Source organism: Macrotis lagotis, chromosome 1 (genome assembly GCF_037893015.1).
Source record: "Macrotis lagotis isolate mMagLag1 chromosome 1, bilby.v1.9.chrom.fasta, whole genome shotgun sequence".
In the NCBI taxonomy this organism is placed as follows: domain Eukaryota; kingdom Metazoa; phylum Chordata; class Mammalia; order Peramelemorphia; family Peramelidae; genus Macrotis; species Macrotis lagotis.
Window position 1 is genome coordinate 490,022,704 of NC_133658.1, and position 59,712 is coordinate 490,082,415.

At 35.4% G+C, this 59,712-nt stretch overlaps 1 pseudogene; it reads left to right on the plus strand.

The window, feature by feature from the left end:
* Positions 1–24,955: 24,955 nt before the first annotated feature.
* On the plus strand, positions 24,956–26,012 carry LOC141520318 (developmental pluripotency-associated protein 4-like; annotated as a pseudogene).
* Positions 26,013–59,712: the final 33,700 nt, after the last annotated feature.

The window sequence follows — 59,712 nt, forward strand, 5'->3', positions numbered from 1 at the left end:
CAGTGGTTCTATTTATCTTACCCTCTGGTTCTAGAATGTCAAGGAAGTTTACATTGATCATTTCTTTTTTTTATTTTTTTTTCATTGATCATTTCTTGAAAGAGGGTGTCTAGGCTCTTTTTTGATCATGTCTTTCAGGTAGTCCAATAATTTTAAATTATCTCTCTTGGATTTATTTTCCAGGTCACTTGTTGTTCCAGTAAGATATTTCCACACTGCCTTCTAGTTTTTCATTCCTTTGGTTTTTTTTGTTGATTCTTGACTTCTCACAAAGTCATCAACTTCCCTTTGCTCAATTCTTTATTTGAAGGAATTATTTTTTTATTTTTTATTTTTTTTTAGTTTTTTTGCAAGGCAATGGGGTTAAGTGGCTTGCCCAAGGCCACACAGCTAGGTAATTATTAAGTGTCTGAGGCCCAATTTGAACTCAGGTACTCCTGACTCCAGGGCTGGTGCTTTATGCACTGCTCCACCTAGCCACCCCAGGAATTATTTTCTTCATTGAGTTTTTATATTTTCTTTTCCATTTGGCCAATTCTGCTTTTGAAGGCATTCTTCTACTAAAATTGACTTTTTGTACCTCTTTTTTCTTTTTGACTCTGTCTGGTTTTTAAGATGTTATTTTTTCACTATTTTGTGTCTCCTTCATCAAGCAGCTGATTCATTTTCATAAATTTCCTACATCAGTCTCATTTTTCTTTCTAACTTTTCCTCTACCTCCCTTATTTGATTTTCAAACTTCCTTTTGACTCTTCCATGGTCTAAGATCAATTTATCTTTTTCTTAGAGGTTTTGAATGTTGGAATTTGACTTTATTGTCTTCTAAGTGTGGGTTTTGCTTTTCCTTATCACCATGGTAACTTTCTATGATTAGATTTTTTTTTCTTCTATTGTTTACTCATTTCCCTAGCCTAAGATTTGATTTTAACTCTTTGTTAAGGCAAGCTCTGCTTCCAGAGTAGAGGGCTCACTGCTCAAGCTTTTGTTGTTTATTGCAGTTATTTTCAGAAATACTTCTAGGACCTTACATGTTTTCAGTTCTTGCAAGATGGTATGATCTAAGGAGAGGTTTTTACTACTCTCATGGCCTGTGCTCTTGTCTAAGAGTGACAAGCACTTCTTTTGACCCTGGAACTGTGGAGATGATCTCTTCTCCCTTGTGGCAGCAAGCTCTATGGTGCTTTTGCAATTTCTCCTCCTGAGACTATGACCCTAGATTGTGATCCAGACCAGAGATTGGGCAAAGCAACAGAGTCCTGCAGAGAGATCCCTTATAATCTCCTTTTGACCTCCATCCTCTCTTTGACCTGAGAGCTCCAGAAACATCTACCATTGCTTATTCAGTGATTCCCAAGGACTGCTTCTGGTCTGCTGGGAAATGGGGCTGCAGTACTGAGGCCTGTGCTACACTGTGTTCCACTCTTACCTTGTGCAGACTTTTCCTATTAACTTCAAGTTGTCTTTGGCAGTCTCTGGACTGAGAGGTTGCCCTACTTCTGTCTCTGAATTTCTGGGACCAGTCTGCTCAGGTGTAGTCTGTGCTTCATTGTACTTCTCTCTCACTCCAATCCAAAAGGTCTTTCCTGGTGATCTTCTAAATTGTCTTAGACTGGAAAATTGTTTCATTCCTTTTGTGAGTTTTATAACTGAAGAATTTTTTAGTCATTTTAGAGGTATATGGAGTAGTTTGGGGAGAGCTTGGAAGAGTCCCTGCCTTTTCTCTGCCATCTTAGCTTTGGCCCCCTGAAGCATGCTATTTTTCACTTTCTTCATTTTTTAAAATTCAATTCCTCTTTGACAAAATGACAAATATTGAAACATTTTACTTAATTGCACAGGTATAATCTTATATAATTGTGTACTATCTTGGGGGGGGAAGGGAGGAAGTAAGAGGATAGAATTTGGAATCAGACCTTTAAATAAAAGTGTTAAAAATTAAAAAAAAATTGAAAAAGGGAAAAAAAGAAAAAAAATTTTTAAAAATGATTATCATGTAGTCCTCTTGCTCAAAAACCTATAGTGACTCACTATTACATACAGAATAAACAACAAACCTCTTAGCCTGGAACTTAAGGACATGGATAAGCTAGGTTCAATGTGTATTTTAAACCTTATTCTAAATTACTTTCCTCCATGTAATTATTTCTATGGAAATTAGTCAACTATCTTTTCCAGACTTAAACTCATATTTCCCTCTTTAAATTATTTTCACAGGTTATTTGTCTATGAAAATGGTAACATAAGAGAAACTTCTTAATGGCTGTAGTTAGTATATATCTCTAGAGGTAGATCCCTCCTAATAACGTTTTTGCCCTGATATTTTGTAGTGGGTCTCACATAGGGCCATTGACAAAGGATTTAATGATTTGGAATTAGGCAGTGATCTTTCCCTTCCTTTCCCTCCTTTCTTATGAAAGCACTAAGGAGAGGGAACTACTTCAAAAAGAATTGGTCCCTGGGGCAAGAAGAATCATCCGTTTATAATACTTTAAAAGGAGCAGCTTTATCCTCTTTCCTATCTTTCCTTTTTTCTCTAAAACAAATAGTTTGAAACTATTCTCTCCTTCTTCCTTTTCTCCTTCCCCTTTCTTCCTCTCTTCTCTCCCACTGATTTTTCTATGAGATAGAATTGGTGCGCTATTCATTACCCTGGAAGAAATGATGACTGCATTAGCAGCTGCTAGACCCACATTGATATAAAATAGCTTAAATTGATCTCAGGCCTCTCATTATTTCTCTCTCTCTCTCTCTCTCTCTCTCTCTCTCTCTCTCTCTCTCTCTCTCTCTCTCTCTCTCTCTCCCTCTCCCTCCCTCCCTCCCTCCCTCTCTCTTCTCCCTCCCTCCCTCCCTCCTCCCCCTTGTATCTCTCTCCTTTTCTCTATTTTTTCTTTCTTTGTCTGGCTCTGTTCCTGTTTCTTTCTTTCTCCTCTGTCTCCTGTCTCTCTCTCTTTGTCTCTGTATTCCTCTTTCTCTTTTGACCAAAAATGTCTCCAAAGTAATCATGAGCTATGGGATATGGGGAAGCTTGAGAGTTATGCTGGATAATTATTCTTGGAAGAAAAAAGTAACTATTTGTAGGAGGATGTGTATAACCCGTAGTTTTGTTGGCCAGATGATGCTGCAAAGCCAAGTGAAACATTAAATGCTTACTTAATGATCTGACTAAGAACTTCATGTCTTAATGTTTTACAAGGTCTTTCTGAAGTTAGTTAAACCCAAATCCTCCCCTTCCACTTTTGGTAGTTTTTCCTAAGGGATTTGTTGAACTTCTTTCCTGCTCACCACTTGTGGAACTCTCCTATTCTGGCTAAAGTAATCTAAATTTCTGTGGAGTCAGACATTGTGATGAAATATCTTAGTCATTTGGAACAGATTTTCTTTTTACCATTTTTTCATTTTAACTGCTGGTTTACATAGACTTTTCATAATTAGTCTGAAGTCTGTTAATTAGATTGATTATCTTATCACTTACTTTAAGGGGAGATGGGATGGCTTGAATGAATAAAAAACAATCCAATCCTTTTAAATTAAGCTTCTTAAAAGCAGAGGCTATCATATCTAGCATAGTGATTTGTTCCTTTTGCATATGATGGGGGAAGGGAAGTACTTTATTAAATATAAGAAGCATTTACTATAAGATAGGTACTATGCCTAATACTTTACAAATCCCATGTCTTTTTATCTTCACAAAAACCCTGAGAGATAAGTGCTGTTATCCTTATTTCACAGACGAAGAAGCTGAGACAAAAAGAGGTTAAATGCTCAGAACTAGTTAAGATTTAAACTTAGGTCTTTCTGATTCTATACCACTTAGTACTGAGGCAAATTGGTAGTATATCTATAATTTTTAGCTCTATGGAATTTTCTACCCATACACATAGGAAGTATCAGTTAAAAACAAAATATGAATATATGACTAATGAGTTATCATCATATTTGTGAATTTAAAGCTGGTCCTTTCTTCATTATGCTATGTTCTGACTTATACATAGTAAGAATTTAATATATATTGAAATGAATTGTGTGATTCATTCTCCCAGTGAAGTAGTAAAAGAAAACTTTAATTTGCCACTTTATAGCAATTCTTTCAAACTATTTAGCATAGGGATGCTGAAACATTTAGATAGATTAGTAGTGATACAGTTCCCACTAGGATAGCTAATTAATTCTAGTATTTGAGAATTCTATATTTTTAATAGGAACTATAATTTCATTTGGACCAAGTCACTGAAACAATACCACAATTATTTTTTTTTTTGTTTTTGCTTTTAGATTTTGCAAGGGAATGGGGTTAAGTGGCTTGCCCAAGGCCATATGGCTAGGTAATTATTAAGTGTCTAAGGTCGGATTTGAACCCAGGTACTCCTGACTCCAAGGCCAGTGCTCTATTCACTGCACCACCTAGCTGTCCCCCATACCACAATTCTTAATAAGGATTTTTTCAATTTTTTTGCAGGGCAGTTGGCTTTTCAACAATTCCTTGATAACTTCAAATTATCACTTTTATCCTTTGTCATAAGTATAGTTAGATAATTTTATGATCTGGTCTTTCAACATTCTTAGGAAAAGGTTTAGATCTTAGACATTCCCATACACCATGTACCCTGATAGAACTTAGATCTCTAGCCAGAACAATTTCTTATTGCATTTTGTTCTTCCTCATTGGAGATACCCATTTAGAAATCTCTTAGATTCTTTTGACTCCTACTCTCACTAGTCAGAAAATACATAATAACATAGTAACTCAAAAATTTAACCTAATCTTTAAGAGCCATGGGGACATTTAGTCCACTAACTATTGTTTAGTTCAATAAATTTTATTCCTTCCTTTTTCAACTAACTTTTATTTGTTCTTTACTCTTCTCATAATCACTTTGGCTTCCCACAAAGTACTTTCATACAAGCACATTCTGTTATCATATTGTTCCTTTTAAGCTGGTTAACATATAAGTAGTTTATATCAGAATAGTCCACTTTTAAGTTTATAATCATTTTATATTTGTACTAGGATTCTCAGTTTGTCAGTGGAGAGTTCTGATAGAAGCTAAAAAGCTTGGTGAAGGATATAATTGAACTCAAGAAGTTGATATTTATATGATGATGGTGAAGTTGATTTGTTATTACTCTAAAGCTACATTTGAAGTATTCTCAATGGTGATAAATTTCCTAGTGATATGCTTTTCCTTGGATGCTACTCAAACCACCTTAGAACTTTCCTTCGTCCTTTGATTAGAAGACTGGAGCAAAAAACTTGCAAAACCTCCAAATAGAGAGGGTTCAAAAGATAAATTAATTCTGAATTTCACAACAACTGTACTCTTTGGATTCCTTTCCAGCTTCATCATTCGCCTATCCCTTCCAGTTTATTTAAACTTACTTTTGTGAGTTATCTTCCTCTCAAAGATTATAAACTCCTGACGGCAAAGAATTTCTGTTTCTTATATATATATGTCATCATAATTTAGTATAGTGTCTGACACACAGAAATCCTTTAATAAATGTTTATTGGATTGTATTCTGTTGTATAATAAACTTAAAATTATTTCTCAGGTAATCCAGTAATTCCCCCTTTTCTCCCTCACATGCCATGTGAGCTATGCCTGGAAAATGTTGTATTATTTTTCTGTTCTTCTGGAGATTTTCAAGGAATTGAAATTTCTGGCATGAAGAAGATCAAAAAAGATTCCCTGACCTTCCCAGATCCAAACTCTGTTACTCCACACAGTGGAGATTTGAAAGCAGACTACTTTAAGGTTTTCAAAGTACCTTTCTATTATTTTCTTATCGATTTTTATGGCTTACCACAACTATGCAATCCATTTTTCAGATGAAGAAACTGAATTGCTGAGTGATTAAGAAACTTAGGATCACACAGCTCATAAGTATCAGAGGCAAGAGTTGAATTGAGGTCTTCTTGATTCTGAGCCCAATATCTAGCTACCAAACAAAACATCTATTTCATGCTTTCACTTCAAGAGTATTTTTTCCTCTGCCAAAGTGAAAATTTTCTTACTTTAATAATGAAAAATAATAATAACTAACATTTATATATTGCCTGTGTGCCAGGAACGTTTTATGGGCTTCTTTCTGGTCTTCATTTTCAGACTTTTGAAATTTTACTTTCTTAACTTTATATAGTTAATCTCTCACTTCTAGGTAGTAATTTAATAGATGACAATAAATAGTATATCATGTAAATATTTTTCAGTTTATGCTGTTGCCCAGGTTTTATATAATGACTGTTACCCCAGACTTCCCTGAACATGATAGCCCTTTGACAGTTAAGTATTGCAAATCAAGAAGTATATGTGACTCATGATTGGTTAAGAGACCTCGGAGCTAAAGTCTACTGTGGAAAGATTTTGAAAGACAATTCTTGAGAGAACAGGGCAAGGCAAGATGTACACTTTTGAATGCTAGATTGATGGTCCTCATGGAGTCCCTGAATTTGGGAAAGCTATTGTCCTTCCACTCATTCACCCAACATGTCCCTGTATTCTCAGCATCTACATCCCCAAAGACTGATAATTGCAGATTAGCAACTGATTTGTAATTTATATCCCTACAGATTTTCTACAACACCAAGAGGTCATGATTTAACCTATAGCTAGTATGAATCAGAGAATTTAAACTCTGAAAATTTGAGCTCTGGTCTAAACAATCCTGCTGAGCAGTTCCAAAACTATGACAACCAAAAAAGGTATCTATTTCATGGGAGGATATGAATTTCTGGGAAATCACCATCCTTAGAGAAGGACATAACTAAATCTTCTCAATACAACAATTAATTAAGGATCTTTGTCCTAATAATATTCAGGAAAGCCTTAGAGAATAGCTTGAGAATCCATTCACATGGAGAATAATAATCAAGTACAACAATAATTTTAATAAAGTTCATATAAAATGAATCAATGAAAAGTCACTATCCTGTGCATATTATTAGTTATTTAATGATCTGATGATTATTTTATAATTGAATAAAATCACTGCTTTTTTAGTTAAATAAAAACATTAAAATGTGAACTCATATTCTGTAACATATAGAAAGAGAAGGATATGTACTCATGTTCCTATATGGTTTTGATCATTACAAATAATAAACATGTTATTTACACTGTTCTTATTTATTATCACAATATCTTTGATTACAAACCCTTTAGAGTATACTTGTTAGGAAATTTTACTATTGTTCAGAAGCATGATATCTGCTTGTTTGAAAAGTATTTATATAGGTTTTTTTCCTTGTTTATAATGGGTTCTAAAAACCGGTCAATCTTATTCCTCCCTTCTGGTGTGAAAGTATTCATCTTTCTGTGGGGTTTTGGGCTCTATTTTCATTTGGTTAATATTTGATAGATTTTGTGAGAGAATTTTTCAAATCTTTTAAGGTCCATGTATAGCTATCATATATTAGAATGTATTGCTTTGAACATGATCCTTTTATTTAGCTTTGATTATAGAATGGCAAATCCCTGACCATGTTTAACCATAGTCATTTAAAATTTTCTTTGGATACTTTTATGCTGTGCTTTTTACGTTTTGCCTGGAGGAGAGCAAGGAATTTGAGGGTTATTGTGATCTCCAGATCCAAACTGGAAGCAACCATTTTCTATTTTTCCTTGTTGTACATTAATAATTTTGCCCTTATTGATTTCAAAAGATTATGGATTTGATAGAAATATGTAGTATCTGCTTAATTTGTTTTCAGTGAAGCCATATAGTTTAATATCATCAAGATGTTAATAATATATTTTGGAGCTTTGATTCTTTCTTTTTTTTAAAGTTTTTTTTTTTTGCAAGGCAAATGGGGTTAAGTGGCTTGCCCAAGGCCACACAGCTAGGTAATTATTAAGTGTCTGAGACTGGATTTGAACCCAGGTACTCCTGACTCCAGGGCTAGTGCTTTATCCACTGCGCCACCTAGCTATCCCCTGATTCTTTCTTTTATTTTTTCTTTTATTTTCTTTTATTTTTTTTTTTTAGATTTTGCAAGGCAATGGTGTTAAGTGGCTTGCCCAAGGCCACACAGCTAGGTAATTATTGAATGTCTGAGGTCGGATTTGAATTCAGGTACTCCTGACTCCAGGGCCGGTGCTCTATCCACTGTGCCACCTAGCTGCCCCTGATTCTTTCTTTAACTCAGAAGCACAATATAATTCTATTTAGAAGAGATAATAAGGAACTTATAGAATTATATCTAGCCTTAACCCTAATGTACTTGATTAGTATTTGTGAAAATGTCAAAATTTAGATAAATTGTTGACATTATTATATTACTATCATTTTTTAAATGGAGGTGTTTTTCACTTGGCCTTTAAATATTTTAGCATTGTCACTTTTCACTTGGATCTATTTCATATCTTTGCCACATTTCAATATACTTGGAGTAGAATTGAGCCAAAGGCTTAAAAATAACCAACAAAAGCAAGCAACAAAATATGGATTTAGGGGACAGCTTGCTTAAATATTTAATGAAAAAATATGCTCTTGGACTCTTTGGCATACCTTCTGGGTTTTTCAGGAACCTTACTGATTTCCTGTGCTTACAGTTTATATGTGTGTAATAATTATGAATGTTTTGAATAAATTCATGAACATATTTGAAGGGATCACTTGGGTTCTCAACTTTTGGTAAAATATGTGAAATGTCTTCTGTTTAAAAATTAAGTTCATAAGTTTATGTCTGAGAGAAAGTTGGGAAGGTGCCTCACTAGAAACTCATTGAACACTATAGTATTTGAGCCAATAATTACGTATCTTGTCAAAGTTTTTTCAAGAAAATTAGTGTTTTCTTGGCATAGATCTATTTTGCTTAGCTTCATTTTGCATGTCCAGTTTTTTTATTTCTTATTTGACCATACTCATTTTCATTGTGTTGTACTTCTTATAACTATTCAGGCAACTTGAAATTTTCAACAATCTACTTTTCTAACTGGTTCTATTTTGGCTATTCTAGCTGTTTATGTTTTTCTTTATCTACTTGTATCACTTTAAACTTTTAAATTTGTTTTAGATTGCCAATAAAGGGAATCTAAAGCTTCAGATTACTTTTCCCAGGATCTTCTCTGTTATCTGTAATTTAACAATATGATGTTCAAGTCTACTACTATAGCAGTTCAGCATCTGTGTGTTGAAATAATCTTCCAGTGACTTTCCAGAGATCTAGAATAGATTGTTCTGGTCTCTTGTTCCTTGGTACCTTTTTTTTGCCTATCATTATGAATTTCACTATATATATATTTCACCTTTTCTTATAATGTTCTTAAGAATTGCAATGATGTTTTTATATTTATTTTTAAATATTGTGGAAGAATAAATTCTATGATGATGTCTGGGGGCAGTTAGAGATGGTTAGTACATGAAAACCAACTACTCTCTCTTCAGTTATTCCCATGTTCAAAATACTACTGGAACTATTCTTAGAATTTTAAGTCTTTACTAGGCAGACCTTAGTCAATAAATGCCTCCTCTTTATCTCTCACTTAGGAGTCCACAGATTATTTTGAGCTATTTGAGAAAGGACTGTGCAGATGAGGGAGGCTGAAGAATCGTATTTCCTGAGACTAATTTTTTCTTACCAAAGAATTCTTCTGTTCATCAAGCTTCACTTTAAGGACTTAAATCTATTTACTTGTTCCCTAGCTCAGGCATTTTCTAGCATGAATGACCCAGATTCACAAGGTTTAAATTTATTATTCATAAGGTTTAAATTTAGTGGGAAGGTTGCAAAAACTGTTAATGTAGCAACCTCCTGTGGTTTACTTTTTACACTTTCTGCCCTGTATCAATTGAACAGAATGTAACTGACTAGTTCTCTTTTCAAAGTTCTATCATTGGACATTGTGAGAGATTGGTATTTCTAGTATTGTTATTGAAGAGCTTTCATTTCCAAGTGTTCCTTATTATACCCAACCAGGTGAAATAAATTAGCTTCACCAGGATAGAAGTAAAAATAATTCTACCTAAGTGAAGGTACAGTATTTCCTTAGCAAACAGACACTCCCTGGTTATAATGAACTCAAAATTAATATCTGTGTTAATGTGGAGATGAATGATATCTTGTGACTATCAGTCATAAGAAGTATTTTCTCCCTTTGAGGAGTAGTTAGCAACTTTATTTGTATGTGTGGTCTCAGCTAGGCTAGTTCCTTCTAGGTTGAGGTGCGTCAGATGACCATTGCTTATACTTGATCATTCAGTGGCTATGTCTTCTCATTGGAATTCTATACTAGGGCTACAATCTTAAGACTACTTGTAGGAGGTTTCTTTGGTGATTTTGATATAGCTCACTTGGGTAATCCTATCTTAGGATAGTCATTTATCTATGATCAAGAAAGAACAAACACACACACATGTAGAAGTGCTGTGTATTCAGAACCACATGGCAGCCATATGAATTGCTACTCCCTTTCTCCCACCTAACAATTTATAGCAAAACTTCTTACACAAAAGCAGGCACATAAGACCAAATAAGACTGTTTGTTGAAACCTTTTATATGGGTCTATGGATGTTAAAGGAGGACTATTGTTTCTGGTATGAGAGCTTGCTGAGACTCTTTCATGGTTGCTCATCCAGCTTTACTATCACTTGACTCTCACCTCTGATTACAAGAAGTTTTAGCATGTACAATGGTCATATTCCCAGACTGAGGGTTACCAATAGGCCTTACATGCATGGGTGAATGAGGGGGACATCTACTCCAAGTATTTAAAGACTTCTCCAGTGGAATAGACAAATAAGAATGATAATCCCAATGTCTATGAAGACAATTGAAGCAGGCGTTGGGGAGCACTGAGGGTTTGGTCAGACATTGAAGACACAAAAATTATCCACTGCATCATCACTAGTCATCGTAACTTCTCTCTAGCCACTGGACTTTGATGACTCTGGAAGAGAGTCTGAGGCTGACAAATTTATGCAACTCTGCCTCACTTAAATCTAGTTCTTGCACATGTCATGACATCACCCTGCAATGTCAGTGGTTTTCTGAAAAAATGAAAACAAGCAACATGTATACTCAGTTTCAACCCAGCCTCCAGAATTTTCAACACTTCTAGTTTCTCATTTAATTAGAAGGATTTTCGTCATCCTATAGTCACTCATGATGGAATGAACATTCATTTAACATATATGTGTTAAAACAAAGCATGCTAGGAATATTGTATATGATCTGAAGTGGGGAGAAGATACTCTTCCTGATAGATGACTGAAATAAAACTGTCTCAAAGCATTTTTCCTTCCTGCATAAGATGTATAAACCTTCAATAGTAAGTGACCATTGCTGCTGTTTCCAAAACCATTCCTCCCAAGGACTCCCTGTCATATCTGGTAGTCTGTACCTGCTCTTACATTGAAATTATCTAAAATTTTAAGCTTAGCCTCTTTTAGCACATTGATGATGAGGATCTTCACGTTTTCATAAAATCTTTATTTAACCCCTTTAGTGTTCATCATGGTGGAAACATTGACACTAATTCATGACGGTGGTGTGGCACTTTTCTAAAAGAGGTAATCACATTTTCATGAGTTTGTAATTCACTCCCTTGGGTAGGCATACAAGCTTGTTGACTACATTAGTCTTGGGATCACAAAACCGATACCAGTTTCATGATTTAAGACAATGATCCAAGACAATTCCAAAGGACTTCTGATGAAAGATTTTATCCACCTCCAGAGAGAGAACTGATGAATTCTGGATGGATATTGAAGCATACTTTTTAATCATTTCATTTTTATTTTATTTATGTGCAGACTTTTTTTGCAACATGGCTAATATGGAAATATATTTTGCATGACCCACATGTATAATCTAAATCAAAGTACTTTTTTTCTCTCAAGAAGGGTGGAGGAATATCAGGGGGAAAATAACTTGGAACTCAAAAATTAAAATTATAATTGTTAAAGATGATGCAAAAGTGAAATCAATTCTTTATTTGCCAAATTTGTGGATTGGGAGCATGATGTTGCCTTCTTCAGAAAGAGGGAAAGTAAAGAATGGAGAGACTACATGGAAAAATAATGGTTTTCATTATTTTAGATATATTTAATTTAGTATGTCTAGCAGACATTCAGTTTATGATGTCTGACAGCAGGGGGAGATGCAAGATTAGAAGTCATCAGAGAGTTTGGGTGGGATATGTACATTTGAGCATAGAGATTGTTTCTTAATGCATAGAAATTTATGAGATTTGTCAAGTGAAATGAAGGGAAAAGAAAAGAGGGACCAGGATAGAGCTTTTGAGTGACAGAAGATATAGCAAAGGAGATAGTAGGATTAGTCAGATGTATACAAAGAGAACCAGGAAAAAGTGGTGTCCTGAAAATATGGAGAAAAAGGAGCATCAAGGAAGAGAGAATGATCAATGGTTTCAAAGTCTACAGAAAAGTCAAGGAGAATAAGTATTGAGCATATCAAGAGTTCATCAGAAACTTTGGAGGAAGTAGTTTTGTTGGAAAGATAAGGTAGGAAGCTGAATTGCAAGGGATTTAGGAAAGAGTGATAAGAAAGAAAGTGGAAGCATCTACTGTAGACAAATATAAAAAGCAGAAGAAATATAGGATAAAAAATCAATGAGGAAGAAAGGTGAGAGGTATTTTGGGGCCAGAGACTTGGACATGTTTGTTAGTAGAAAATGAGCCAGTAGATCCATAGTTATTGCCTCATTTTCTTTTCTATGTCCTATGACTATAGCCAATGTATTGAGTACTCTAATAGAAGCAGTGATAACAAACATTTTTTTTCACCCCTGAATTTGTTAGAAAGGTTATCACTTGACCACTCTTTTAAATACTAGAATATTTATAAATATAATATACATAGATCTATACTATATGGTAATATCTGATGTATGTACACATGATACCATTTCTATTTAAAATAGAACACATAGAAATAAATTGTTCTTTTCTTAAAATGATAAATGGTATACACATATTACATATGTGTATCAAATATGCATATATACATATATGTATATGTATAGGGGAATGTTCAGAAGTACTAGCATCTCTGATGTGAGGGCTTGCTGAGCCCTTTTCAGGGCTTTCCATCTAACTTTAGTATCTACCTGATTCAATTCACTCTCATCTATGGCTCCAAGTAGCTGTAGCATGTACATCAGTCACATCTTGGTAAATCATCTTGGTGGATGGCTAAACCAGATTGAGGATAAGCCATAGATATCAGATCTATTAGTGAGCAAGGGTGATGCCTACCCCAAGTATGTGAAGATTTTCCCTGATGAAATGGGTGAATGAGAACAATTTATTCCAATATTCATGAAAGAAGATGAAGCAAGTGCTATGGAGTGCTTAGAGCTTGGGCAGACATTGAAGATGCCAAGATCATCCAACTACATCCTAGTCCATTGCCAATCATCCTGATTTTTGTCTTCCTAAGGGACTTCAAATGACTCTGGAAGAGAGAGCAAGGCTGACAGCTTTGTGTCTCACTTAAATTCAATTAATATGCAAGTCAAAACAACAAGAACAAACAATAGCATCTATACAAATTGTGTCTAGTGAACAAAGAAGTTCAAAATCACCAGATAAAATGTCACTGTCCAGATGTCATTAGAAAGTAGTTTATTTCTCTAAAGTTATACCTAACAACTATGCAAGTTATCTATGGAAAGGTGATTTCCAAAATACCCTGAGGGAAAATAGTCTTTTGATAAGAACTTAAGCTATTTCCTGAAGGTGTATGGAGCTCCCAGAAGCAATAGGATTCTCAAAGACTAGGAAACTTCATGAATAGAGTGGAGCAATGAAGGACTTGAATTCATATTTATGACTAAAATTACAATGAACTGAAGAGGACTTCCACTTCTTAGAATAATATTGGTTTATTTAAATAATTGAATGTTGATCACCTAAACACAATAGTTATGGGTATAGTAATGAGTTGTTTCAAGAGTCCATTCCAACATTCACTAATGTTATCTATTTGATAACATTGTGGGAGGAAGAAAATCTAGTGTATGTGATAATTATGGGTCCAAAATTTTACTTCCTTTAGGTAAAGTGGATTCCTTGATCAGAAGTAATTTTTAATTGGGCATCTCAAAGGAAGAAAGTTTATTTTGTGAGAGTTTTGATGGTTGTCGACATAGTGGCACACTTGATTGGCATTGAAATAACATAGCCTCAGGCAGCTAGGTGGTGCAGTGGATAAAGCACCAGCTCTGGAGTCAGGAGTACCTGGGTTCAAATCCAGTCTCAGACACTTAATAATTACCTAGCTGTGTGGCCTTGGGCAAGACACTTAACCCCATTTGCCTTTCAAAAACCTAAAAAAAAAAATAACATAGGCTTATTACTATCAACTTTTGTACAGACACATTTCTTGACCTGAGGTTGAGGAAAAGGACCAATATAATTAATCTGTTGATCAGAATCATGTTGGTAACCACATGAGATTATATCATGATGGTCTTTTGATTGACAAGAGGGATTCAATTGGGCAAAAGTAGTTACTTCATCTTTTGTTAGGGAGATCACATGGTTACAAAGCCAACTTTTGAAACCCTTTATTTTAAAGAATTTTGATAACTTGTCTTGCATGTGGATTGGATTTTAGTGATATAGATTTGGACAAAGTTGTCAGCCTCACCCTATCTTCCACAGTCATCAAAGTCCAGTGGCTAGACCAATTTCTACAACTCCTGCTTTATTTCCTCTATGGCCATTGGAATAAATTATTATCACCACCAATTCTTCTGGGGGAATCTTCACATGTTTGGAGTAGAATTCTCTCACTGATGGATTTGAGGCCTGTCAGTTACTCTAGTTTAGCCCACATGCCAAGACAGTTTGCTGGAATGTGGTCACTGTACATTCTACAGGAGCCACAGGTGAAAGTTAAATAAAAGTAGACACTAAAGTTATATGAACAGCCCTCAAGAAAGCTTGGCAAACTCTCACACCATAAATATTTGTTCTCTCTGAACCCCCCATATACCCTACTGCCCACAAAATTCACTGCCATAGGGCATCATGGCCCCTTGTCATCTATCCTTTGATTTCTACTGTTTTTTAAAAAGGAAAATATCTTGCTTCTTCAGTTTGTCTGTGGAATTTAATTGTTTCTTACACACATAACTATATATGGAGAGAAAAATAAGGAAAATTCCTGCATTGGAAATGGAAAGATCTGCATTGATCTGTCTCGAAATGGAGAAATTATGTCTTCAAGCCTTCTAATTTCCAAGCTTTAGACTATTTGTCCAGATAAACAAATAGTATCCACGACTCAGTGTAGGATGTATGTGTGTATTATATTTATTTCTGTCCATGTCCATGTCTGAGTCTTCCTCTATGCCAGTACATACATACATGCATACATACATACATACATACCTTAAATGGTTCATCCCTTTCACGTGCAAGTTTTATATCATCTGGCTTACTCTAATGGATGACTTTCTGGGACTTCCACTCATCAGAATATTGCTTGTTACCTGATCAATAGCAGATGAAATCCAGGTTCATTTTCTGCCTTGAAATGAACAGGGCCATTATTAAATCAGATAAAACAGCATTCTTCCAGAGATAAGATCTCATAAGTGAGTAGCAGTAGGCCATTGGAAGAAGTAGTAAGTCAGTATTTGGACTAAAGGTCTCAATCTCTTACAAATTTGCAATCAATTCATGAAATACTCTAACAGCTGAAGGGTCTCATATGAGCTCAACCTTGAATGAATCTTTCTCACCTATCAATAGAAACTTCCTATACACCACTCACTTTATTTGAGAACTCATATCATCAAATATATAATGAGCAACTTGGGGTGAAGGGTGTTGATAGGAACTTCTGTTGTCTACTCGATAGCAACTAGGTCCAGAAAACAGGAGAGTAATTACTTTCTAAAAATATAATAACAGGGGCAGCTAAGTGGTGTAGTGGATAAAGTACTGGCCTTGGAGTCAGGAGTACCTGGGTTCAAATCAGGTCTCAGACACTTAATAATTACCTAGCTGTGTGGCCTTGGGCAAGCCACTTAACCCCATTTGCCTTGCAAAAACCTAAAAAAACCAAAAAAAAATATAATAACAAGTAGCTACTTTGGGAGCTTGTGGTCCCAAAAAGCTAAAATTGTTTGATATGGCTACCTTCAGATACCTATCAAAGTCACATCATCAAAAATCACCCCCCCAAAAAAACCACCCAAAACACAGGTCTTGCATAATTGCATCATAAGGGTCCTAGCAGAGAGACTACTAGCTAAACAATTTAAGATTGTTCAGGGACTCACTTGAGAGAGACAGATTCTCAAGTGACTCAATCAGTGGGGATGTCTGCATTCTCAAGAAGGTAATATAGATTTGCCAGAACTCCTAAAATTCAGTCAATCTCTGGTCTGCCATTCATAAATTGTCAACAAGTTGCTTATCATCAGTAGCTTATTCTAAACTATATTCTAAATTGATATGACTTTTTTCCCTATTCCCTGAATTCTCAACTTGACTAAGATTTTCTTGAGGTTAGGTTCTTCTTCCTTGTTTCTCATAAAATTCACGATTTGATCTAAGTCTTTGGCAACTGTGGTTAATCTGTCAATAGTTTTCCTAGGTTATATTAGGACTATACAAATAATGTAGTTTTAAACATCAGTGCCCTCAGGAAGGAAAGCATCTTTCATTTCTCTACCCACCATACTTGTATTTACATATCATGTAGCTATGGGAAAGGACTATCAAACTGCATTGATTTCTTCCCAGGTGAAATCTCACTCTTCCTGAAAAATCCTGGTCAAAGAAAAAGAATAAAAACTATTGGCAAGGTCATGACAATTTTGTTAAATCTCTTACAGTACCATAAATAGCCAGGTAATAATACACTTTCCTTAAAGACCTGCAAGAGTCTTGTAAGGGGAATCAATATGGAGAAGTGCTCAGGTCTCTCTATCTCTGTCATTATGGAGGAAATATTTTTCATCTTCTCTTCACTGTTTCCCTTATATTGTTTGATATTAACTATATGGTGTTGTTTTCAGCCCCCCACATCCTATATCTAGGATAATCTGAACTGCAGGGAAACCATGACCTCAATGAAGAGGGATTAGTCCCCCAAATCCTTCAAGTCTGCTTATGTGGCTCAAAAATGCCAAGTGGAATAGGATCATTGGATGAGGATTAAGGGGGCCAGGAAATCATGATATTGTTTCACTAGTACTTCCATAGATTGATAATCATTCATTTCACAATAGCCTCACATTTCAGAAACTATACCTACAATTCTCTTTAAGTAAGGGCATCAGATATAGGGACTTAAATCACCATTACCAAGGTGTCTATTTGTACTGATAGCCATATTTTCCCTGTCTTCCATTATTTTTCCCTATCTCCTACTCAAATTTTATTAGTTTATCTGCCTACACCTCTATGTTGGTGAAGAAGAGCCATAAGGAAAATCTGATAGCACTTGGAAGGGGTCATTTTTAACATCATTTTACTGATGTATTAGTTGTGGGACCAAGTTAAATTGCCTCAAAGGTAGGTTGGAGGTTGTGGGAGTTGGGGAGAGTTTTCACTGATCACGTCCACAAAACCCATTTCCTTTAGGAATTTCACCTCCTTTCTTGCATATTCTGTAGGAATTGAGTGAGAATTGCTCTTTATGGAGCCAAGTTGATTAACACCCCATCTCAGAACAAAAAAAAAAAGCTGCAAAAAGCATGTCCCAATTAAGGTCTCTGGTTGATTTAGATGACTCTAATGTCAATAAATCTTTTTAGGTGGTATCAATAAGTCTTCAAAGAATTAACCAAGCCTTTGGAATTCTTATGCAAAAGAGACTTTATGCTTCAAAAAGCAATGCCTTTGGGAACCCAAAGTCCTTTGTACTTCCTTTTAAACTGCCTAGGTCCTAGATATGAAAAGCCTGTCCACCTCCCCACTATCACAATAAAGGAAATCAAAATTTGGAATGTAGTGGTAGAAGCCCAAGTAATTTTTATTCCTATTAAGACACCTCAAGACTATTATTTCTGCTTCCAATCTCTCATTTTATGGCTCTGGTCTCAGTAGAATGCAGCAAAATAGTTTGATCCCCAGGTTCCTGACTATGGACTGTAAAACCTCACTCTAACTAGATCTTTTCATTTACAGTTCCTGGAACAATTTAACCTGACAAGAAAATGGTCCAATTTGGCAGGATGATTTTTAACCAGAGAATGCTTGAACTTGATATTTTTGTTATTTCTCTTGTCAGCCCAATTCAGCACCCTTTTAATTAATAACTCTTTATCAGTAAGGACCTACCTTTCTTTGTACTAAGAGAACTATCCATATATTATTAAAAGGGCTCTTGTTTAAGTAGCTATGGTTATTCTGTGACTTTATCCAACTATATTCTCATCTCACTTCAATATCTTTCCCTTGCTTAGTCATGATTGAAAGATAATATCATTTTGTTTCAATTATTTGCTTTGCCAAATGTAAAAAGCAGGAACAAATGAGAAATTTATAGTGATAATTCAACAATTAACCAAAGATTTACTTAGCTGTGAAATAGAAAAGATACTCAATGAAGATATTGTAAAATTTAACTTTAGTATATACAACTCCCATGTCCTTCTGGAAATACTTCTGTTCATTTGGGCATTATATAGTGACTTGATGTAATTTATCTGACAACTTAGAAAGTTGACCTTTTAGGAAATCATATAAATCTGCCCAGAGTTACCAAACAGTTTTATGAAGAAATGTATGACTCAAGGCCATCTTAGCTACCCAACAATCAGGTCCAAGAGAAAGATTTTTAGCTTTTAAGAGGAAAAAAATAAAACTCACCACAGATGGCAAAGGGAAGGGGGAGTCCTTGAAGTGATTGTCATACTTGGTTACTCACTTGAAACCCTAGAGCTAAATGCATAGTTGAGATCTGGGATCAGAGAAACAAAGCTATCATTTGCTTTTGACCCTGCTCCTTGCCTTAGGCCCAGGTCATGATGGATCTAAGATCTAGATCCTTAACCTGGTATTTAGTTTCACATGTGCATGTCCATTTTCAATACTAGAACGTTCTTTATGGCTAGATTCTTTCTGGTACATCAATAGCAGGCCTTTGGTTGTTTCTCCATGAAGAAAAATGACTCACTGGTTTCTGCTTGTACTTCCCAATCATGATTCAATCTAATATTCTTCTATGATCTTCTTAGAGTAGTTTGGGGCCAGGATGTACTGTTTTACAAACTCAACTATCTTTGAAGATCTTCTAATAGAAGCATAACTAAATCAGACACATAGAAAAGGTTTTTGAGAATTAAAATTGTTTAATTTTATTTTAGAAATTTCTGGAGCTTCACATATATAGTATCTAGCATATTGTAAGGACTTCATATGTGCTTGTAGATTCATTTATTTATATTACTTCTTATGGCTCCTCAGAATCACACAGTAATTCAAGAAAAATATTTATGTATTTAATTTATCACTGAAATTATCTATACAAGAAAGCACAGTATGTTCAAATATCTGTGAATCCTATGTTATATTTATAAATACATTCAAACACACACATAAACAATAATGTAATAAAAGTTTGCATGAAGATAAAAATTAAAAATTATTCTAAGTTGTCTCTTGGAATAGCTTCAGAAAATCCCCACCACATGCTAATTGTTTCCTCTATACTGGACTTTGAAGATCTCTATAACAGAAACATTGGAATTTTATATTTAAAATAGTATCTGAAAAAAGAAAATCATTATAAAGCTCCAAACCTCTTATTGTACCAAATATCATAATTTTTGACTCACAAGGAAGTCCAATGTTATATTATTACTCATCAATGATGATTTTATCAACATTCCTCATTCATCACAAAAATGGAGATTGAGCTTTATTTCATTATTTTCTGTTAGAATAATGTCTTCATTGCAGAGCTCTTGTCTGAGAGAAAAAAAAGAGAGATGAAGAGAACATAGAGAAATGAAAACACTATTTTTACAACCAAAATGACTTTTTTATTCCTGGTTAAATATAAGAATAAACCACTATTGAAAGATAATTCTGTTATATATGTGACTATGCATGGATAACCATTTCCTTGAATTTGAGTCTTTGATCATTGGAATCAGAAAATAATTTAGTCAGGTGATTGTAACTTAGGCATCTGCTTTCTAGCAGAGTAAATCATTTTTAGAGTTCTCTTTTTTTAGGTCTCCATAGATAAAGAAAAATCACATGGTTAAAGCAGTTAGTCAAATAATTTAGAGTTAAATATTTTTGTTGTTTTTTCCCAGATCTTTGGAAGAATCTGGAACCTGTAAGAAACTATGGGTCGTCTTACAAGGCTTAGTAGTAGATTTGATGATATTATTCATGAATATGTTTTGTAATTTGAAGTCACTCTCATAAATCAACCTTTTATTGAATTATCTAAGACAAATTTTGCTTAAGGTATTTTGAAGATTAAATTTTTTTCACTAAGAATTTGGAGTTAGACCCCCAAGTTTCAGGTTGCAATTGTAACATCAGTAGAATATATATTGATATCTATTAGCTGAAACTCCTTTCCTTAGATCCCTCTCCATTTCCATAAAATCCTCATTGGAGAGTATTCTGTTATTTGTGGAGACTTTTTGAAGCATAAGTCATTGGAAAGGGATTTGGACCTTGAGGGATGAGAAGTTGAGTTTCTGCACATCTTTATATGTGAAGTTAGAGGGTATAAAGCAAGTTCAGCCAGCAAATTGTATAATCAAAGTACATATTGACACAAATTTTTTGCTTATTTAAAGCAAAAATACCTCTTGGACAAATAGATAAATGAAAAATAGGTAAGAAAAACAGCCAACAGCATTAATAGCAACAAAACTTTTGTAGTCCAAACATGTAGTTAATTTAAATTATATTCCTTCACAAAACTCAGTCTTAAGTACCAAGAGTTGATAGTCAATCTCCTCTCAAATATGTTCATGATGTGCTGATTTTTGCTTTATGAATGTTTGCTGATTTTTTTACTATTGTTTCAATATGTAATTGATTACATTCAATCACAATTATGTTATTATATCATTGATGAGGATGCAAATATTCCAATATTCCAAATTATAGCTTTTAACCTTCCTGTCAAAGCAGAGCAGTGTGGTGGAAGGTGTACTGGACAGGATGGAGACTAGTGGTCTGAATTCTAGTCAAATATGCTGCTCAATAGCAGGTACAAAATGAACATGCCCATTATAGAGATGTATAAAGCCAGAGAACATGAAAAGCATGCTAAACCCTTACTCTATTATATTCTAATACTGAGTAAACCAAACCTCCGCAAAGCAATATTTATTTATATATGCATTGCTATATTTCTTGAAAATAATCAAAAACTACAAGAAAAAATAATCTTCAAAAGTCATTGTCTTACCTTTCATGAAAATTGAGTGATCTTAACCTGATACGGTGAATGTAGTATTTGCAACTAAAACATCTAGAGAAAAAAGACTTTGGAATATATTTCAAAATGATTTGTGAAATTTCTTTAAAATCATTGTAAAATCCAGCAACTATATGATTTTCTGAAAATGCAGGAAATGTCCTTACAGCACTAAATTAAAATAATAACAACAAAAGAAAATATATCATATTTCAACATTTAAATCATTTAATATCAGTTATAATTTTAAAAATGGGAGTAAGTTTAATAATTCTGACCAATAGAGCGGTATAGTCAAGTAATATTTTATATTTTAAAAAGAAATATAATTTTACTTTAATAACTAAAATTAGGTACAATGTTACCTAGTAGAAATCATTTGGATTTGATTTAGTAGACAAATAAAATACAACTCACATAACATTTACTTTTATCAAAAATGAAATTTTAGGGAAATAGTTAAATGGTTAAATGCTCAAGTAGGAATTTTGCCATAATGGTGTTTGTTATTACTTTATTTAATTGACCTTTACTCTTTTTTTGAATATTATTTATTTTCTAATTACATAGAAGAGAGTTTTCAACATTCATCCTGTTGTAAACTTTTGAGTTTTACATTTTTCTACCACTTTTCCTACCCTCTCCCATTCCCATGGCAGCAAACAATTTGATATAGATTGTACATATGCAATCATTTTAAGCATTTTCACATTAGTCATGTTGTGAAGAAAGAATTAGAATTAAGGGGGGAAAACATGAGAAAGAAAGAAAAAAATTAAAGAAATTTAAAAAAGTGAACATAGTATGCTTTGCTGGGCATTTAGAACCCTAAATTTCCTCTCTGTTTGTAAATGGCACTCCCCTTAACAGGTCTCAGGATTGTCCTTCATCACTGAATGGCTGAGAGAAGTTGTTTCCATCACAATGTTGCTTATAATATAAACCATGTTTTCCTGGTTCTGCTCACTCCACTCAGCATAATTTCATGCAAAACTTTCCAGGCTTTTCTGAGGTCAGGTTACTCGTGATTTCTTACAAAACAATAGTACTCTATAGCTTTCATATACCATAAGTTATTCAGCAAGTCCCCAGTTGATGGGCATTATAGGGAGTATTTCACAAAATTTCACAAATACATCTTTTAATTAGCATTAGCTAATGTCCCATTCTTTCCTACTCCTTCTTTATCCCTTTTAATTAGATCTATTTTTGTTTTTGATTTTTCTGAGTTCAGTATTGCTGCTCCTGCTTTTTTTAAACTTCAGTTGAAGCATAATATATGCTTCTCCAGCCTTTTATCTTTATCCTCTGTGTTTCTCTCTGCTTCAAATGTGTTTCTTGCAAACAAAATATTGTAGAAGTTTTTTTTAATCCACTCTGTTATCTACTTCTGTTTTTATGGGAGAGTTCATTCCTTTCACAGTTAAGATTGCTAACTTCCCTCCATCCTATCTTCCCCCTCTTTGTTCTTTGGTCTCTCCTTTTTCCTTATCCCTCTTCATAAATGTTTTGCTTCTAGCTGCCACCTTTCTCAATCTACCCTCCTTATACTAGCCCTTTTCCCTTCCCTTTTATCTTTTCCCTTTTTCTTTACTTTTTTTTTAACTTTTACTTACCCCTCCCCTTTTATCAGCCTCATCTTCTCCTTTTTTTCCCCTTCTCCCCTACTTCCTTGTAGAACAGGATAAATGTCTAAACCATTTGGGAATGTATGTTATTCCTTCTTTGAGTCAAATCTGTTGAGAATAAGTGTAAGGGGTTAGTAGACAGAGTACATGGCCATGAGGAGTTCATCCTGAGAGTCATTGAGACCTGGGACAACAGGAATGTCCATACCAGAGTGATCTGAACTCAGGAAGGAGCTCTGGCCCTTCTCTCTCTTTGTTCTCCTGACTTTCATCCTTATCTTGTTGAATATTCTCAGGAAGGACCTTTTGTCCTTATCCCTCTGCCTTTCATCCTCATCCTATGTAAGTGTCTCAGGAAGGAGTTTTGGTCCTTATTTCTCTGCCTTTCATCTTTATCTTGTTGAAGATTCCACATATTCCAGGATACACACCTTTTGTGGCATGCCCATTACACTTTCACAGTGCCTGGAGATGAGGAATGCTGATACAGGGGGACTAGGCTTATATATATATACATACCCTTACTCAACTATGTGAGTCAGAGATGTAGCATTTACCTGCAATAAACTCCTTGCTTATCTCTCACTGGCTGACTTTCATTATTGAACATGCAGGTCATGCCTGGCAGCACCCCAAAGAGCTGTGTAAATTAGGCTGATGCCCGGCTGCCCAGAGTGGAATGCAACAGAAGTGGCACCCGAACAGGGCTCACAGTGCTCAGTGCTCACAACTTTCCTTCTTTCCTTTTACTATAAAAGATCCTTTGTGCCTATCATGTGGTGTTATTTAATCCCCTAATATCTTCTTTTCCTAAAAAAATCTTCTTTTTTCATGTCTTATTGTTTCACTATCTTGTACTCACACCATTTGTCAAAGTAGGCTCCTTTTTTCTGCCCTGATAGAAATACAGTTCTCAAAGGTTGATTGATTAAAAGCTTCATCACATCATGATCACTTCATTCCAACAACTTCTGTCCAAGTAACCTCCCCTCTACTGTCCCATTAGAAATACAATTCTTCTCTAATGCTTCTGCCTTCTTATCCCAGCAAAATCCTTTTACTTTTCCCATGTACTAATTGTTTTCTAGCTGTCCTGTATCCATGTTCTCTGTTAGAGTATACTCCTTTAACTATCCTGATAGAAGTACAATTCTTAAAAACCTTAGGCATTGGGGTGGCTAGGTGGCGCCGTGGATAAGGATAAAGCACTGGCCCTGGAGTCAGGAGTACCTGGCTTCAAATCCAGTCTCAGACACTTAATAATTACCTAGCTGTGTGGCCTTGGGCAAGCCACTTAACCCCATTTGCCTTGCAAAAAAACCCTTAAAAAAAAGAACCTTAGTCATCCTTGCATCATAATCTTTCCAAGAACAATGCCTACCTCTGTCCCAATATAAATAAAACCTGCAAGAGCTAAGAGTTTGATAGTATCATAATCAATTAATACCTTCCCTTCCATTGATTTAATAGAAATACAACCCTCAAGACCTTTAAAGTTTAATCACATCATAGACCATTTATAACCACACCCTCTATCTAAATATCCTTTCAAATGTCCTAAAAGAAATACAGTTCTCAAGAGTTACAAGTATTGTCTTCCCATGTAGGAATACAGACAGTTTATTTTATTAACTAACATTCACCCCCCACACATTTCTATTTATTGTTTTAATGCATCTCTTGAGTATAACATTTGAAGATCAAATTTCCTGTTCAGTTCTGATCTTTTCATCAGGTAAGTTTGAAAGTCCTCTATTTATTTAAAAATTTAGATGGAAAAGAGGAGACAGAGCAGTTTGGAAGGAGAAAAGCTACTGTCTTGTTTTGGAGATAATTCAAAATGATTCCCTCTTACAAATAACAAACAGAAGTACAAAAGCTAAATGACCAGTATCCTAGGCTCACAGGATTATGGAGATGAAAGAAAATCTTGTTGAACCTGGCATTTTACAAATGAAGGAACTGACACCTAGAAAAGTAGAAGTAGCAAGTCTGGAGGTCAAGAACTCTTCTGTGGAAGTGGAAGAAGAGATTCCAGCCAATAATACAGACAAAACAAAGGAAGTCAAGATGGTGCATGAGTCCAGTTTGGCAATGGATGTTCAGCAGAGAGAAAATGGGACAGCTGTGATGGCAGCATGGGCCAAGTTGCTTGCAGATGCTCAGGCCAAGATGAAAGTAGCACCCCAACTCCAAGGATTTACCCTGGCAGAATCAGGAAATCTTGAGGAAGCTGTTGTACATTTTCCAACGAAGACTAAGTCTGATATAGATTCTTCAACACCTCAGAAATCTCAGAATGATGAGGTTCCTTCTATGCCCACCCTTCTGCCTCCACTGTATATCTTATCCTGAAATATTCTGCAGGTCTGGTGCTAGAGACTCAATATCAGTAAAAATGGCAGGAAGCACATTCTATACAAGAGACTTTTGGAGCATGTGTCACCTTCTGAACAAGATACTTCTAGCATAGAAGAAAAGAGCCAGTGGTTAAAAATCAAAACAGAAATTTTAAGTGAAGGAGATTCTCTAGATGAAAGTCAAACAGTGGCCAAAGCAGCATACACAATGACAAAAAAGAAAAAGAAAAGAGACACAACAAAGACTACTCTTGTCCAGACAGCCAGCATGGCATCCTGGAGCAGACTTATGGCAACAGTGAAGTCCAAGGCTGTATGGCCCATGCCCATATCTTCTGAGTCTACTAGGTCTGAGAAATCATATTTACCATGATGGTGTGTAGTACATGTTGAAGTTTGTCCAAACAATGTCTCTGGTTCAGCACCTTTGAAGTTCCATGGTGGGCAGACCTGGGTGCCTGAAAATGATATATTGATCCCTCTCTTATTATAGCCTACCTGCTCTTTCCCACGCCCAGAAGTAGAAGACAATTGGTTGTGCCCCAAATGTGTCAACAGGAATAAAATCCTGATGGACAATATTCTCTAACCATAAAGGATCAAGGCTACAAGATTGTTTTTCACTTCCTCAAGATACTGGCTTATAAATGTGACTTTTCTTTCTTCAACTTAGATTTTCTTTCCCAGTTAGGCCTAGTTTTCATTAGGAAATAGTTCCATACATGCAGACATTTGGGAAGGATAGAAGAGGCTTTACAAGTCAACAAGGTACAAAGGACCTGACATTGCAACCAAGTTCACATATTACATTGTTTTAGTCAGCAGCTGAGGATAGAGAAAGGTGAAAATCTTACAACCAAATAAAATTTAAGGCTATCCATTACTTGTCCATCTTCTCCTGTCTCCTGCTAAATCTCCAAGACTGACATGGCTATGAATTCCTTTAAAAAAAAACCAATCAAAGATAATCAAGTTTTTTGTATTTGTTAAGAAAATAACTATGGTCACATATGCTAAGATACAATATCAATAAAAATTGCTGCTGAATAAAAATTTACCTTTTCTCCAGAAAGAATATGCTCAGTTTTACAGGGTAGTTGATTCTTGGTTATAATCCAACTCTTTTGCCCTGCATAATCATCATATTCCAAATGTTTTCATTTCTTTAATGTTGAAGCTGATAAACCTGTATAATTCTAACTATTACTCCTTGATATTTAGATTGCAGCATTTTCTCCTTTAGTTGAGAATTCTGAAATTTGACTAAGATGTCCCCTGGAGGCTTTATTTTGGCTCTGGAGGTGATTGATAAATTCTTTCAAGGACTATTTTTATCTTCTTTTTCTAAGATATTAAGGTAGTTCTCCATGATAATTTCCTGAAAGATATTGTCCAGGTTCTTTTTCTGATCCCAACTTTCAAATAGATCACCAATTCATAGATTATCTCTCTTCCATCTATTTTCTAGGTCAGTTACTTTTCCAAAGAGGTACTTCACATTTTCTTCCATATTTTTAATCTTTTGGTTTTGTTTGATGGAATCTTGGTGCCTCATAGAGCCCTCTATTTCCCTTTGTTCAATTCTGGTATTTAAGGTTATATTTCCTCAGTTACCTTTTTTTTCCTTTCTTTTTCCAATAGGTTAATATTTTTCAGTTGGCCAATTTTACTTTTAAAAGTATTGTTTTCTTCAGTTAATTTTTCATAATCCTCCTGAACGATTTTCTTCTTTTTAAAATCATTTTGAGTTCTTCCAAGAGGTCTTTTTGGAATTGAGACCAATTCATTAACCCCTCAGAGGCTTCACATCTAGGCATTTTTTCCACAGCTTTCCTTGAAATGACTTTTTTATTGCCCCAACTAAAATAGTAGCTGTCAATGTTTAGAACTTTTTTTTGTTCTTTCGGTCATTTTGTGAGTTGAACTCAGTTCCTGTGGTATAGGGTTCATAGTCCCAAACTTCTTTTTGCTGAGCTTCTAGTCACTGGCTTTCTGTTATGACATTTTCGGTGTTACCAGTTTGCTCCCTGTGCTAATGTAACCCAATGACACACAACCTTCCAAATTAAAATTGGGATACAAGTTGTGGTATTTAATTGTGATGAAATGCTATTGTGCTTATTCAAACATTTCCCAATTAATGGACATGCCCTCAATTTTCAATTTTTTGTCACCACAAAAAATAAATATTTTTATACAAATAGGTAATTTTTTATCACAAAAATTAATGTTTTTGTACAAATATTTTTATTTGAACTCTTTGGGAGTCAGTCCTTTAGCTAACTAAAAAGTGTATCACTCTTTGAATATAGTTTCAATTTCCTCCCCCAAATGGTTGAACCAATCTACAACCCCAACAGTAATGCATTAGTATCCCAGTTTTTGTCATCCCCTTCAGGATTTGTTGTGTCATTTAGTAAATCTGTTAGGTGTCAAGTGATACCTCAGAGATGTTTTAATTTTCATTTTTCTAAATAATAATGAGTTAGAGCATTTTCCTTATAATTATAGCTAACTTTAATTTCTTTTTCTTAAAACATGTCCCTAAAACTTGAACCTTTGGGTATTTCAAACTCAAGATCAATATTATCATTTGCTGTAGCGTATTGTATACCTAAGAAGGAAAAACTAGAGTTCTCACTCTGAAAGTTATTATGATGATGACAAGGAAGATCGAGGAAGATCAGAAGAAGAAAATGACAAAATGCCTACATATGAAGCATCTGAAGGGAATACTTAATCTCATATGCAAAATTTCCTCTTGGAAGAACTCAAAAAAGAATTTTAAAAATCAATTAAGGGGGGTGGAAGAAAAACTGACAAAAGAAATGGGAGGTATGTAGGAGAATTAGGGGAAAAAATGGATCAAGGACTTGGAAAAGGAAGCACAAAATTGACTGAAGAAAAAACTCCTTAAAATAGAATTGATCAAGTGGAAAAAAATTCACTGAAGAAAACAATAATATAATTGGTCAAATGAATAAAATAATTCATTAAAAATTACAATTGGAGAAGTGGAAGTTAATGATTCTCCCAGTCATCAAGAATCAGTCAAACAAAATTAAAAGAATGAAAAAAATTGGAAGAAAAATGAAAAATACCTCAGGAAAGAAAAAACTGTTATTCAATAAAATCAACTATTTCCTAGGAAGATTATACTTGTAACTCATGGTAATGCTATCTATGTAATAACTATATATATATATATATATATATATATATATATATATATATATATATATATATATGTGTGTGTGTGTGTGTGTGTGTGTGTGTGTGTGTGTATAATAACTAACTTTAACTAGGCTGTTAAAAGGAGTATATAGAGATAGAGTGTGGATATAAATTGACTTTGAAGTGATGATATTAAAACTTTAAGGGGTAAAAATGGATTGTATTAGGAAAGGAAGAAAAAGGAAGGCAGAATACATTAAATTATATCATATGCAAAGATTTAAAAAAAAACATCTATTATAGCAGAACAAAGAAGGGGAGAGAGTTTTGTTTGACCCTTACAGTCATTGGATTTGTCTCAGAGAAGGAAAAACAAATACACTAGGGGTATAGAAATTTATCGTACCTTATAGGGAAGTAGAAATGGAAAGTGGAAAGAAAGAGAAAATTGGGGGAGGGAGTGATAGAAGAGAGCAGAAGAGTAAACAGTAGTAGGAGATGAAAAGGGAAGAAAAAAGGGGGAGTGATAGAAAGAAGAGCAGACTGAGGGTGGTGATGGTTAGAAGCAAAATACTTTGAGGATGGATAGAGTGAAAGAAGTGAGAAAAGAGAAGGTTTCAAGTTAATCCCTGCTATAAATAATTCTTGCTCTTTTTAAATTTTATCTATTTATTTTATTTAATATTAATTCTCATTTTGTACAAATAATGTTTTTTACATTAATAAAATATTCTTGTTTAAGAGTAAATGAAATACCCCTTCCCCCCATAAATACAGACTTGCTTGAGCGATAAAGTAAAGGGGAGAGAAAAAAATTAAAATTAAAAAAATAATGGTAATAATTGTAGGTATGGTGAGGTGGTACAATGGACAGAGAACCAGCCCTGGTGCCATGAGCACCCTAGCCCACATCTGGCCCCGTACACCTAACAATCACCCAGCCATGTGACATGCAAGCCACCCGAACCCCACTGCCCTGCAAAAACCAAAAAAAAGAAAAAAATACCCAAAATAAAATAAAATAGTAATAATAGTAGGGGTGGCTGAGTGGCAGACAAAGCATTGGCCCTTGAGCCAGGAGCACCCGGGTCCAAATCTGGCCTCAGACACCCAACAATCACCCTGCTATGTGGCCCCAGGCAGGCTACCCAGCACTATTTGCCTTGCAACCCCCCCAAAATAATAATAAAAAAAATTTGCTTCAGTCTTTGTTCCAACACCAACAACTCTGTCGTGGGTGGATCACATTCTTCATGATAAGTCCATAGCAAAAGTTACTTCCATATTTTTCCACTATTGCCATTGCTGATCACAACTTCCTCCTTTCGTATTTCTCCACTACCATGTACTATATTTTCTCTCTCCTTTCACTCTGACTCTGCTGTAGGGTAGCTGGGTGGCACAGCAGACAGATCCCTGATCCTGGGGCCAAGAGGCCCCGAGCCCCCCTACCACCCCTTAGGCCTAGCATCCACCTGGCCCTATGGACCCGGAAAGGCCATCCAATCTCAGCCCCTTGCAAGAAGTAAAAAAGAAAATGTGTTATAACTGACAGCTCTCCCCACCATGGTCCATCTTCTCCTCCATCACTCACATCCCCCCCTTCCCCCATCCCCCTTATCTCCTTCTTACTCCAGATGCCTATACCCCATTGAGTATATATACTATTTCCTCTCCTAGCCACCTCTGATGAGAGTGAAGATTCCCTCATTCCCCCTTGCCTTCCCCCCTTCCATAACATTGCAATAGCTCATTGTAATAAAGAAAAAATCTTATTATATGAATTATCTTGGCCTATTCCTCCTCTCCTTTTTCTTTCTCCCATTACATTTCCCTTTTTTTCTATTGACTCCATTTTTACACTATATTTTATCTTCGAATTCAGCTTTCTCCTGTGCTTCTACTATAAAAGCTCCCTCTACCTGCTCTATTAACTGAGTAGGTTCAAGTGAGTATTATCAATGTTATTTTTCTATAGAGGAATACATGCAGTTCATCCTCATTAAGTCCCTCATATTTTACCCTTCTCCTCCAATCTCTAGGCTTCACATGAGTCCTGTATCTGAAGATCAAACCTTCTGTTCAGCTCTGGCCATTCCAACAGGAACATTTGAAATTCCCCTGGTTCATTGAAAGTCCATCTTTTTTCCCTGGAATAGGACATTCAGCCTTGCTGGGTAGTTCATTCTTGGCTGCATTCTAAGCTCTATTGCCTTCCAGTATATTATATTCCAAGCCCTACAAGCTTCCAATGTAGTTGCTGCTAAGTCCTGTGTGATCCTGATTGCAGCTCCATGATATTTGAACTGTGTCCTTCTGGCTGCTTGTAATATTTTCTCTTTGACTTGGGAGTTCTGGAACTTGGCTATAATATTCCTAGGGGTTGGTTTTTTGGGATCTCTTTCTCAGGGGGATCGGTGGATTCTCTCCATTTCTATTTTGCCCTCTGCTTCTAGAATATCAGGGCAATTTTCCTGTAGTAATTCTTTAAAAATGATGTCAAGGCTCTTTTCCTGATCATGGCTTTCATGTATTCCAATAATTTTTAAATTATCTTTCTTTTCCATATCAGTTGTTTTTTCAATGAGATATTTCACATTTTCTTTTAATTTTTTCATTTTTTTTTTGGTTTTGAAGTATTAATTCCTGATTTCTGGTAAATTCGTCAATCTCCCTGAATTCTATTCTTTGTCTGAAGGATTTGCTCTCCTCAGAGAGTTTTCTTATCTCTTTTTTTCCATCTGGCCAATTTTGCTTTTTTAAAGCATTCTTCTCCTCAATAACTTTTTGAATTGTTGTATCCATTTGACCTAAGCTGGTTTTTAGCATGCTATTTTCTTCAGCATTTTTTTTGGATTTCCTTGACTAGGCTGCTGACTTCATTTTCATGTTTTTCCTGAATCTCTCTCATTTCTTTCCCAGTTTTTCTTCTGACTCCCTCATTTGATTTTCAAAGTCTTTTTTGAGCTCTGTCATAGCCTGAGCCCAATTTCTGTTTTTCTTGGAGTCTTTAGATGCAGGAGCTTGTGCTTCCTCATCTTCAGAGTTAGTATTTTGATCCTTCTTGAGCTCATTTGCAAAGTATTTCTCAATGGTGTTCCTGTTTTTTTCTGTTTGCTCATTTTCCCAGCCTTAGCCTGTTTTGGGGTTGCTTCCTGAGCTTTTGGGACACTCCCACAAGGGTCTCAGTGTGTGAGGCTCTGTCCTCCCTCCTGGTCTGTGAATGACCATATGCACCCACCTCTGTCATGGGGCTGAGGTGGAGGAGGCCCTGCTGTTCTATGGGTGGGCCTAGACTGTGATCAGGATCTGAATGTGGTCAGAGCCCCAGAGTCCTGTTCCAGGGGCAGAGCTCTGCAGTCTCTCTATCTTCACTCCCCTCCCTAGGTTCAATGGGCTCATGCTCTGGGGGCTCCTTCTTGTGGGCTCTGCCTGCTTCTGTTTCCAGATCTGGGCTGTGGAAAGACCAAGCTACTTGCTGTGTGCCCCGAGCGCTGGGCTCCACATGCTCCCTCTGGCAGAAGTCCCCCGTTGTTCCTCCAATTTGTGCCCAGTGCTCCCCAGAGTGTAGCTCCAGAGACTCCCCTGCTGCTTGAGTTGGGGCTCCCAGCTGCCTGGGGCTGCCTCTGGGAGGTTGAAGTTCTTTCACTCTGGTGAGCCACCCCTCTTGTGGGCTGCCTCTCCGACACTGGGGAACAGAGCCTTTCTGCTCTTTTCCAGGTTACCTGGAGTAGGAGAACTGACTACCTAGGTCCCTCTATGGGTTCTGTCTCTTGAAAGTTTAGAGTCTTTAGCTTATGAGTTTTATCAGAGAGCTCCTAAAATGCGATCCTTTCTTGTCGACATCTTGGCTCCACCATTCTTACTCTTTTTTAAAAGAGAGATAATAGTACTTATAATTCTAAGGAAAGATCTATTGATTCAAGTTTTTAATTCATATGAGGGTTTTGTCAAAAGCTTGTTTTGAATCTATTTATATAATCATAATTCTTCTTGTGTTTCATATTGATTGGTCAATTATGGTGATAGTTTTCCTAATATTGAACTAATTCATTTCTGGTATAAGTTGCAACTAATCATAGTGTCTGATCTTTGTAATATATTACTCTGATCTTCTTGTTAACATATTATTTAAAAATTTTAATCACTATTCATTAGATGTGTTGTTTTCTTTCTGAGTTTGCTCTTCATGGTTTTGGAATCAAAACCACATTTGTGTCATAAAAGAAATTTTATAAGACTTTATTTTCCTAAATACTTTATATGCATTAGAATGAATTGACCTCAAAATATTTGATAAAATTCCCTTGTAAATCCTTCTGGCCATGAGGTGTTTTTTTTTTCCTTAGGGAAATTATTTATGGGCTCTCCTGTTCCTTTTTCTAAGATAGTGCAATTTAAGTGTTCTATTTCTACTATTAATCTGGTCAATTAGTATTTTGGTAAATATTCATCCATTTCACTTATATTATCTGATTTATTGGAAATAGTTCCTGATATTGGCTATAATTTCATTTTCATTGATTGTAGGTTCACCCTTTCTCATTTTTTACACTAATAATTTGGTTTTCTTATCTTTTAAATCAACTTAGTTTCATTAGTTAAATTTTAAAGTTTTTATATTTTATTAATCTCTCCTTTGATTTTTATTTTGGTATTTATTGATTTTTAATTTGTTCTTTTTCTAATTTTTCATTCATATTCTCAATTCATTAATATCTCTCTCTCTCTCTCTCTCTCTCATTTATGTAAGCATTAAAAGGTATGAATTTTCTCCAAAGTATGTTGTCTCATTGTCATTCTTTTGAATGATCTTTTCTATGATTTTTTCTATTGATCTTTTCTTAGGATCACTCAATTCTTGGGATTCATTTATTTGGCTTCCAAATAATTTTGAATCTTTGCATTCAAAATGTGTGTTTATTGTTATTCATTTGCTTTCAGTCATACCTGACTTTTTGTGACCCCATTTGAGGTTGCTTTGGTAAAGATACTGGAGAAAACCTTTTCCAACTCCAGCTCACTTTACAGATGAAAAAACTGAAGAAACTTAATCAAAGTCACATCTAGTAAATGTCTGAGATTTGGATGCAGGAAAATGCAGGAAAAAGTGTTCCTTCCTGACACAAAGCCTGGTACTCTATATGCTGTACCATTTAACACAAAGGAATATATTGAATGTAATTTTTATTCTATTATGTTTCAATAATGTCGTCTTTAATATTTCTGCTTTTCTGCATTTGGCTGTAAGTTTATGATGTCCTAATGTATGGTAAATTTTTTGTGAAAGTGTCCTGCATAGCTGAGAAAAAGTTCCACTTCTTTATTTTCACATTGAATTTCATTCAGTCTTAGGAGCTTATCATATCTAACTTTTCTAAAATTCTATTTATTTCCTTATTTTTCTTATGTATTTTAGGGTTAGGTTCATTTAGTTATGAGAATGGAAAGTTGAGGTTGCCTAATAGTATAGTTTTATTTTCTACTTCATTGTATGCTTATGAAATCTGGATAATCTACCAGCACCATATCAGGAAACTGAATCACTTCTATTTAAATTGTCTTGGGAAGATTCTGAACATCATCTGGCAGGAGAAGGTACCAGACAATGAAGGCTTTTCTTGAGCTAAATTGTCAAGTATTCAAACATTACTACAGAAAATACAACAATGATAACCTATACATATTATTCAAATACCAACTCAGATAGGACAAGAATTCATTGGGGGGGGGTGTCAGAAAAAGTGATACAGGGATACCCTGAAAGTCTTTCTTAAGAACTTTGGAATTGATTGTGCAGCATGGAAAACACTTATCCAGGACCACTCAGCATGGTGTGCCATCATCAGAGAGGGCTCTGTGTTCTGTAAGTGAGGAAGAATTGAATGTACTCCCCAAGTATTCACATGGACTAATTGAGATTTGATCAGCTACAGTTGAACAACATTTTAACTTGTCTCTAATGTAGTGATGTCATTTTGACTTTCTTCAGTAATGAAGGACAATAACCAACCAACCAATCATTTTCTATTTCCTCATTTAATTTTTCCTTCAATAATTTGAAAGCTATTTGTACTTTTCCCCTTTTTTCACCTTATCTCTATTTTCCAGTATTTTGCTTCTGAATACTACTTCCTTCAGTTTGTTATCCCCTTCATATCCAACCTCCCCTTTCTTTCCCCATTCACTTTGCCCTTTCTTTCTTCCCTTCTATCAGTTCCTCTTTCCTTCCCCTCCCCCTTTCCCCCCTCTTAATACTTGAAAGATAAGATAAGTTTTTGAACTTAACTCAATGTATGTGTGTTAATCTTTCTTTGAGTCAAATCTGATGAAAGTAAGATTCAAGGGGTTTTTACCTCCTCTCTTCTTCCCCTCTATTGAATAGGTCCTTTGTACCTCTTCATGTGATGTAATTTACACTATTCAGTTTCCTCCATCTTCCCATTTCTCTAGGTTTCCTCCTTTTTTAAGGAGATAATATTTTTAAATCAGTCAATCAGAGTAATGGACATTACTTCTGGCTAAGTATATTCTCTCTAATAGAGCTACAATTCTCAAGAATATGAGAATCTTTCTCCCAGGTGGGGATATAGCCAGTTTCATCTTATTAGATAATACTTTTTATTTCCTCTTCCCTTTTTTACCTTTTCATGATCTCTTGAGTCTTCTGTTTTAAGTCCAAATTTTCTGTTTAGTTCTGTTCTTTTCATCAGGCAAAGTTGGAAGTATCCTATTTTTTTTAAATGTCCATCTTTTCCCCTGGAAGAGAAAGATCAGTTTTGCTGGATAGTAAATTCTTGGCTGCATTCCAAGTTTCCTTGCTCTTTGGAATATCATATTCCAGGTTCTTCAATCCCTTAATGTTGACGCACCCCACATCCTGTGTGATCAGTACTGTGACTCCTTGGTAACTAAATTGTTTCTTTCTGGCTACTTGCAGGATTTTCTCTTTTTCTGATAGTTCTGGAGTTTGGTAACAATGTTCCTTGGTGTTTTCATTTTGTGATCCATTTCAGGAAGGAATCAATGTATTCTTTCAATAACTAGCTTGCCCTCTGATTCCATGATATCAGGACAATTCTCCTTCACTGTATCCTAAAGTATGGAGTCCGGGCTTTTTTTCCTCCTAACCATTTTCAGGAAGCACAATGATTCTTAAGTTGTCTCTTCTGGATCTACTCTCCAGGTCAGTTGTTTTGCCAACAAGGTAGGTTACATTTTCTTCTATTTTTTTCATTTTTTAAATTTTGTTAACTAGATTCTTGTTGTCTCTTGGTTTCCACAGATTCCAATCTTTCTTTTGAGAAGAATTTTCTTCATTTACCTTTTGCAACTCCTTTTCCAATTGGAAATTATTTTTTGAAGGACTTTTACATTTACCCAAATGTGGTTTTGAGAGAATTATTTTCTTTTTGCACTTGTCCAATTGTATTTTTGTTTTATTGTTACAAGATGATAATTTTCTCTTGCAGTGTATTAATTTTATCTTGCATTTGTTTTCCTAATTTTTCCAATTGATTTCTAAAGTCCTTTTTGATAACTTCTAAGAAGTCTTTCTGGGATGTGTATCAATTCATATTCTCCTCTGAAACTCTAGTTCTCTCTGAGTTAGGATCCTTTTATTCAAGGAAACACTCAATGGACCCCACTTTCTGCTGGCCTTTCTTCATTTTCCTGGGATCTTGTGTTGGGGAGGGGCTGGTTCCCAGACCTCTGGTGATGAAATCCCTAGAGGCTTTGCTCATTGGATTTAGTAACTCCAAGTGGACCAGCCAGTAGGGGATGTTAAACACTTTCTGTGGAGCATCTGTGATCTTAATTAGTGGCACACTCCCTAGGCCTGGGGTGGGGGTGGGGGACAGTAGGATCCTGGTTATAATTGAGGACTGGGCCCTCAGGCTATACAGTTAATCTACTTAATCCTCAATCAGCACTGGGGGAGATATGCTGCCCACACCTGAACCTGAGGGAGTGAAGGGGTTGTTACTGTGCTTGTTTTGGAAGAATCAGTTTCTCCCACAGCAATGGGGAGGAGGGAAATCAGCTGAAAACATGTTGAAAACATGGGGCTTCATAGCACTTGAACTCTTTCACCCCACACAGTAAATACTTCTGTGCTGGAGCTCTCCTTGTCACTGCATATACAGCAAGTGCTTCTGCTGCTGTTCTCAGGTTAGTCCCCGGGCCTCACTGTGCTGCCCCTGCTCTGGCTCTCTTCTCTCTGCTCCCAGTTTGCCCATATTTCCCTGAGACAGACCTTGGAAGATGTTCTCTTCCAAAGATTTCCTTTTGGGGGGGGGGGTTGTGGATCCAAATTCTGTTAAAACCTTGATTCATGTTAGCCCTGAGGGAAAGCCAGGAGACCTTAACACAGTGCCTGATTTCTCTCTGCCACCTTGGCCGGAAGTCCTCCTCTTAGCCATGAATATTTTTAACAATAATGCAATTTCACGTTTCTGTGACATTCTTAAAAATTATGAAAAGCAAGTGTCATTAGATAGATTCCTAAATATGAAAGTGATTCTAAAATTGAAAAAAATGAAGTCAGTAGTGTTAGTCTTACTTTTAGTGAAAATAGCATAGGAGATAACACTTCTAACTTTGAAATCCCTGATGTGCTCATGGAAGGAGATTCTCCTTCACAGCAATAACCTTTCTTCCTCCTTCCTCTCATCTCCCTCACACCAGCTATTACTCTTATCAAAGAAAAGTGCAGGTTAATTTGTGTTCATTTTATATTGGGTACTAATCATTGCTATTGTATTTCAGGTGTTTTTGGGACTTAAAATTATAAATAATTATTTTTATATGAATGTTTTTGAGGATGTGGTACTAATCATCTGATTACATTATTTCCTATGGGAAAATTTGCTTTGCAATGTGAACAAATTGCATGAGAAACAAAATCTTGGAATGAATGAAATTCATAAACCAAGGTATATTGATATATTATATATTTGTTCTTTCCTCTTTCAACCAATTTTAATGTGATTATGGCTCAAGAATTACCTGCCATCTTCTTCCCATTTTCCCCTTCACTGTTTTAGTTTTTCCTTGTTTTTCTTTTTTATGTGAGTCAATTCTTCCCATCTGTCTCCCTATCTTCTTTTCCCAGTGCTTCTTTCTTTATCACCCCTTCATTTTTAATTTCATTTCACCATAATTGACTTAGACCTGTGTCTTCTATGTAGAGTCCTTCCAACTGCCCCACAATGAAAAAATTCTTAGTACTTGTAGGTATCATCTTTCAATATTAGAATATAAACATCCAATCTTTTAAAGTGTCTTATAATTTCTTTTTCATTTTTATCTTTGTCATTTGACTAGAAATAATTGAGTCTTCTATTTCATTAAATACCTATTTAAAAAATTATTTTTAGTTTTTCTGGGTAGGCGATTCTTGGTTGTGATCCAATTCCTTTGCCTCCTATAATATCATATTCAAAGCTCTACACTCCAGTAATGAGGAAGTGGTTAAAACTTGTGTAATCCTGACTGATTTTATATCTGAATTGTTTCTTTCTGTTATTTGCTCTATTTTATCCTTCATCTGGGAACTGTGGAATTAAGTTAGAGCAAATAGATGACTCATCGGATAGAGAACTAGCCTTAGAGTCAGGAGGACTGGACTTCAAATTTGGCCTCAGACGTTTGGCACTTACCATGTGACCTTGGGCAAGTAATTTATCCTTGACTACATCACATCCAGTGCTATCTCTACTCATTCCAATTCATATCTGGCCACTGGACCCAGATGACTCTGGAGGAGAAAGTGAGACTGGTGACCTGGAATATTACCCCCCCCACTCAAATCCAGTTCATGTACTTGTTGTCATGACATTACCTCCCTTGGTGTTATGGTTTTCTTTAAGAGTTGCAATTAGCTTAGAATATTTTTGGAAGTTTCCATTTTGATGTATCTTTTATGATACCTGGGCTCTTTTTTTTTGTGGTTTCTAAGTAGTCAAAATTATTTAATTATAGCTCCTTGATATGTTTTCCAGGTAAATTGTATTTATGATGAGATATTTCACATTTTCTTTGTTTTTTTTAATTTTTTACTTTGTTTTATACTTTTTGATGTCTCATGGATTAATTAGTTTCCACTTGACCAATTCTATTTTTTTAAGATTTATTTTGCTCAGTGAACTTTTCTACCTTTTTTCTTTTACTTTTGTCTAATTATGCTTCTTAAGGAGTTATTTTTATCAGTGAAACTTTCTATCTCTTTTTATATTTGGCCAACTCTGCTTTTTAACAAGTTCTTTTCTTAGGGGATTTTTGCATTTAGTGAATTGTGTTTTCCAGTGTCATTTTCTTTAGTATTTCTTGTACCTCATTTACCAGTTTGTTAATTCCTCTTTCATAATTTCCTTCTATCACTTGTATTTCTTCCCCCAATTTTTCTTCCACCACTCATCTCTCTTTCTTTAGCGGTTCTAGGAATTTTTATTGAATTTGTAACTAATTTGTATTTTTTCTTTGAGGCTTTGCTTGTAGCTGATTTCACAACATTATTCTTTTCTGGGTTTGTGTATTCATCTTCTTTGTCACCATGGTAGCTTTAATGGACAAGTTCCTGTTTTTAAAATTTGCTCATTTTCCAGTCTATTTCTTGACTTTTAACTTTATTTTAAAATTCAGCTCCATTCTGGGATTCAGGGGAATTATCTTAAGCTTCAGAATTTTTTGATTTCTCTTTTAAGAGACAGTTTTAGGAGTTAGTAAGTTTTTGGTGCTTCCAAAGAGAGGAGAGTTTTAATCACTGTTCTCTTGATCTACATTTTAGACTTTATCCAGGAAGGACTCCTCCTCCCTGCATACCTGCAAGTGCTAGTGTTCACTATTCCGCCCTGAAACTCAAACCCAGAGTAATGTATTGTTAATGCAATAGTGTCCTATGTTTAGTGCAATCTCTTTCTGACCAGTTGTCTGATCCCCTTATTATTTTCAGGCTGATAAATGCCCAAATTGCTGCTGCTGCTTTCAAGGTCCTCGAATAGTGTTGCTACTGCATGAGCTCCTGACAGGTCTTCACTTCAGTATCACAAAGCATTTCACCCAGCCACTAAGAAATCTTAGGATCGGGGGCAGCTAGGTGGTGCAGTGGATAGAGCACCGGCTCGGGAGTCAGGAGTGTCTGAGTTCAAATCTGGCCTCAGACATTTAATAATTACCTAGCTGTGTGGCCTTGGGCAAGCCACTTAACCCCATTGCCTTGCAAAAAAAAAAAGAAAGAAATCTTAGGGCCAAAAAATGCATCACCTCAAACTTTATTGGCTTTGCTACTCTGGAATCTGCTCTGATGCATTATTTTAAATTTTTTTTGCCTTTGGTAATGGCATATGTTGGAAGAATACCCTCATCTTGATTATTAAATTTTTTGAATTACTGAAAATTTGGATGAATTTGATGATACACAAGACAAATATATTTTTGCAAGTCTGTTGTAAAAATGTTAGCAATTTATATAAAAAACTAAACGAGAAATCTTTTCAAAGTACAACTTCAAAATGCGTATTATACTTAATTGACTATAACAGAGTGAATTTAGCTGTGTATCACTTTGAAAAAAATAAAATTCTAGCTTTCAAAATTCTCAAGAGACAAAAGCAAATTTAAATAATAGAACCTATAATTCTTCAAAGTGTTCAGATCACTCTAGTCCCTTCTGTTTTCTGACAGTCAAAATTGCATAGTATATTGAGATAATAATGACAGGGAACATATATTTATGAGGTACATACTTTGGTACTTTTGTGTTCAATAATTGTTTAAAGAGATAGGAGAAAGGACCTAATCCTCAAAAATCTTGTTACCTATTAAGAATGATTAAATGTATACATAAAGTATAGCTCAGAAAATAATGAGGTAAGGGAATAATGGTAAATGCACACAACAAAATTATTCAGACATCAGAAATTCCACGTTCATGTTTTGTTTCTGTTGTTTCCCACCTGAGTAACCTCAGGAAACCTTCATCTATGTGATCTGCATCAACAACATTAGAGGGTAAAAATATAGAGCCTCTAATGTTCCTTCTAGCTATATATCAATAATACTAAGAGATAAAAGGGTAAGAATAAAGTTGCAGCCAATCCATTTAGCTTGATTTTTAACTAGGTAACATTTTACTGATGTGTCAAAAAAATTAGATTTGAGTGTGAACTATGCCAGTTCTTCCTTGAATCAAAATCATGTGTAAGATACTGAATCACAGCTAAAGCAATTTATGTAAAAGGGGAGGAAAAGTGATCTCAAAACCAGAGGGAGAGATTCAGAGTGTTTGAACTAAATAAGTTGAAGCAAGAGTGGTGGAGCTAAGATGGCAACAGAAGCCAGGAAGTTGCCTGATCTCTCCTCAGTTTCCATAAAAAAACTTTAAATGAAGCTTCTAAATGAATTCTGGAGGAACAGAATCCCCAAAGAGATGGGGAAAAACAGTTTTCCAGTCCAAGACAACTTAGAAGTATAGAAAAGTATACTTTGGGTAAAAGGGGGAGCATAGCGCAGCCCAACAGTTCTGGGGAAGTCATTAGTAGGATCTAAACCAAAGAAAAGATTAGCAACTAGCTGCAGTCCTGATTCAGCAGGCCAACAGCACAAAAGGACTAAACCAGGACTAAACCCAGTATAGTGAACAAGGTATCAGACCCAGAGGTAATCCGTACAGAAAGCCAATGACCAGGCCCCTAGCCCCTAGCAGAAAAATTTGACAGTGGGAGCTCAACTTTAAAAATCATGTAATAGGCTGGAAAATGAGCAAAAAATACTAATCATAGCTATAAGATGACAGGAAAAATCGAAACACAAATTCAGAAAAGGATAACAGTTTCACAACACTTCATGTGAAACCTCACAAAGAAATATAAATTGGTTTCATGTCCATAAAGTACTCTTGGAAGAGCTCAATTAAGATTGAATAATTGAATGATAGAGGTAAAAGAAAAACTGGGAAAAGAAATGAGAGTGAGCAAGAGAATCATGAAATAAGAGTCAGCAGTTTGGTAAAGGAAGAACAAAAAAATCAATTGAAGAAAACACTCCTTAATAAATAGAATTGGAATCCTAGAGAGACTTCCAGGGTAGAGCCAAGATGGCATGCTCCTGGAGTTTTTCACGACACAACATCAAATGAAGTCTCTATGCAGATATTAAAGCTACAGACCCTACCAAGAAAAGAAAGAAAAACAAGTTCTCAACTCTAGACATCATGGAGAATCTTCAGTGGAGGTCTATCTCTTTAGGGGAAAAGTGGAAATAGCGTCCATTTAGGTCGGAGAGTGGGAAAACCACTGGAGACTTCTAGTCACAGCACAGCCCACGTCCCATCAAGTAGTCTGCAGCCCAAATCCCTGTGGCTAGATAGCAATCCTAGTGCTGGCATAGCTAGCAAGCAGGCCAAAAGGGGAGGTTCCAACCCCAGAAAAGTCTGAATTGGGGTAACAGACAAGACTGGCAACATAGGTAAAGCCTGGAATAAAGGAAGAAGCTAACTTGTGCATCGGCAAAACTTTAGAATGAGATAAATCAGGGACCAGATTCTGGCCCCAGCACAAAAAAAACTCAGAACTATACTCCCTATACCCCAGAAGCCAAGCTTGTCAATAAAAATGAGATAAAAAGCAAACAAAACAAAACAAAACAAAAGCATTAACCATAGAAGGTTACTATTCAGATAGAGATGATTAAAAATGTTATCTCAGAAGAAAGCAGTGACAAATTACCTATATGGAAAAATCTCAAAGGAATTTTTGAACTGGACTCAAATCCAAAACCTCATAAAAAAGTTTTAAAGAGATTTTAAAAACCAAACAATAGAGGAAGAAGAAAAATGGAAAAAAGAAATGAGATCCATACAGGAGAATTATGAAAAATTGACTGAAGAAATCAACTCCTTTAAAAGTAAGAATGACCATCTGGAAAAAGAATGTAACTCATCAAAAAAACTTTCCAAATGGAAAAGGAAAACAGTTCATTTAAAAGTAAAGTTAACTAAGTGGAAAAGTAAACAGAAATGCTAACTGAATTTTAAAAAAACCTTTGGAGCAGCTAGGTGGTGCAGTGGATAGACCCTGGAGTCAGGAAGACCTAAGTTCAAATATGACCTCAGACACTTAATAATTACCTAGCTGTGTGACCTTCAGCAATCACTTAACCCTATTGCCATGCAAAAACTAAAAAGAATCCCCCAAAACCTCTAAATATTAGATTGGATAAATAGAAACCAAGGACTCTATGAGACACCAAGATACCACCAAACAAAATTAAAAGACTGAAAAAATTGAAGAAAATGTACAGCACCTTTCAGGAAAAACAAACAACCTGGAAAACAGATCCAGGAGAGAAAATCTTTGAATTATGGATGAACCCAAAAGCCTAGATCAAAAAAAGAGCCTGGAAAATTTAATTCAGGAAATTATCATGGAATATAATATACTAGATCAATAAGACAATATAATCCTTGCAAGAATATGTATAGAACACTTCCAAAAAGTAACACCAAGAATAAAAACTCCAAGAACCATCATTGCCAAATTCTAGAATTATCAACTAAAGGAAAAAAAAATATTCAAGCAGTCAAAAAAAGAAATAATTTAAATACAAAGAAAGCATCACCATAATTACACAGCATTTATCAGCTTCAACATTGAAAGATTGTAGGAACAAGAATATAATATTTCAGAGGGCAAAGGACCATGGATTATGACAAAGAATGAACTATTCTGCATATTCTGTCAGGAGAAAAGATGAATTTTCCAATGAAATAGAGAACTTCCAAAATTTTCTGAAAAAAAGACCAGAAATGAATAGCAAATTTGAATTTCAAATACAAGACTGAAGAGATGCACATAAAGGTAAGTGAAAAGGGGCAAAAAAACCACTAGTCAAGAACATTAAATTGTATACATGCTTAGAAGGGAAGATAATACTTGTTTCTCTTGAGAACTGAATTTCTTTTACTATAGTTAAAGGGTTGAATATATTTGAAGGGATTTTACTTAGAATATGTGTGTACGGTTGGTTTTTGTACTTCATTATCCAAGAAGACCAAGACATCACTATGTTTGAGTCAAATTACAGTGTGTCCTACTTTGACTCATCAAGCTAATATGAGCTTGGAATGCTTTATCACATGTAGAGCACAAATCATTCAGGTGGACATTTGGGATGTTTATTTTCTCAAATTTTCTTTGAGCTGCTTCGTTTCAGCCTTGCTCATAGAATGCAACATCCCCTCTGATGAGGTTATGCTATGCTGGTTGGTCCTGTGCCACCATACAATCAATTATAAAGTTCTTAAGAGAGACCTTTGGGGTGTCCTGGTACTTAGAGGTTCTACACATAATTAAATCATCATGTGACCTTTGTTTAGTAGATATTTTTTTAAGGAATGTTGTAGTATAGTAGGGACAGAACATAGGAGCATTCTTAGAAGAGTTTGTCATAATTAGATAAGGAAGTGATCTTACATTAATCCATACTTTAGTTAATAAGGTTATAATACCATGGTTGGAACCCTTTAGCATTCCAACTAAAGGGACAGAGGCAGAGAGTACACCCAATACTTTCAATGAGTAGTGTTGTGGGGCTTTGACTGGAGAACTATAGAGATGGAGGGAGGAAATATACTTAGAGAGACTGGATATGAAAACATCATGAATTGATTTTGCTTTGCTTGATGCTTTGGCTATAATTGGAGAGAATATACTTGGAGACTGGGAGCAAGGGAGAGAGGTATAATGGTCCATGAAATGATTTGGCTTTGCATGATGCTTTGACTCATGAGGATTGAGTGTCCATGGAGTGTATTGAAAAAAAAGGGCAAACTCAAAGGTGGGAGGTGGAGCCAAGATAGGGGCATGAAGACAGGAATTCCTGGGAACTTGTTCCCCCTAAAATTCCAAAAGCCATAAAATTATGACTCTAGACAAAATTTGGGGGAGAAGAAACCAGAAAGACTGAGTGATACAATTTCCAAGTCCAAGACAACTTATAAATTTGACAGGAAAGGTCTGTTCCACCGGGATGGGGCTTGGAAAAAGTTACAATGCAGCCTCAGCTGCAAGGCAGCACAGCCAGGTCCAGCACCTGAATCCATGACAGAGGGGGCAGTTTACAGATCTCTTGGCCTAGGGATCATCAGGGACAGCCAGAAGGGATGGTGAGAGAACTCTGCCACACCAGAGTGAGCCCTGTGGTGAGAACCTGCAGTGGGTGTTGGCAGAGCCACCTAGCACATCCAGAGCTCTCAGCCCACAGATGGTAAGGGGGTCAGGGGAAACTACAGAGATCTCTCTGCTCTCCTTGGGGCAGGTCTCAGCTGTTTGTCCACTCAGATCCAGGTTGCAGTCTGGGCCCCAACAATACCACCATAGCCAAGCAGGGACCATCCTCACAGCTCCAGGGCAGAGGGGAGGGCCTGAATAAAGGCAAGAGAGCGGTCAGAGCCTCTCATAAGACTTTGGAGGAATTAAGGTCCCTGTGGGTTGTCCCCAAAACTCCTCAAAGCCTTGGAAGTTTGGTATATCAGTCATAGGTTGAGGAAATGAGCAAGCAACAGAAAAAGAAAAATCTGGCCATAGAAAATTATTTTGGTCCCATGGAGGATCAAAATACATACTCAGATGATGACAGAATCTAAGCTTCTGTATCCAAAATCTCCAATAGAAATAGAAAATGGGCTTAGGCTATGGATGAGATCAAAAAATATTTTGAAAAGCAATTAAGGGAAGTAGAGGAAAATTGGGAGGAGAAATGAGAGTGATGCAGATAAATCATGAAAATCAAGTCAGCAACTTAGTGAAAGAAATACAAGACATACTGAAGAAAATAGAATATTAAAAATCAATTTAGGCTAAATGGTAAAAGTAGCACAAGAGGCAAATGAGGAAAGAGTGCCTTAAAAAGCAGAATTGGCTAGCTGGAAAAGGAGATAAAAAAATTGCTCCAAAGAAAATAACTCCTTCAAATGCAGAAAGGAACTACAGAAAGCTGATGAATTTGTGAGAACTAAGGAAGAAACAAAACTATACCAGCCCCCCCCATCTAAATTAGTTTTTGTTTTATTTTGTTTTATTTTTTATTTTTATTTTTTGCAAGGCAAGGGGGTTAAGTGGCTTGCCCAAGGCCACGCGGCTAGGTAATTATTAAGTGTCTGAGGCCAGATTTGAACTCAGGTACTCCTGACTCCAAGGCCAGTGCTCTATCCACTGTGCCACCTAGCCGCCCCTTCCCCCATCCAAATTAGAAGAAAATGTGAAATATCTCTTTGGAAAAACAACTGATCTTGAAAATGGATCCAGAAAAGATAATTTAAAAATTATTGGACTACCTGAAAGTCACGACCAGGAAAAGAGCCTAGACTTCACTTTTTAAGAAATAATACAGCAAAATTGTCCTGAGATCCTAAAAGTAGAAAGTAAAATAGAAACTGAGGGAATCCACCAGTCACTTCCTGAAAGAGATCCCAAAAGAAACACATCTAGGAATATTGTAGTCAAACTCCCAAACTCCCAAGTCAAGGAGAAAATACTGAAAGCTGCCAGAAACAAGCAATTCAACTACCATGACTCTAGAGTCAGGATTACACAGAATCTGGCAGAATCTACATTAAGGGCTTGTAGGGCTTGGAATATGATATTCTGGAAGGCAAAAGATCTTGGTTTACAACCAAGAATCAATATCCAGAAAAACTGAACATCCTCCTTCAGGGGAAAAAGATGGATTTTCAATGAAACATGGGACTTTCAAACTTTTCTGTTGAAACAATCAGAGCTGAACAGAACGTTTGATCTCCAAGTACAGGACTTGGGGGAACTATAGAGGAGGTGGATGAGAAGGACTAATTATGAGTAACTTAATGATGCTGAAGAAGATAGTGGTAACTCATATGAACTTTCTCATTTATAAGAACAATTGGAAGAATCATATATAGATAGGACACTGGAAGGAGCTGAATATAGGGGTATAATATACTAAAAAGATAGAGTCAATGGGTGATAAAGGAAAGTACTTGGAGGAAGAGAAAATAGATGAACAGGGGGGCTAAGATATTTCACATAAGAGTCAAGGAAAAGCTTTTACAATGGAGTAAAATGGGGGAAGATGGGGGGGAGTGGGCCTTTATTTTCATCAGAAATGACTCAAAGAGGAAATTACATGCACAATTAATAGGTTATAGAAATCTAACTTATCCTAGAGAAAAGTGAGAGGAAAGGGATTGGGGGGGGGAGTGAAGGGGGCAGTAGGTGATAGTAGAGAGGGAAGATCAAAGGAGAGGGTACTTAGATACAACATACTTCTGAACAGGGACAGGATGAAAAGAGAGAGAGAGAATGGAATTGATGAGAGTGGGGAGGAATAGAGTGGAGGCAAATACAGCTAGTGATAGCAATTGTGGGAAAAATATTGAAGCAAATTCTGTGGTGCTTATGATGGGGAAGGCAACTCATCCCAGAGACAGAGCCATTAGAACCTGAACACAGAGTGAAGTATACTTTTTTCTCTCTCACTATTCTTGAGGCTTCTCATCTTTTGAAGGGGGAGAAGGACTTATGATTACTCTCACAAGTTTATTGTAATAATATAAAATAATAAACAAAAAAAGAAAGGAGAGGGCAATAAAATCAATAATAATTTGGCATGATTTACTTGAGAAATAAGTGAAAAGGAAAGAGAAACATATAAACAGAGAAAGATAGCATAGAAGGAAATACAGAAATATTAATCTTAGTTGTAAATATAAGCTCTTCCATGAAATGAAAGCAGATAACAGAATGGATTAAAAACCTGAATCCTACAATATGCTGTTTACAAGAAATACAAATGAAGCAGAGAGATACACACAGGGTAAAGGTAAAAGGCTAGAGCAAAATATATATTGTTTCCACAGAAGTAAAACAAAATTCAGTGGTGGCAAACCTTATCTCAGACAAAGCAAAAGCAAAAACAGATCTTATTAAAAAAGGATAAGAAAGGAAACTGCATCTTTTTTTTTAGTTTTTACAAGGCAATGGGGTTAAGTGGCTTGCCCAAGGCCACACAGCTGGATAATTATTAAGTGTCTGAGGCCAGATTTGAACTCAGGTACTTCTGACTCCAGGGCTGGTGCTCTATCCACTGTGCTACCTAGTCTCCCCAAAACTACATCTTCTTAAAAGGCACTATAGACAATGAAGTTATATATTATTTTTAAGCGTATATGCCCCAAGTCATAAAAAGCATTCAAATTCTTATAGGCAAAACTGAATGAATTGCAAGAAGGCATAACAAAACCATAATAATGGGTGATCACAACCTCCCTCTCTGAGAAGTAGATAAATCTAAACATAAAGTAAACAATAAGGAAGTTAAAAAGGTGAATAAAATCTTAGAAAACTTGACTCTGGAGAAAACTGAAGGGGGATGGAAAAGAATACACCTTTTTCTCTGCAGTACATGGCACCTATACTAAAATTGACCATCTAATAGTGCATAAAACCCTTACAATAATATGCAAAAAGGAAGAAATAATAAATGCATGCTTTTTAGATCATGATGTAATAAAATTACATGTAATAAAGGGTCAAAGAAATATGAGCCCAAATTAAATTGGAATGTAAATAGCCAGTTAAAAAAAGAACAAATTAAAGACTCAATTAAATACCAAATTAGAAATTCTGAAAATCAAAGGAGAGATTAATAAAGTGAAAAGCAAGAAAATCATTGATCCAACAAATTGATTTTATGAGAAAAACTGATGAAATAGACAAACCTTTGCTTCAAAAGGAAATAAAGATACCAAATTACCAGTGTCAAAAATGAAAAGGGTAAACTATCACCAATGAGGAGAAAATTAAAAAGAAAATTTGAAGCTATTTTGCCCAATTGAATACCAACAAATTTGACAGCCTGCGGGAAATGATGAATATTTGCAAAAAAATATAAGCTACTCTAATTAACAGAAGAGGAAAGAAAATACTTAAATAAACCCATGTCAGAAAAAGAAATTGAAGAAAACAATAAATTCCCAAGAAAAAATTTCCAGGGTAAGACCCATTTACAAGTGAATACTACTAAACATTTAAGGAGTGATTGATTCTAATTTTATATAAACTATTTTAAGCACTAGGAGAAGTTCTGTCAAATTCCTTTTATGACACCAATATGGTGCTGATACCTAAACCAGGAAGAGTCAAAACAGAAAGATAATTATAGATCAAATTCCTTAATGAATATGGATGCAAAAATCTTAAATAAAATCTTAGCAAAGGGATTACAGCAAGTCATCATTAGGATAATACACTATGACCAAGCAAGATTTGTCCCAGGAATGCAGAGTTGGTTCAATATTTGGAAAACCATCAGTATAATTGACTATATCAATAACACACCTAATAGAAATCATATGATTTTCTCAAAAATACTGAAAAAGCCTTTGACAAAATATAGCACCAATTCCTGTTAAAAACACTACAGAATATAGGAATAAATGGATTATTCCTTAGAATGATGAGCAGTATCTATATGAAACCATCAACAAGCATTATATGCAATGAGGATAAGTTAGAGACATTCCCAATAAGATCAGGGGTGAAAAAAATATGCACATTATCACCACTACTATTCAATATTATATCAGAAATGTTAGCTTCAGCAAAAAGTGCAGAAGAAGAAATAGAAGGAATTAGAACTGGGAAGGAAGGAAAAAACTCTCAGTCTTTGCAGATGACATGGTGGTGTACCTAGAGAACCCTAAAAAATATCTAAAAACCTACCAGAAATAATTAGCAACTTTATCAATTATTAAACTTTAGCAAAAATGCACATAAATTCTCAGCATTTCTATATATTACTAGCAAGACACAGCAGCAAGAGCTAGAAGAAAGAGAAATTCCATTCAAAGTAACTTCAGACAATATAAAATCCTTGGAAGTCTACCTGTCAAGGCAGACTAAGAAACTTTATGAAAACAATTACAAAATACTTCTCACACAAAGGAAATCAGATTTAAATAACTGGGCAAATACCAACTGCTCATAAATAGGCCAAGGTAATATAATAAAAATGACAATTCTACCTGAATTAAACTATTTATTTAGTGCTCTACCAATCAAAATTCCAAAAAATTACTTTAATGAGTTAAAAAAATTGTAAGTAAATTCATATAGAGAAATAAAAAGTCAAGAATTTTCAGGGATTTAATGGGGAAAAAGTGCAAAAGAAGGTGGCTTAGCCCTACCAGATCGAAACTTATATTATAAAGCTTCAGTCATCAAAATATTGGCTAAGAAGTGGAATGGTGGATCAGTGGAATAGATTATGTGCAAAAGAGGTAGCAGGAAATGATGTTTGATAAACCCAAAGAGTCCAGCTTTTGGGATAAAAACTCTCTCTTCGATAAAAACTGTTGGGAAAAATTGGAAGTTAGTATGGCAAATACTTGGATTAGACCAACACCTCACACCCTATACCAAGATAAGATCAAAATAGATACAGGATTTAGACCTAAAAAAGACAATATTATAAGCAATCTAGGAGATCAAGGAATAGTTTAACTGTCTGATCTATGGAAAGGAAAACTATTTATGATCAAGGAAGAGATAGAGAACATCATTAAAAAACTATTTAATTTTGATTACATTAAATTAAAAAGTTTTTGCACAAACAAAACCACTGTAACCAAGGTCAAAAGAAATGTAATAAATTCAGAAACATTTTCTTACAACTAGTGTTTCTGACAAAAGACTCATTTCTAAAATATACAGAGAACTGAGTCAAATTTATAAAAAAAAAACCTAGCCATTCCCCAATTGACAAATAGTCAAAGGACATACAGAGGCCATTTACAGATGATCATATAAAAGCAATCTAGAGTCATATGAAAAATTGTTCTAAATCATCACTTATTAGAGCAATGCAAACTAAAGCATCTCTGAGGTACGACCTCACACCTTGCAGACTGGCCAACATGACCAGATAGGACAATGATCAATACTGGAAGGGATGTGGGAAATTTGGGACACTAATACATTGTTGATGGAGCTTTGACTCATCCAACCTTTCTGGAGGGCAATTTGTAATTAAGCCCAAAGGGCAATAAAATGTGCATATCCTCTGATCCAGCAATACCAATAGTGGGTCTATATCCTGAAGAGATGATGAAAAAGGGTAAAACCATCACTTGTACAAAAATATTCATAGCAGCCCTGTTTGTGTTGGTAAAGAATTGGAAATCAAGTAAATATCCTTCAATTGGGGAATGGCCTGGCAAACTGTGGCACACACATATATACGTGTAGGTATACACGTATATATGTGTGTGTGTGTGTGTGATGTAACACTAATGTTCTATTAGAAGCCAGGAGAGATGTAACACTAATGTTCTATTAGAAACCAGGAGAGATGGGAATTCAGGGAAGCCTGGAAGGATATGCATGAACTGATGCTGAGTAAGATGAGCAAAACCAGAAAAACAATGTACACCCTAAAAGCAACATGGGTGTGATGATTAAACTTGATGGACTTGCTCATTCTATCAGTGCAACAATCAGGGACAATTTTGGGATATCTGTGATGGAGAATACCATCTGTATTCAAAGAAAGAATTGTGTAGTTTGAACAAAGACCAATGACTATTGCCTTTAATTTTTAAAAATTATCTTATTATGTAATTTTTCTATCTTGTATTTCATATTTTTTCCTTAAGGATATGATTTCTCTCTCAACACATTCAACTTAGATGAATGTATAGCAAGGAAACAATGTAAAGACCAATAGACTGCCTTCTGTGGGGGTGGGGGAAGGGGAGCGAGATGGGGGAAAAATTGTGAAGTTCAAAAATAAAATAAATTTAAAATACATAAAGAAATTTAAATTTAAATTTAAAATACATAAAGAAATAACTGGGCAAATACCAACTGCTCATATATAGGCCAAGCTAATATAATAAATATAATATATATATATAATATACATATATAATATAATAAAAATGACAATTCTACCTTAATTAAACTATTTATTTAGTGCTCTACCAATCAAAATTCCAAAAAATTACTTTAATAAGTTAAAAAATTGTAAGTAAATTCATATAGAGAAATAAAAAGTCAAGAATTTTCAGGGATTTAATGGGGAAAAATGCAAAAGAAGGTGGCTTAGCCCTACCAGATCTAAAATTATATTATAAAACATCAGTCATCAAAACTATCTGGTATTGGCTAAGAAATAGACTGGTGGATCAGTGAAATAGACTAGGTGTAAAAGAGACAGCAGGAAATGATTTTATAGTCATCTGCTATTTGATAAATCCAAAGAGCCCAGCTTCTGAGATAAGAACTCACTCTTTGATAAAAACTGTTGGAAAAAATGGAAGCTAGTATGGCAGAAACGTGGATTAGACCAACATTTCATTCCCTATACCAAGATAAGATCAAAATGGGTGCAGGATTTAGATGTAAAGGATAATATTATAAGCAAACTAGGAGAACAAGGAATAGTTTACCTGTCAGATCTATTGAAAATGGAACAGTTTATGACCAAGGAAGAGATGGAGAAATCATTAAAAACAAACTGAATAATTTTGATTACATTAAATTAAAAAACTTTTGCACAAACAAATCCACTGTAACCAAGATCAAAAGAAATGTAGTAAATTGAGAAACAATTTTTACAACAAATGTTTCTGACAAAGGACTCATTTCTAAAATATATAGAGAGCTGAGTAAAATTTATAAAAATAAGCCATTTCCTAATTGACAAATGGGTAAAGGATATTCAAAGTCAATTTGCAGATGAGGAAATCAAAGCGATCCATAATCATATGAAAAATTTCTCTAAATCATTATGTTTTAGAGAAATGCAAATTAAAGCATCTCTGAGGTACCATCTCACACTTCTCCAATTGGCCAATATGAGCAGAAAGGACAATGATCAGTGTTTGAAGGGATGTGGGAAATCTGGTACATTCATGGATTGTTGGTGGAGCTGTGAACTGATCCAACCTTTCTGGAGAGCAATTTGCAATTATGTCCAAAGGTCAATAAAAATGTGCACACCCTTTGATCCAACAATGCCAATATTGGGTCTATACCCTGAAGACATCATGAAAAAGGGTAAAAACATTACTTGTACAAATATATTCATAACCGCTCTGTTTGTGGTGGCAAAGATTTGGAAATCGAGGGGATGTCCATCATTTGGGAAATGGCTGAACAAATTGTTGTCCATGTATGTTATGAAATACTGTTGTTCTATTAGAAACCAGGAGACCTGGGATTTCAGAGAAGCCTTGAAAGACTTGCTGAGCAAGGTGAGCATAACCAGAAGGACATTATACACCATAACACCTGGAGGTGATGAGCAAACTTAATGGACTTGCTCATTCCATCAGTGAAATAATCAGGGACAAGTTTAGGTTATCTGTGATGGAGAATACCATCTGTATTCAGAGAAAGAACTGTGGAGTTTAAACAAAGACCACAGATCATTAACTTCAATTTTTTAAAAAAATTATCTTAGATTCCACATCATTTTGCTATCTCTACTATTTTGTTTCTTCCTCAAGGATATTTTTTCTCTCAACACATTCAATTTTGATCAATGCACAGCATGGAAACAATGTAAAGATTGTCAGATTGTCTTCTGTAGGGGGAAGGGGGAAGGAAGAGGGGGGGAACTGTAAAATTTAAAACCTTACCTAATGATGATAGGTAGAAACTACTAGTGTATATAATTGGAAAACAAATAATATATTTATATAATTTTAAAAAAGAAAATTATAGACCAATTTCTGTAATGGATATTGATACAAAAATTCTTAAATAAAGTTTTAGCAACGAGATTACACCAATAATACACCATTCTTAATCAGGTAGGATTTATAACAGGTAAGCAGGGATGGTTTAATATTAGGAAAACAATCAAAATAATATAATATATTGATAAAAAGAACAAGAGAAAGCATATGTTTATTTCAATAGATACTGAAAAATATTTTGATAATATCCAACTTCCATTCCTGTTAAAACACTAGAGTTTTTCTTAAAATAATAAACACTTTCTAGATATCTAAAATCATCAACAGCATTATATGTAATGAGGATAAACTAGTATCCTTCCCAATAATATCAGAAGGGAAATAAGCATGCTTATTATTACAACTAATATTCAATATAGTTTTAGAAATGATAGCTTTAGCAATAAGAGAAGAAAAAGAAATTGAATGAATTAAAATAGGCATTGAGGAAGCAAAACATCCACTCTTTGCAGAAGATGTGATGGTGTGCTTAGAGAACTTTAGAAAATCAACTAAAACATTCTTTGAAGCAATTAACTTCTGCAAAGTAGCAGGATATAAAATTAGCCTACCTAAATCATCAGCATTTATATATATGAACAACAAAGTCCAAGGGCAAGAGATAGAAGGGAAATTTCATTTAAAGTAATTGTGGACAACCTAAAATTTTTGGGAATCTACCTCCCTAGAGAAACCCAGAAATTTTATGAACACAATTACAAAATAATTTTCACACAAATAAAGTCAGATTTAAACAGTTGGAAAAATGTCAATTGCTCCTGGTTAGATTGAGTTAAAAAATAAAATTGACAATTCTAACCTAATTAAATTACTTATTCAGTTCCATACCAATCAAACTAGCAAAGACTGATTTTACAGAGCTAGAAAAAAATAGTAACAAAATAAATCTGGAACAACAAAAGGTCAAGAATATCAAGAAAACTGATGAAAATAAAAGCAAAGAAAGGTGATCTAGCTGTAGCAGATACCCCAGTAAATGACTATTAGCTTCTTGATTTAGAAGTTCCTATTAGACAAAAACTACTGGGAAAACTGGAAAACAGTATGGTAAAACCTAAGCATGAACCCGCATCTTGAACCTTAAACCAAAAATACGTTCAAAATGGATACAGGATTTAGATTTAAAAAGGCAATACCATAGACCAGTGAACAAATCTAAAAATGCTATATCTCTAGGATCTATGACCAACAAGAAATAGAGTACATTATATGCAAAATTTGTGATTTTGACTATCAAATTAAAAACGTTTTTGCACTAATAAAACTAATGCAGCCAAGATTAAAAGAAGAACAAAAAGCTGGGAAAAAAATTTTCACAGCTTGGAGTTCTGATAAAGGTCTCATTTTTTTTTTCTTTTTTTTTGATTTTTGCAAGGCAATGGTATTAAGTGACTTGCCAATAGTCACATAGCTAAGCAAGTATTAAGTTTTGGAGGCCATATTTGAACTCAGGTGCTCCTGACTCCAGGACTGGTTCTCTATCCACTGTGCCACCTAGCTGTCCCTCATTTATAAAGTGAGAATTCAATCAAATTTATCTCTATTTTATTCCTTCCTCAAGGATATTTTTTCTCTCAACACATTCAATTTTGATCAATGCACAGCATGGACACAATGTAAATGTTATCAGATTGTCTTCTGTAGGGGGAGGGGGAAGGAAGAGGGGGGGAACTGTAAAATTTAAAACCTTACCTAAAGATGATAGGTAGAAACCACTATTGTATATAATTGGAAAACAAATAACAAGCAACTAATTCCTCAACTGAAAAATGGTGAAAGCATATGACCAGGCAGTTTTCAAAAGAAGAAATTAAAACCATATATAATCATGTGAAAAAATACTACAAATCATTAGTGATTAGAAAAATGAAAATTGAGGTTCCATGACATATCTATCAGACTGGCTAATATGACTAAAAGAGCGTTTGTGGGGAAAATTGGGACATTAATGGATTGTTTTGAAGTTGTGAACTAATCCAAACATTCTGGAGAGTAATATCAAACTATGCCAAAAAGTAATAAAATTAATCATAGATTTAACCCAGCAATATCTATAATAGGACCATATCCAAAGGAAATCATAAAAAAATGGGAAAAGTCCCACATTTTAGAAAATAATTATAGCAGCTCTTTTTTTGTAGTGGCAAAGAATTGGAAAGTGAGGGGATGACCATCAAATGGGGAACAATTGGGCTGAACAAGTTATGGTATATGAATGTTATGGAGTACTATTATTCTATTAGAAACCATGAATGGTCACAGTTTATTGAGCCATTCCCCAAATTATGAACATTCACTCAATTTCCAATTCTTTGCCACCACAAACAGGGCTGTGAATATTTTTGTACAAGTGATGTTTTTACCCTTTTTCATAATCTCTTCAGGGTATAGACCCAATAGTGGTGTTGCTGGATCAAAGGGTATGAATATTTTTGTTGCCCTTTGGGTGTAATTCCAAATTGCTCTCCAGAAAGGTGGATGAGTTCACAGTTCCACCAACAGTGTAATAGTGTCCTAGATTTCCCACATCCCTTTCAACATTTATCATTGACCTTTCTGGTTATATTGTCCAGTCTGAGAGGTGTGAGGTGGTACCTCAGAGAAGCTTTAATTTGCATTTCTTTAATATGTAATTTAGAGCATTTTTTCATATGACTATGGATTTCTTTGATTTCCTCATCTATAAATTGCCTTTGCATATCCTTAGACCATTTGTCAATTGGGGAATGACTTTTTTAAAATAAATTTGATTCAGTTCTTTGCATATTTTAGAAATGAGTCCTTTGTCAGGAATACTAGTTGTAAAAATTGTTTCCCAATTTACTACATTTCTTTTGATCTTGGTTACAGTGGGTTTTGTTTGTGCAAAAGCCTTTTAATTTAATGTAACTGAAATTATCTAGTTTGTTTTTAATGATTTTCTCCATCTATTCCTTGATCATAAATAGCTTCCTTTTCCATAGTTCAGACAGGTAAACTATTCCTTGATCTCCTAAATTGCTTATAATATATTTTTTTAAGTCTAAATCCATTTTGATCTTATCTAAGTATAGGGTGTGAGGTGTTGTTCTACTCCAAGTTTCTACCATACTAACTTTCAATTTTCCCAATAGTTTTTCTCAAAGAAAGAGGTTTTATCCCAATAGCTGTACTCTTTGGGTTTATCAAACAGCAGGTTACTATAATCATTTCCTGCTATTCCATCTCTTCCACTAATCTACCATTCCATTTCTTAGCCAATACCAGACAGTTTTGATGACTGATGTTTTATAATATAATTTTAGATCTGGTAGGGCTAAGCCACCTTCTTCTGCACTCTTTTCATTAAATTCATGGAAATTTTAAATTTTTATTTCTCATAAGAATTTCCTTACAATTTTTTCTAAAACATTAAAGTAATTTCTTGGAATTTTGATTGGTACGGTACTCAATAAGTAGTTTAATTCAGGTAGAATTGTCATTTTTATTATATTAGCTTGGCCTATCCATGAGCAGTTGATAATTTCCCAGTTATTTAAATCTGATTTTTGACTTCCAGACAAGATGGCAGAGAGAAGACAAACACAGTTCTAAAGTCTCCTGATCTCTCCCATCTATCACATGAAACAAACCTCTTAAAAGAAATCTGACACACAAAACACAGAAAGAAAAGTCAGGAGAAAGAACATCTCCCTCAGGATTTGTCTCCCCCAGCAGCATTGGCCGAATTCGGGGAGGTGAGTCTGGGCTCAGAGGCAGGATCAGCCCCGATCAACCAGATTAACAGCTGAATTGGAGCCTGGAGTATGAGGGCCTGAGAGCTGGACCTGCTGGATCAGTGGTGGGGCTAGACAGCAGGGGCTTGAGTCAGCTAGGGAGTAGAGGCAGTGGCATTGGTGCTGTCCCCAGGGAGCTTGCGGGCAGGGCTGGGGGAGAGTTCTGGTGCAGGACAGTTGTAGACACCATCCCTGGGCTCCTCTGGTCTGAGGAACTCAGAGTCCCTTTACAGCTCAGACCTCCTCCAGAACAAACAAATGCAAACTACTTCTGCCTCAGGCCCAGGTGTGGGAGCAGAAGAACCAGCCCAGCTGACCAATGACCTCAGGCCAGGGTAAAGGGCACCATTGATTAAAGAAAAAAGAATTCAATAACTCCAACTGCTCCCTTCAAGAAAAGGGAGAAGGCCTCAATGAAGGTCACACACACTCCAGAGAAAGCAACCAACACCTCCTACTGGACATCCAGAGAAATTGCACTCAGTGAGTAAAGCCTTTAGTGATCCCAAGTCCCTGTGAACCAGCCCCTCCTCAACTCAGGTCTTAGCAAAATGAAGAAAGGTCAGCAGAAACGTGGACCCATAGAAAAATTCTTGGAAGGAAAAGATCCTAACTCAGAAAGACCTGGAACCTCTGAGGTCTTCAGGACAGAAAGACTTCCTTGAAGAAATAAGGAAGGAGCTTAAAAATCAACTGGAAAATTTGGGAGAGACAATTAATACCTTGCAACAAGAAAACAAAACCTTAGAAAGTACAATTGGACAAATACAAAAGGAAAATAAATCTCTCACATCATCAATTGGACAAGTGCAAAATGAGAATAATTCTCTCAGATCCTCAATTGGGCAAATGCAAAAAGAAAATAATTCTCTCAAAACTTCAATTGGTCAAATGGAAAGCTCTTTCAAAAGTAGAATTGAACAATTGGAAAAGCAGTTGCAAAAGGTTAATGAAGAAAACTCCTCCCCCAAAAAAAGAATGGAGTCTAAAGAAACTAATGACTCCATGAGACAGCAAGAGTCAGCTAAACAAAATCAAAAAATAGAAAAAACAGAAGAAAATGTAAAATACCTCATCAACAAAACCACTGACCTTGAGAATAGATCGAGGAGGGGAAACCTGAAAATTATAGGACTTCCTGAAAACATTGAAGAGAAAAAAAAGCCTGGACTTAATATTACAGGATCTAGTGATGGAAAACTGTCCTGAAATCATGGAATCGGAGGGCAAAGTAGTTATTGAAAGAGTATATCAATCCCCACCAGAAAAAGATCCTAAAATGAAAACACCAAGGAATGCTGTGGCCAAATTCCAGAACTATCAAATAAAAGAGAAAATCCTGCAAGCAGCCAGAAAGAAACAATTTAACTATCAATGAGCCACAGTAAGAATCATGCAGGACCTGGCTGCATCATCAGGGATCAAAGGGCCTGGAATGAGATATTTTGAAGAGCAAGGGAGCTTTGAATGCAGCCAAGAATTTACTTTCCCATAAAGCTGAGCCTTCTTTTCCAGGGAAAAAGATGGACATTTAATGAAACAGAAGAATTCCAAAAATTCCTGATGAAAAGACCAGAGCTAAACAGAAAATTTGGATATCAAACAGAAGGTGCACGAGACACATGAAAAGGTAAAAAAAAAAAAAGGGAAAAAAATGCGATCCAGTAAGTTGACACTGGCTATATCCCAGCATGGGGAAAACGATTCTCATAAATTTTGAGAATGGTAACTAACAGAGAGAATATACCTAGTCAGAAATGAAGGTCATTCATGACCTATCCATGAGACTGCTATCTAAAGAGATGCAACTGGCTTTAACCCCACTTGGGAGAAAGACTCTAATAACTCTCAGGAATTTTGACTCTATTCGATAGAATATACTGAACTAGAAGGGACAGACACTCAGAATTTTCTACCACTTAGAATGATCTAAAGAAAACACTACCTCCTTAAGAAGGGGGACAGGAAAGAGACTGGAGGAGGGAGGGGATTGAATGGGGTAAATCTCATTACATAAAGAGGTACAAAAAACCTATGGTAATAGAGGGGAAGAAGGGAGCAGATGAGAAACACCTGAATCTTCTTCTCATCAGACATGGCTTAAAGTCAACCTACACATACTCAGTTAACTTATAAAACATCTAACCTTTCAAGTATTGAAAGGGGAAAAGGGGAGGGGGGATGGAGAAGGGGAAGGGGATTGGGGGGAAGGGGGAAATAACAAAAGGAAGCAAAGAGAAAAGGGAAAAATGGAAAGGGGAAAGAAAGGGGAGGGTGTGATATAGGAGGGCAAACACACTGAAGGGGGTGATATTTAGAAACAAAATACTCGTGAATAAGGATAAAGCGGGGTAAGGGGGGAGTATAAACAGAGGGAAGATAGCATGGAGGGCAATAAAGAAATAGTAATCATAACTTTGAATGTGAATGGGATGAACTCTCCCTTAAAACCTAAGCAAATAGCAGCGTGGATTAAAAACCAGAATCCTACAATATGCTGCTTACAAAAAACTCATTTGAAGAAGAGAGATACATATAGAGTAAAGGTAAAAGGTTGGAGCAAAATATATATTGCTTCAGCTGAAGTAAGAAAAGCAGGAGTAGCAATCCTTATCTCAGACA